Genomic DNA, 68,715 nt, shown 5'->3' with positions numbered 1-68,715 from the left:
TAGTCATAATACCCCTTAAGTTCAATCTACCTTTTTTCACTACCAAGAATTTGTACTTTTTTTCAAATTAGAACCGTTGAGAGGCGTAGTTTTGGGGAAATTTTAAAGATAAGGATTTGAATCAATAAATGATAATATATTTGGTAATAAAATACAAATAACATACGTGTAGAAAGGTTAAATTTTTGAAGTTATACTTCTTATGGGAGGGTGGGTATGAAAATTTACTTTTTGACAAGAATGTCAAAGGGATTATGACGCGATCACCCTGGGTAGCAGGGCTGTCGTTTCACCTTTAGAGTTCGCAGTACTTTAGTATTTAAAAATGCAGTACGCCACAGTACGGCAAACATAAAACACACAACACGTAGCAAGTTACATGTTTCATGTGGCAAGTTGCATGTGGCAAGTTGTATGTGGCAAGTTGCATGTGGCAAGTTGCATGTGGCAAGTTGTATGTGGCAAGTTGCGTGTGGCAAGTTGCATGTGGCAAATTACATGTGGCAAGTTGCCAGGGTTGCAAAAAGCTAACATTTCAGCTCAGCTCACAGCTCAGCTCAAATTTGAGCTAGGTACCATAGCTTAGCTCATTTGAGCTGAGCTGAAAGTGAGCTGAGCTGAAAGTGAGCGCCCCAACTTCCAACGCCTATATCTCGGAATTTTGAAAAAAATGAAAAAAATTTTTTTGATGCCAAAAGGTAGCGAGGACTCTAACCTACATTTGGGTACAACTCCCATCCCTGTAGGTGCACGCGTTTTCAAACCGGGTGAACTTAAAGGTAAAAAAAAAGTTAAGCCCGATTCTGAAAAAATAGGTATGATGTGGCGGTTTAACATGGAAGATGATTTTTTAAAAATCTGAGAATGTGCAAAGCGTAGGCCCATGACACAAGCTATCATTGGGCATCACTCCCAAAAATTGCTCTCAAGCGGTTTAGCTTCCAGGAGCGTTCAAAGATTCGGGGATTTTTCGAAAAAAAATTTTACCCCAACTTTCAAAGGCGATTTTCTCGGAATTTTGAAAAAAATCGAAAAACCGGATTATACCACTATCGGCTAGCTGAGAATATAAGCTTTCATATGGCACCACTCCCCTGTCTCTAGATCAAAGCGTTCCAACGCCTATATCGCGGAATTTTGAAGAAAATGAAAATAAAATTTTTGATGCCAAAAGATAGCGGGGACTCTAACCTACATTTGGGTACAACTCCCATTCCTGTAGGTCCACGCGTTCTCAAACCGGGAGAACTTAAAAGTAAAAAAAAAAATAGGCACGATTCTGAAAAAATAGGCATGATGTGGCGGTTTAACATGGAAGGCGATTTTTTAAAAATCTGACAATGTGCAAAGCGTAGGCCCATGACACAAGCTATCATTTGGCATCACTCCCAAAAATAGCTCTCAAGCGGTTTAGCTTCCAGGAGCGTTCAAAGATTCGGGGATTTTTCGAAAAAAAATTTTACCCCAACTTTCCAACGCGATTTTCTCGGAATTTTGAAAAAAATCGAAAAACCGGATTATACCACTATCGGCTAGCTGAGAATATAAGCTTTCATATGGCACCACTCCCCTGTCTCTAGATCAAAGCGTTCCAACGCCTATATCGCGGAATTTTGAAGAAAATGAAAATAAAATTTTTGATGCCAAAAGATAGCGGGGACTCTAACATACATTTGGGTACAACTCCCATTCCTGTAGGTCCACGCGTTCTCAAACCGGGAGAACTTAAAAGTAAAAAAAAAAATAGGCACGATTCTGAAAAAATAGGCATGATGTGGCGGTTTAACATGGAAGGCGATTTTTTAAAAATCTGACAATGTGCAAAGCGTAGGCCCATGACACAAGCTATCATTTGGCATCACTCCCAAAAATAGCTCTCAAGCGGTTTAGCTTCCAGGAGCGTTCAAAGATTCGGGGATTTTTCGAAAAAAAATTTTACCCCAACTTTCCAACGCGATTTTCTCGGAATTTTGAAAAAAATCGAAAAACCGGATTATACCACTATCGGCTAGCTGAGAATATAAGCTTTCATATGGCACCACTCCCCTGTCTCTAGATCAAAGCGTTCCAACGCCTATATCGCGGAATTTTGAAGAAAATGAAAATAAAATTTTTGATGCCAAAAGATAGCGGGGACTCTAACATACATTTGGGTACAACTCCCATTCCTGTAGGTCCACGCGTTCTCAAACCGGGAGAACTTAAAAGTAAAAAAAAAAATAGGCACGATTCTGAAAAAATAGGCATGATGTGGCGGTTTAACATGGAAGGCGATTTTTTAAAAATCTGACAATGTGCAAAGCGTAGGCCCATGACACAAGCTATCATTTGGCATCACTCCCAAAAATTGCTCTAAAGCGGTTTAGCTTCCAGGAGCGTTTAAAGATTCGGGAATTTTTCGAAAAAAAAAATTTACCCCAACTTTCAAAACCGATTTTCTCGGAATTTTGAAAAAAGTCGAAAAACCGGATTCTACCGGAATTTTTTTTTTTATGATAAAAAAAGAAATATTTTACTAAAAAAATAGAAATATATTTACTATCAAAAACACCAAGAGAAAAGATCACGAAAAATTATCTGTCTTATTTATAAAAATATCTATGTGTTAAAATAATTCCATTAATAACTAGAACCAAACATCTTAAGCTATGGTGTTTTATAAAAGTTTAAAATATCTTCATATTTCATTATACTTTCCAAATAAAAATCAATGTATCCTCTCACCCATCACAGCTCAGCTCAGCTCACTTTACCTTAGCTCACCCAACAGCTCAGCTCAAATGAGTTAACCATATATAGTACGTTCTGAACCGCACAACATGAGTAAAGTTCACAGATTAAATTGAAAACTACATGGACGCAAGGAGGATGAAAGAATTAATTTATTGTTCACTTGATAAAAATGTAAAAAACGAAGTGTGGATTAATTAATTTAATAATAGAAATTAAAAATATCAAATGAAATTCATTTATATATGTATACTGAATGAGAAGTATAACTTCAGTCGAGTGTACATGTGTACACACACTCTTTTTTTCTAGGTGATTATCACACAAAATTTCAGCTTATCACTTCAGTTCGATTTAAAGATAAATGTACGGATTTGAGTCATAGTAAACAAATACATAATATATGAAAGCTATACCTATTTTTTTTATGATATTTTTTTAACTTATCTGATAAAGTCTTTTTATCAGTTCTGTACTCTTATGAAAAAAAAAAACGATTTAAATACAACAGTTAGTTCTTATTTGCGTTCAGTGAAGGAAATATTACCGAAAGTGATTAAAGTCGCAAAATTATAAACATAAAATGGGAGGAGTATGCTGCAGACCACCACACCATCATCATCATGGTCCACCACATCATCACCATGGACCACCACATCATCACCATGGACCCCCACATCATCACCATGGACCTCCACACCATCATCATGGACCTCCACACCATCATCATGGCGGGCCACCCCACCATGGACATCATCATCACTGATAATGACATTTAAAAAGGATATTGCTGGCTAAATTATGTATTATTGACTAAAATAAGCATAAATCAATAAGATTAAATTTAAGAAGTGTGAATGTTTACAGAAGCTCAACAGTGAAGTGTTATATTATTTTTAATAAATTGTATTTATTTTAATCGTAGTTAGTTAGTTTTTTTTCATTTGTGATGTAAGTAATCCATATATAAGTACTTAAAAGGTGGTTTCAATTGTTTCCTGCAAGTGCTCTTATGTTACAACTGAAATAATTTGTACTACTAAAAAAAGGAGTTCTTTATTGCAGTCTACAAATTACAGAACGTATTTGGTAGTAAAAACTGGAGTAAAAAGGAAATCTATTTTTGTAAATAATCTTGCATACGTACAATAAAACTCATAATTTTTACCGGCTTCCAAAAATTAGGAGGTATTCAATTCGTCTGTTTTTTTTTATGTTTGTTACCTCATACTTTTGGACTGAGTGAACCAATTTTGATCATTCTTTTTGAATTGGAAAGCTGGTGCCTGCAGTGTGGTCATATTTCAATTTGATTCAGTTGATGTTGTGGGAAAAAATCCGAGCCAAATTTTAAGGTTAAGCCCTTGCCTAAAAAAACAATTTTTAAAAGTTCCTCCAAATCCATCGATTGAAACATCAAAAGAAAATTCTCTTTAAGCTCTATTTATAACTGCAAACCAAAAGTTTCTTTGAGGCCTGGTTGCTGAAATATTCGCGATCGAAATATTTATTTATTAATTTTTTTTCTTCTAAAGCTGATATTTTCGGATCATAATCTCGACACAAATTTGGTTTACAGATACGAATTCACAATGAACAGGCCTATCTTTTAAGGTTAAAAAATTACAAATTTATTTTTTTCGGATTTTCGCGAAAAAAAATCAAGGTTAACCCCTTGCCTGAAGAAAATACTTTTTCAAAAATTTCCTCCAAATCGAGTGAGACATCAAAAGAAAGGTCTTTTTAAATCCTATAAATAACTGTAAACCAAAATGTTTCTCGAGGTCTGCTTGCTGAAATATTTGTGATCGAAATATTTTTACTTGCTCTATAGGGCAAGTATATTGGTTTCATGTAGAAAAAAAAATTCGAGGTTTTAATCAAAACCAACATTACGATAATGGAGAAGATCAAAAAAGTGGTTTTCGTCATGCCGTCCGTCGGTCTGTGCGTCTGTGCGTATGTGCGTCTGTGCGTCTGTGCGTCCATCTGTACATCGAGCTAGGGCCTAAACGGATGGATGGATTTGCTTGAAACTTGGTACAGATGATTTTTATGTAATTTCCTAGGTCCGTTTTTTTTTTATTTTTTTTTTAATCTCCTTTTTAACGCATATCTCCCATATAACGTTTTCGAGGTATTGCAATTTTCTCGAAAACGACTCTAACGATTATGATTAAATTTGGTGTGCGTAATAGTCTTATTGATTCTAACAAATTTGCGTTTTTAGTTTTTCTCAAAAAATGAGGAGAACGAAAATATGGCTTTGCCGTTTTTCAAAAATTGACATATTTTTTAAGGTTTAAGGTATTTTATCAAAGCATAAGCCAATTTTATTTAAAATTTACAGATATCATTTTGAAGTGTAAAATGTAAAAAAAGTTGTGGGAAAAAAAAATTAATTGATTTTTTATCTTTCGATGTTTTTTTTTTTTTTTCTCGACACTTAAAAAACCTAAGATTTCCAAAAGATATTTAAGATAAAGATACTTTGAACCACAAGAGCAAGTACGTGCGACCCAGTCGTGCATTTTATTTTTTTGTCTTAAGCTGATATTTTCAGATCAAGGTCTTGAAACAAGTTTTGGTTCATCATCACGAGTTCATAATAAACAGGCCTATCTTTTTAAGTGAAAAAATTACAAATTTATTTTTTTTCGGATTAAAAAAATACCTCTTCAAAAATTTCCTCGAAATCCGTCAAGTGAGACATCAAAAGAAAGGTGTCTTTAAGCTCTATTCATAGCTGCAAAGCAAAAGTTTCTTTGAGGTCTGGTTGCTAAAATATTTGCGATCGAAATATTTTTTTATTAATTTTTTTTTTCTTCTAAAGCTGATATTTTCGGATCAAAGTCTCTAAACAACTTTTGGTTTACAGACACAATGAAAAGGCCTGTCATTTTATGTAAAAAATTACAAATATATTTTTTCGGATTTTCGCAAAAAATCAAGGCCTTAGAATAATTTTTATCCGTCTCTGAAAGAAGCAGATAGTTTTATTCTTAGGAATAAGCTATATCTGACTGTTGAAAAATTGATTTTTTCTCTATCCTTAGGAATAAGTACTAACTGATTGTTTAACTGACTATTGAAAAATTGGCCCTTAAGCTAATATTTTCGCATCAAATAAAAATTTATTTATTTTTGTCGGATTTCGCTATAAAATTAAGGTTAAAAAACATTCATCATAGTTGTTTGAATTCAGTATAAACAGCTAATCCAAGAAGAAAGCACAATTTCTAGTTATCAGCAATGAGATGAGACCGCTTTATTCTTGTGCGTAAACCAAAGATTTTCATCGTCCAGTCTAGCGTAGAAACTAGAAAGTTAAAAAAATTATTTTCTTGAGCTGGTTGATTTGTGTTAAGTTCCCAATCCACATACTATTAAGAAGCTCAGCGAGCTTTTTAACATACAATTTACCTAGAATTTCCGGGACCACATCATCACACACACATCACGTCAAAATCAATTTTTGCCATACCACTTGACATTTCAATGCAAGAAACCAAAACCCAGCCATGATACATTAACTCTAATAACTTTGACTTTATAATATTTTGTTCACAAAATTTTTGGTTTTCTAGATTTTAGACGCAATCAGGCGGCAAAAACCCAATTAACCATAGAAAACTCTTATACTTACATACCTTAACTAAGACCATTATCAATTTTCCACAAAGTTTAAAATTAAAACGACTGTAAGTGATTTAATTCAAGCCCTATATGTGTATTTGTGTATCTACATACCTTCAACTAGATGCCGGTAATGCATGGTGCTATGTGTATAAGATTGTGTAACAAAACTGTAAATTTAATTAAGCACATAATCCATTAGAGTTTCTCTTACGTACGTAGAATAGATTCCCTTTTTTTGCGGAAACACGACAGAAATGCAGAGAGAGATGAGCAGCTTTTACGTGCGGTAGACAGATAGATTTCTGTGTTGCCTCATTAATTGCGAACAGCACAATACCTCTTCCCTTGATGGAGCAAAGTGGAAGAAGAAGCGAGGTATCACACATATACATTCATATAAGAAGAAGATAGTCGTGGAATATATATGGGAAACAGGATGTGTTCCTGATTCTTCCATATATCTCTCTAAGTAGTCCTTCATCTCATTCCCCGCCCCATTTCATTTACTCAAAGTCACTCAATTCGACAAGAAATGCGTCAAAGTAATTTCATTAACTAATTTGCATATATTTGATTGATGTGGCAATTCCTTGATGGGAACATCGCTTCCCAAAGCTTCTAGTCCCAACCCAGCACCTGGTGCTGGGAGTAGGCCACACATACAAAAAAATAAAACAAAAGCCTCCTAGACAGAGACCTAGGTGTGACTTAAATTAAATTTGTTGGCATCTTTTCATGTGGCACTATGGCAGTGGTATTGTAGATGAGTTGCGGCAAGAAACACACAAATTTGAAAGTGGAAGCCCAAGTCATATCGCATACAAAAGATTTAGGTGGCACATTGCATGTCACTTAGTAGTTAGTCCAAGGAGAGTCCTTTTGTGTTGAAGAAGAAAATTCCACAAATAAAATTTGTGACACTCTGCACACACGATATATATGAATGAAGAGAGGAAAGAGAAGCAGCAGCAGCAAATTCAAACCGGAAGCCATGATTTGCAGTGAGGAGATGTGAGGAGTGGCGGGAGGCCTCCTATGCGGTGGTGTTAAACTCAGAGTTTCATTTTGGACTCTAATAAATCTTTCCCACAGAGATAGCCAACTATACTACTACTGGCTGATAGTGGCGGCGACAGGCAGCAGCAGCAAGCAAGGCAAGAATGCCTGATGCTTCAACTTTTGCTTCTGTTTCTCTGTATACTAGGTATATGCGAAGCGGATTAACTGCCATACTAAGCTCTGTGGTCGGTCTCTCAACTATAGGCACATGGAACACATCCTTGTACCACATAGAGGAGAGGCTTACAACTTGCCGAGATGTGTTTTGTATCCAACATAGGCGAAATGGAAGACGGATGGAAGAAATCTCCATCTCTGATGACCTATGACTTCTGCTGTTACTATTTTTCCGGAGAAATCAAGGGTCAGCTCGTGGTCTCTGGTAACGAACCAGGAAACTATATAGAAATGTGCATTGTCTGTGTCTCTCTTCTATATACAATTTTTTATAAAAGAAAAAAGAGTATAGGTAACTTGTGTGTGCCCATAGATAAGATGTAGGCATTTCTTTTTGGTGGTAATTTGATTCTGGGGATGCCTAGTTTGTGGAAAATCTGTAGAGTGATGACTCTTCCACGACCGACGGAAGACGACCAAGAGTGCTGTTTTGCGATTTCTTTCGTTTTGTCGATTGAATTTGTTGGAAGATGAAAAGGAATTGGTACACAGTAGTACAAAATGATATTTTTTATCTCGAAAATCAACGGACTTAATAAAAATTTGTTAGTTACCTATGGGCCTCATGTATTTGCTTCTAAACTTCCACCTGCTTGATGTTGCTTAAGAATGCTTTTCGTCCATTTGTTAATTTTTATTACAATTTTGCTGGTCTGGGTACATTTATTAAATTTTGTTTGCATTATTAGAATATTTGGTGATAGGTTCTGAAATTGAAAGTTTTTTACCGGTGCCAGCTAAGCCATATGATATATAGAAAACCTAATTTTTTTCGAAAAAGACTCTAACGGCTCTCACTTTTGAAATACTTAATAATTAACTAGCTAAAAAACTACTCGAGCAAAAACCTATAACGTTTGTCCCACTGATTACGAAAAGGTATGTACAAATTTCAATATACCCCCGAAATTTGGATGTAACAGAAAAATATTATATTTTTTTTCTTTTTCAACTTTCAGCCATTGCGAAAATTCTAGCGTTGGCACTTTTCAACTGATTTTAAACCATTAACTATTTCTTGTTCTCAGTCGATTCTCAACCGATTTTTATAAGAAGTACCTACCTCGTAAATAACGAAATCGATTTCTACAAAAATTTTAAATGGAAGCGTTTAAGTAAAAAGTGATCGTTTGAGAATAATGAAAAGTAAGATTTTTAACTTAAATTTAATCTCGAAATGTGTTTTTCAACCTGAATCTTAAAAAAATAAACTACATTTTAAAGAATAAAAATACACAGTAATTTTTATATATTCCACCGTTAAAAAATATCCTTAAATCATGCACAGCTGAGTTCCATTTCTCCAAAATAAAATTAAAGATAGAAAATCTAACTTTTTATTTGTGCAAAAAAAACACTATTTTTCAAGTAAACAGTTTCACGGCAAAAAAGGAATAAATATTGCTTATATTGCTCTCCTTTATTTGAAGAAGTTTGGGACCTTCTCTAAATGCATGAATCTAATTTTTTTAGCCTGATCAATCGTTTTCTCAAGTTAATAAAAAAAAAAACACGATCAAAAATAGTGCGTATACGCCAGAGTGCACGGGAACACGTGCTAATAATGTGAAATACAACTTTGGCCTGTATGGGTATGCTAATACAACCTAATTGAAGTTAAATAAACACTTGTACAAAATGTTCATCTTCTTGTCGCCAATGTTAATAAATAAACAGGAAAAAAATCATTTCAAGAAGAATACTGCCTATTTCAAAAATGTTACAAATGTTAATCCTCAAATGCCTTGTTTTTGTATTCGGATGAATAAATCATAATATTCCCACAAGAATAGCATTTAATAGGTAGCATTCTTACTTGCTATTGGTTTCGTGTCAAAAAAAAAAAAACCTGAAGGGTTCAATCAAAACTAACACTACGATTATGAAAAAGTCCAAACAATTGGCTTACATTATTTGGTATTCTTAAAGGTCTAATCTATTCAAAAAAGGTTTTTTCAAAAAATAGTAGTATAGAATAATTTTTTTTTTTTTTTTTGAAAACTAACATTTTTGTTATTTGCGTATATCGCGTTAAGGACTGGATCAATTTCTTTCAAAATTTACAGTCCGATATTTCTTTTCAATTTTAAGGACTATGAGTATTAAAATGTTGGATTGGTTACAAAATCCCGAAAACCAAAATCCCGAAAACCCAAAATCCCGAAAAACCGAAATCCCGAAAGCCCAAAATCCCGAAAACCCAGAATCCCGAAAACCCAAAATCCCGAAAACCCAAAATCCCGAAATACCAGAATCATGAAAACCCAGAATTGCGAAAACCCAAAATCCCGAATTCGATCCCGAAAAATTATATAAAATGAAAAATTTGCGCAAATTGTACTTTGGGTTTACGGGATTTTGGTTTTTCGGGATTTTGGGTTTTCGGGATTTCGGTTTTCGGGATTTTGTCCCCAATCCAACATTTTAATACTCATAGTCCTTAAAATTGAAAAGAAATATCGGACTGTAAATTTTGAATGAAATTGATCCAGTCCTTAACGCGATATACGCAAATATATTTTGCAAAATTTTGTTAAATAAAAACAATTTTTTTATTGACTTTTTTGGAAAAAATAAAAACTGCAATTTTATTGCAATCGCTTAAAATATAACGTTTGCAAGGTTTAATCAAAATTTTAAGAGCCGTTTTTGAGATATTTGGTATAAATTGAAAAATTTGTATGGGAAATACACTTTCTAAGCGAGATATAAAAAAACAAAAAAAAAAAAAACAACTTTCAGAATTCCATAAAAAATCATCTGTACCAAATTTGACGAAAACCCGTCCACCCGTTTAGGCTGTGGAAATGTGTACAATTGGAGGCAAAGACGTACAGAAGTACGGACAGAATTGCAAGACCCACTTTTTCGGAGCTCTCCATCATCGTAATGTTAGTTTGGATTAAAACCTAAGTTTTTTTCGACCCTAAGGCAAGTATAAAATTGTATATCTTCAAGAAACCTCTCGCAACAAGTCTTTACGAGGACTTTTGTTACTTGAACATACAAGTCCTCCTTATAACCGTTCAAATAGGTCTTAAAAATCCTTCTTTAACTGAAGTTTTCTATACCTATTTTTAAAATGTTTAACTTGTTTAAGCAAAACAGTGCTAACTCTAGCTTGCCGACTTGTTACTTGGGGGATACACTCTTTTTCAACTACGGTTTCTTCTTGTTTCGACCCAACAAAATCTCTAGCTTTTTGTTGCATCTTATGCAAATCACCCTGTATACTTATTTGGAAATTACTCAACTCATTTTTACCACAGCTTAAATTTATCTAACAATAAATTGAATTTCTTTAGAATGAACGTTAGATTCCCCTGCAATTTCAAAACTAAAAAAAATATAAAAATAAAAATGATTTATCTTAGTGCTTTTATTTTGCTCAGTATCTCTTCATTTGCCACCACAGTAATTTTGAGTACCACTTAAGTTAGCTTAAAGCAAGGTTGTGTCGCCTGCCTAGTCTTTGGCTTTCTTACAATTCAAAAGCAATACATTTTACTAACCATTCATCAATACCAGGATGGATCTCATGCTTCTGTAACTGCAGCATTCCGGTTTGATAAATGGCGCGATAGATGCTCTTACAGTAACTAGGAATGTACAAATAGGCACAAACCAAACCGAGAAGAGGCATCAAGGCACAAGGTGGGCGCTATTTTGTAGCGTGTGGGAACAGCCTCTGTTATCACATTCGATGTCACATTTCTTCTGCATGTGAATTAATTACAACAACACACTGAGACGACGACAACGACTAACAGCAGCAGCGAGAAGATGTCGTGTTGTTGGCTTGTTAGCCACAGCTTGCAGCCTTTATTGCTGCAATCACTCGTGTTTCGTCGCGAATATCTGAATTTCGAATCCCGCAATCTAAATCCGGATCCTTTTTCCTTAATGCCTTTTTCTCTGATGATGGCTTGTAAGTCTGCTTGTATATACTATAAATGTCATAGTCAGAAGTAGAATCAGTCATCAGTTGTGTAAGTGTGTGGAGAATATATGAGGAATAATGTAATTCCAAGGTTGGAACAGGGATTTTCTATGTTTTGGCAACAACGACGACATCGGTCGACGACGGATGTCGGTAAAGGAGGAAGCCGTGAATCTGCATAATTGTCAATTTGTCGGAGATTCTTGGACTATCATAACGATGCGGTGTTGGCGACTTCTGTAAGAGTCCCCATCTGAAAGTAGGTATAATGGAAAGTTGGGAACTATAAGGCCTTTGCCTTTTGATGTTTATGAGAGTATCAACCATACCATCTATCAGCACAGAGACAACAGTACGCGGGCTCTTTTGGAAAACTAAGATGAAGTATTAGTCAGAAAAGCGCATCGAATTGTATCGCGTTTCCTTTGAAAGAAACACGCACACGCATCAGCCACTGACGATGCTCGTTATGAATGGGCCGTAAATCTTTGTGATGCATGTGTGAAAACGTTCCCTTATCTCAGACTCTTTCAGTCTCTCTGTGAACAATGCATCTCTGACCGACCTTTATTGTGTGCGTTGTGTCCAGAAATTTGTTGAATCTTTTGTCCTGAAACACGAAGCGCGTTCTAATCCGATTATCAGAATTCAGAAAGGCCGGAAACTCGTTTATACAACCATGATGCTCACACAATTTGACAAAAGGACAAAGGGAAACGATTACGTGAATATGCTGTAAATTATAATTTGTCTCATTTTGATCTAACTGTGCATAGAGCAACATTTGGTATCGGTATACGCAATTTCTGACAAAACCATGTGATTTAAAATTCAAGAGTGAACTACTTTACTGGCTTGGCCTGGCCAGGCCAATCTATATGGAAGCATCGCACGTCACACTAATTCGTGACATTTGTGGAAACAGTCTTGATAGCTTTGGGATCAATTTCAACCAGTATTCTGTTTATTTGTTGTACTCACGCCATGCCACTATAACACTATGACTATCATTGCGAACAGGGGTTGTTTCGTATAAGCTTTGCTTTAGCAATCGTGGCATGAAGTAGGACGACGCATTTGTTCCTGTTGCAGGATTAAATTACAAATAAATCCTTTACCTTCAATCTCTAGGACGAGGAATGAAACCCAAACCCCATCTATATACCTATAGTTCAACTATGCAGGAAAGGAAGAAAAGGTCCTTCATCGTCATCATCGTTGTAGTCGTCCTTGTAGTCGTATCGTTGCAAAGTCTTAATGTAAATAAATGGTTTTTCATATTTTCTCGTCTATATCTAGGATACTTTCGTACAACACGCACTCTTTTCCGTTTTATAGAGAACCACTTCATCTATACACTAAAACCGAAAGGCGAAAGGATTTAGCAAAATAAAATAGAAAAAAAAAAAAAAACCGAAAGGCAACCAGAGAGGAAAATTGTTATCGAAGTGAAGGTAAATATGAGCAAATCCCTTGATTCGGTTGCGATTTCCAAACTACTTTTAAGGATTTCCTTTACAGTTTGACTGTTCCTTTTGTATGTGTATGTATGAGTGTGTGGTTGTGTGTATGGTGGTTCAATATATGAAGTTGCTCGTGTTAAATTGCTGTGTGAATGAAGATGACGATGATATCCTTTTGAAATTGCAAAAATCTTTGTATGGCATACGAATTTTTTTTTTGTTGTTGATGATGAGGATGAATTGGAAGGGAAAGTACTTTATTTTTTTCTTTTAAATTGACTATCATATTGATAGGGGTATCAAGAGAGCTTTAAATGCTCATGTTCAACTCTATAGGTTAAAAAATTCATTTTGGGTTGAGGAGCTACTAGGACAATTTCAACTATATGTCAAGTCTTTATGTACGAAAAGTGAATTCGGGCCACTGACCTTTTAGGCATTTGTCGATGCGGGTTTGAGTACCAGTTTTAACAGAGGAGTAAACTTAAGCACCGAATATAGATAAACTAAGTGCCACTTGCTTTGTGAATATTCATTGTCAGCCTTAAACCTTTCCAATTGGTCTGCGCATAGAAAAGCGTTTTTTTTTATGTATTTAGAACATTTTTATGAATGGGCAAAATGGCATCAAGGCGACATACATGGCGACAAGGCGACATGGCGACATAGTGACATAACGACATAGTGACATGGCGAAAAAATATTAACTTTTTTTGTAACCTCATTTTAGGGAAATTTTCGAAAGAGGGCTTTAATTGAAAACTCTTAGAAACAAGCACAAACATACGAATCGTTTATTTCAGAAACAGCATGAGTCCCCTTTTTCCAAAAATTTTTTTTTTGGAAATTTCTCATTTATGTATAGTTAGTTATTTATCTTCTGAAAAAAAATTAAGTATGTCAGACCCCCCAAAATACGAAAACTGAAAGAAAAGGGTTCAAAATATATGGAAAATTTTCACCCGGTGACAACATTTTTGACTGTTAAATACATGACTTTTTACCAGTTTTAAATTATTTTGGCAGCAATCTTGACACGCACCCCCTTTTGTTATATATCTATAAAAAAAAGAATTACTTCATCTATATCTATTAAATTCATTAAGATTGTACTCAGGATTCAAAAGTTATAGCCAGATTTCTGGTGGTGGCAGCATTTTTAACTCTTGAATAATATGACATTTTACCAGTTTTAAATTTTTTTTCGCAAACATCATGACACGCAAGCCTTTAAGTTATACAACTATAAAAAGGTAAAGATTTGCTCTATCTACTGCTATTTAATTTATTAAAATCGAAAGTAGGGTTCAAAAACTATAGCTAAATAAAAACAAAAGTTTTACCACAAAAATTTCGTTTATTTCGGAAACGACATAAGTCCACCGACTTAAAAACCCGCAAAAGACCTAAAAAAAAGTTTATATTTTAAAGGTTTCTAAATGCATCTTAGGCAAGATTATAACTCGGCATACTCTAAATTTGAAGTGTTGTGGAATTTTAAGTAAAAAACAGTTTTTTGTTGCTCCTGAAAAGTTTATGCTCATGGATTTATGTCGTTTCTGAAATAAACGATTCATACAGTATCTGATGGCTTGTATTTCTGTTTGCCTTACAATCATAGAACGTTATATTACCTACTTTAACTGCATCTATTTATTTTCTTCAGCTTTCAAAGTCTTATCTGTTAGAAAACAATATGTTGGCTGATTTTGAGGTTTGGTTTTTTTGTAGCAGCAACTCATCGTTAGTAGTTAATATTATTTTAAACTAATTGATCAAATTTATCATCAGTTAATGTTTTGCAAAAATGAATGACTCATAAAAAAACTAGGATTTGGGTTATTTTTATTTTTGAAACTTAGCCCCGGAAGTAAAGTGACACCTAACGCACTCATAAATTTATGATCCAAACAAAAACACAAAAAAGTGTAGTGACTCAGGTAAGGTTGTAATAGATTAACTTAGAACCCAACAGCAGATATCATTTGTCATAAAAAAATCAATATATAAATCCCCCCTTTCGAGTAAGTTTATCAATATCAGTTAATATACTTATTGACACTTACCTATATAAATATTTATGGGTGTTATTCTAGACAGCTGGCGATAAGATATAGGTAAGTAAAACTGATAAATTCTGGTGCACAATAATTCCATGGATTTTCCTTGCAACGATGCAAATTAGTTTTACCCTATCATCAGACCTGTAAGCAAGTTAAATATCAAAAAACACCACAAAATTCGGACTAATATCAAAGATGCCTCCTCACGGTCCTCCATGTGGCCCACCATGCGGTGGTCCCCCACCACCACATCACCACCACCATCATCATAATCGCCCAAGGATTCAAATTTCAATTGTGCCAAATTTTCGTCGTCGTCCACCGCCTCCAGCACCGCCAGCACAAGTTGTGGTCGTGACTAATCCAGGTCCACCACCACCTCCACCATATTCCAATGGATATCCACCTCAATATCCCCAATATGGCCATCATCATCCACCACCACCACCTAGATGGTGATCCAGTTATTTTTTCTTTGTTTCAAAAAAAAAACGATTGTGAAAAATATGAAAAAAGAACAAAATTTGTGTTAAAAATTATTTATCCATTCAAAATAAATTTTGATTGGTTTTTGAATAAACTTTAAATTTGAGAGATTTCAATTTTTTAATTATTATTTTTTTAAACTTATTTATTCAACAAATAAAATTAAAGAATAAATGTCAAGAATTTTTTTTCGTTTTTCGATCCTTTGGTTTATCAAACATTGTGAAATGATAGAACAATACAAATAAATTAAATATTTTTTGGTGCAATTTCTATGGATTCAATATGTGAAAAAAATAGGTAGGTACATAAAAATAAAAAAAATGGGAATCCAAAAGTTTAAAATGCAGTTCTGTGTACTTTACTGTTCATTTATAGAGTTGACTTCTTTAGTTGTTCGAGGATAAAATTGGTTTCAAATGAAAGTTGGTTGGAATTAAAATAAAAAAAAAAAAACACATTGCCCCTTTTTAAATGGAAACTTCTATACAGATTTATTTTAAAGTCAAAATTGTCACAAAAAATTCTTGAAATTGAAAAAAATTAATAAAAAATATTTTTGTATGTACTACCAACAAATACACTTTACTTCTAAAAATAAATATCGGCTCCTATCTCCAAAATACGAACTGGTATTCGTCAACCCTATTCTAGCAAAACAAAAAATGAAGTGAATAAAATAGGAACTTTAACAAAATTTTCAAAAAATGACGGGGAACTCTTAAGGCTAACAGAGGTCAATATAACTGGTGTTATTGAATACTCAAAAAATACAACAATTAGCATTCAGGTAAATGTCTATAAAAAAAAGTTCGCATACACCACAGTGACCATATACAATTTTGACATCATAGATCCATTAATTCCAATATTAATAACGTTAGCAGCACACCCTTTGCTAATTTTTCCTCGTATTTTGTAAATAGGTAACACTGGTCGGCAACGAAAATACAGCTTTAACCAAACTCTACTTTTCTATAGGATTTTTGTGTGCTGAATCCAAATCCAAAGTCAAAATTTCACTGGCACGTCTCGTTTTTGAAATACTTGTATATTAACAGGTCGAAAACGTGTTTTTTGAGTACATCTGATGTAGAATTACATCACGTTAATTTTTTTGTTTTCAAAACTACTTACGCAATCTCAAAACGCCATATTAAAACCTTCTTAAGGTATTTAATTTAAAAATAATTTTTTTTTCTCAAAGATATGGAAAAAAAGAAATTTGTGATTTCAAAGAAATAAATGGTTTTTTGAACCAAATTCCAGTTTTCGTCTTCTGATTTAGAGTTAAAAAATGCAACATTTCTGAAAAATATATAGGCACATATGTATTTTTGACTAAAGTTTAGTTTTTGAGATTTTATAGCGAACATAGTGATGAATATATAGCTAAAAAAACAGTTTTGAATTCAGCACACTAAAGTCAATCAAAATCACCGAACAAAATTGTTGCTCACGACTTTTTTTTTGTTTTGCGCCAACCAGTGTAATTATTAAAATACTTTGTATAGATTAAAAAATAATCAAAACAAATGGCTTATTCCAGGAAAGTGCTTAGTTTTTCCATTGATATACAAGAAAATTCATTGACTCGTTGACCAACACACCAAAAAACAGAACTTTAGCAAAAAAAAACTCTAGTTCAGTGCTTCTAACCTTTAAAAGGGCTGCATGAAAAAACTACCAGGCTTTAATGATGAAGACCTCTGAATGTTTGGTGTGTGTTAAAGCACAATCGCAGTAGAAAACCCCATGAATATACCCGAGTTGAAGTAGAATAAAATGCCATTATTTGTATTCTTGTATAAAAAGGTATTAAAAAAAATTAGAAATCGTTAGAGCTGTTTTTTTTTTTTAAATAAGTTTCTGTATTAGTACAGTCAAATAATGTGAAAAAGGGGTACAAGGGGAATGAATGCTGACAGAATTTTTTTTCCTCAATATCTTCGTTTTGGCATTCTATAATTTACCTCAAAAGTCTAGAAAAATCTAGACTTTTCTTTTTTGGACTACATATGATACCAGGAAAATTAGGATTTGCGGACATGAGAGTTTTTAGATTTTTGAAAAAATAAAGATAGAAACCAAAAAACTAGCTTATAAGCACCAATTCCGAGATTTTACGAGGATGTTTTTTAGTGCGAATTCTAAATTTTCCCCCTTTCTCAAAAAGTACCATTTTTTTAGAATTATACATATAAAAAAAACATACCTAATTACCTATTTTTTTTAATATACCTTGAAATCATGTAGTATGTGTGTCTTGTCTGTGTATAATATATATATTAGACTGGGCCAAAAAAAAATAAAATAAAACCACGACAGATTCTTATAGGAAATTTAATTCTCTACAAAAAAGGTCTCTTAGTAATTTTCCCTAAATTGAGTTCCGAAGAAGTTATTCACGATTTAAAAATTGATTTTTTAATTTTTTTCTCGATTTAAATCGTGAATAACTTCTTCAGAACTCAATTTAGGGAAAATTACTATGAGACCTTTTTTGTAGAGAATTAAATTTCCTATAAGAATCTGTCGTGGTTTTATTTTTCTATTCACTTATTTGCTCATCACAAAATTCCAAAGTGAAACAGTCAAATTGAAAAAACACTTCGATTTAAAAAGCTTAATTACTCGAATACGGCTCGTCTGACGAAAATTTTCATTCACATCTTTTTTGTAGGAAATTTAATTTTATATAAGAAAAAATGAACAGAAAATTTTTTTTACTTTGATCGTCTAGCAGTTCTGTTGTAACACATCATATCATGTATAAAAATAAAAAACACCGATGATAGACCTCTTAAAATTATTTTTAACAGCTCAAATTTTCACCAAATTTTTTTTTCATCATCCTGAACAAGATTTTCGAAGTAACTTTCAAAAAAAAAATATTTTATTTTTTTGGCCCAGTCTAATATATATTGTATAATATCTACCATTTTCAAAAAAATAAATTTCGCTATTTTTAAGAACATTTTATTCAACACATTAAAACGAAATTTGAATAAAATTCGTCAACCCGTTTTCAAACAATTGATTTTTCAAAAAAAAAAAATAAAATATTTTTTAAAAATCTAAAAATGTGTTTTTCGAAAATTTTGTATGATTTTTATATAATCGATTATTTTAATGTTTCTGCGAATATGTGGAAAGTGATCATCTAATGGTACCTTCCAAAAGATTATGAGCAGCTACTATTCACTTATCTCAAAAAAAACATCCGAATATCATAATTTAATCGCTTACAATTAAAAAATTACTGACAACTCTCTATTGCACTGGCTTTTCTTCCATCAAAAAAACTTTGAAACTGTGATTATTTTTCATACCTATATGATATTCACTTTGGTCTTACATTGAGTTGATTTCCACACACTGAACAGCAAAGACCAAAATTTCTACGAAAACCATTTTGCTAATGAAACCCACATCTTAATAAAAAGGACCTTGGTAACTTTACCAAAAACTTTTTGTTGCTTCCCGTACTTTCTGTATGCAAAGTTAAGATCCAGGTTTTCCAAACTTTATTTTCAATTTGTATCAACTATATACAATTCTGGAACTAAAAAAATTCTCCAAAGCCAAAGCCAAAGCCAACAATTTCCGGCGATAAATTAAATTAAAGTCAGCTCAACTGAACAAAGTGCGGAACTCCCATTTTTTTCGCTCTTTCCGTTGCACACATATGATATTACTATCGGCTTCACCGAACTTCATCGCTGTTGGTCGTCATCGCATCTAGGTAGGTTATATAGAAGGTTTATATATTATAGAATGCATAGCATAGTTACCGCAGTCGTCGTCGTCATAGTCATCATCCAGCGTCAACGTCGGTTGTCGTCGTTGTCTACAAAACGTTTTCCCTCAAACATTGTGTTCCAAAATTAAGCTGCACCATATGTCAGCTGCGTCAATGTCAATTCTCACCCTCACTCACTCTTAACGTCAATCTACGCCCGTAAGTGTCATTCTGCATTTATATATATTTCGAGAGCAAGAGCAAATAATATATGTATACCCGAATGAGACCAGAGCTAAGTACAAAACATACGAAATACGACCAAGTATCAGCTTGACAGAAGGCAAAGTAGATATGTGTTGTGGTGTCTCTTTCTCGGTATAACTTTACTATGTGTCGTTCGTGGCAATACCACACACAACTTAGTATTTTATTTCAACAACAATTTCGGAGAAGGGAATATGTCGTAAAAGGCCAAAAAGAGTTGACAATTTAAGTGAAGACTGAAGGGTGCCGAACGGAACGAACGGGAAAGGCCATGGCCACCGCCACCAAAATGCAATAAACACCCCATTCTGCATTCATTTAACATTTAACAAACAATCATCATCAACATCTTCTCTTATAGTCGTTGTTGCCAGGGATACCCAGGAACCCTCCTCACCTTTTTTCGTAACTTTTTTTTTTATTGTTTTCTATTAAGGACGCTTCGTCGTATGTTATGACCGACCGCCCGCTAAAGGCTAATGAATATTCAACTGCTTTTTGTGGATGAAAATCCATTTCCATTTTGAACTATGTTGCTTCCGGTTTAGCGACGAAGAAGATGAAACGTTTTGTAGAAGAAATATAAAATCCCTCATTAAAATGACAGATTTGAATAAATATGCCTATATTCCCTTGATGTGTTTGACTGTATTTGTGTGTGTGTTTAATTTTAAATAATAATCCATATCATACGCAATCAAATATTGTTCCTCATATTTTTCAAAATACAAAAACGATTTTTATTTCATGGCGCAATCGCAATTAATTATGTGAAAGTAATCACTTAATAAGATTTAAAAACGAAGCACAAGCTTATAGGCTGAGATTCCCCCTTCGGAGATTTTTTAAAAGTATCCTTTAGGTCTGTTTCAGAGGAAGTGAAAGAACGTCTTCTGCACTGCCAACGAAGGGTACAAATGTAATCATTTCCACTCATTAGACTGATTTGCTGATGAATGTTTATTCATCCACAGACCGTCAAAGGGCCCTCATTTATAGCAGAGTATCACGCGTTTAATGTGTCAGACAACAAAATTTAAAGAGCACGCATTTATTTTTTGTTAAAGGTTTTTAATTTGAACCGAAACCGAATGAAACGAGTGATCTAGACAGAGTTGAGACTTTACTACCCTTTCCATGCATCAATTTTTCAATTATACTTTCATGTAGCGAAGTGAAATTTGTCTTAGATAAGATCTTATCGTTAAACAAATAAATCATATTTACTGTTAAGTGCTAGAATTTAAAACCCACAGTGACTATGTACAGTACATCCTACTCACATTTTTATGCTTAGGTGTAAAGAATTGTGAGTAAATTTTGATATATGATTAAATATAAAAGTCTTGCCATCTAAATCTATTTTTCCTTGTTGTCTGTATTGAGGGTATTTGATTGTTCCCAAAACGTAGAAATAAGAAAAAAAAATGTGAACCAGTGCACCTTATAGTTCAGTCATTTGGGAGTTTTCTCGTAGTTTTCAGCTTTGCCACATCTTATCTTTTTTTTTTGGCACAGCCCTAAAGTAATTTTTCCCCAATACCTGTGTTTTTTGGCATTGCTATCAGAAGTTTACACGTATTACAAAAACAACATGCACCTGTCGATAAAAATTGAAGCTAAATCGAGCTGATGCGGATAGAATTTGACAAAGTAGGAATAACTGGTTTTAGTTTAATCCAGAGCAGAGGGAAGAAGAATAACCGCCAATAACTTCAAAACATAACCATTTCTTAGTTTGATGTTGTCTTTCGCCAAAATCAGACCAAACAAGTTTTAAGTAATTTTTTTGTTTTCTTTTTCTTATTTCGTAAGGATGTTCAATGTTCATGTTTAATGTCAATTTTTGTTTCGTTGTACCTATTCATAACACGTGTTAGTTTTATGTTAATTCGATTTGATTTAAGTGCTGAAAAAAAGTCAGTGAGTGCTGAAAAACCGAACGGGGTAAGTTGACTTTCTTTTGAAGCAAATTGATTAATTTTTTATTTTTTGGGTAATTTCCACAGAAATAATAGACCAGTAAGCCTTCAAAAACATTAAAAAGTAAAAAAAAATCACAGTAGGATGAAACCCATTGGAAAAGGAGGTGAATATTAGGCTGGGTCACAAAAGTATGGAGAAATTTTTTTTTGCTGATTTTTTTACGGGCAGAATAATAAAAAGGTGCCAAACTGTAAATAGAACAATAATATAAAGTTTGGTTATAATCAGACTTTATCTTCTGCCTCCGGTTGCCCAGCCAAGTTCTCTATGAACTTTGGTCCTACACCCTAAGGAAACAACTCAGGCCGTTTTCGAACCATTCTAACTTTTGTTTCAATAATGTCAAACATTTCAAACTCGTTTTATTTGTTAACATAGTCCAAATCAAGCTCCTCAAAAACTTTCAGCTACGTAGGATTAGAAGTTTCTGAGAAAAAGGCTTTTAAAAATCGCAAAAAGAGTAGCTGATTTACTCACTAACATACTAACTAACAAATGATAAAAATTATGGCAAACTTCTAGTTTTCATAGAAACTTGTTATGGTCATTTATCTTGAAGTACATACAAAGAAAAAAATCGAAAAATTGAGATTTTACATTCAGGGGGCGTGGTAACCGCCCATTTTGGTAGAATTAATATCAATTATTAAAAGTATACTTCTGAATACCCTAAAATCTTGAAACTTGGTAGAATTGTAGTTAATGCAAAGGTAACATATTCAAACTTCAGATTTTCTGACTTGGAGGCGTGGAGGGGATATCACGCCTTCAAGTCAGAAAATAAGAATAATAAAAGAAGTATATAATGTTTCATAAATTAATTAACAAGTCTTACAAAAATATAGTTTTGGTTTTTTTTTATTTCTCAAAAACGACAAAACATTTTTGCATCCGGTTTTCTGTTTTTGCTTGAAAACAAATAAGAGCATTGAATTTTGAAAACTTAAATAGTACTTAATCACATAAAATTTTGAAAAAAAATTAGTTAGCAAATTAAAAAAAAAAATTTTTTCAAAAATTGTTTTATAAAACAGCTTTATTTGAAAGCAAAATAAAAAAGAGATTTTGGGCTCAACAAAAAGGTATAACATGTTGTTGTAGGTATAACGGTTGATTTTTCATAATATTTTTTCCTAATTAAATCATTTTTTTTAGAAAATTGCCCCTCTTGGCTAAAAGGGGGCGAATATTAACCCCCTCCAAAACGATTTTTTTCTTGTCCCGACCCAACCTACACGCTTAAGCTTTTTGGCACATCCTCTTAAATTAGCTTGTATAAGAAATGAGATAATAATAAATTAAGCAAAGCGTATGTGGTTTTTAGGCAAAAATCAGCTTTTTTCAAAAATGAAACCACAATCCGAAGGCACTTAGGCTTAAAATAATGAAATGAAATTTTACTTATAAGCTAACCGAACCATTTAGCACCTTTTAATCGCAAAAATTGTATTTTGACCCACCCTAGTGAATATGATAAAAATGAAAGGAAAAATAAATTATGGGCGAGCCGAGTTTGGGAAGTGTGTGCGTTGAGTTTTTTTATTGTAAAAAATGGTCCATCTCGATTTCCGCCAAAACTACAAGTCGAATGGAAAAAAGTTTAATGGCAAAGTTGCAGGCAGTAAAAAGATCTGTAGCTTTTCTATTAACAATTTTTTGACATAACCTCAAAATATGTGAAAAATTCAAATAACCGAGTTTTTTTTTTTTATTTTTATCTTTTTCAAAAAATTGTTTATTTATACGAAATTTGATGAAAACTTACCTTAGTATGTCCCAAATACACTGTAGTTTATATAATTTAAAATATTTTTTTTTCACCTTATTTAGACTTAATATAAAAAAAAAAACACCCTAATTTTCAATCGAAAAATCACATGTCAAAATCAGCTTTTTTCAAAAAGTCGGTAATGATGTAAAAAAAAATGTACACTAGTATACCTACTATTATAGTACATGTTCTCGGAAAATACAATTAACCCCAGGGGTCGAATTACGGCATACGTTCGTTAACGAATGGTTGCTATGTGTCTCTATCGTTTTCTAATAATTAAATAGAGACAGAAATATTCAAAACGTTAACGTATGATCGTAATCGTGTGCCGTAATTCGACCCCTGGAATTCAAAGTTGTTTTTAATCATTATGTACAATTTTGGCCTATTTATTAAAATTTACAATCTAATTAGGTACTCAAAAACCGTAAGATTAATGTTTTTAGACAAATTCAATGAGGTTCGATGTTGTTGACCTATCTTTAAGAAAACCGTGCTGAACGGGTGAGAATAAAGACTTACAATGGAAATAAACTGATATCTATACTTTCTAAGAGTTTTGGAATGCACGATAGTAGATATAGCTTTCGGTCTATAGTTTACGAGTGCATTTTTGGTACCTTTGAAAAGCCCTTCTCAGTTTATGTTTAAGATTTGCTTATGCAAGTAAACCATTTTTGAAAAAATCTCCTTAAGACTTGTGTTGTAGACTTTTAGAGGAAGACTTGTAACTTTCAGTCAAAAGCCTTGTTCACACCTGTTTGAATCGTTCTTACAAAGCCATGTATTTTCAATCAACAGAAATCCTCGTTAAGACCTCTTCGAAGATGTTTCTTTTAAGTATGCAATTTTTTGTCTAATGCATTAGAAACATTGCATACCTACAAGAAACGTCTTGGAATAGGTCTTAATAAGCCCTTCTTTAACTTGAAAATACAAGGCTGTTGCATTGCATTAGAAAAAAAACATTGCAAATATAGAAGGTACATAGGCTACCTTAAAAACTCTTCCTCAACGCAAGTGATCCGATATGTGCATTCATTAAAACCTCTAAAGGAAGACCTCCGTAAGGCAATTTTATGCTGTTCATCGCCAACTATTAGCTTCTGGATTACCTGTGAAGGAAAATCCTGAGCGATTTCGTTAATGATTTGTATAAGACTTCTTATAGAAGCAAAAAATTGTTACTTGGTAGCATTCATTCCGAGGTTTACCTACTCTTTTTTTCGCCTTATTGACTAATACCTACCCATTTTACTTGATCTTCATTCCGTATACTCTTAACTGTCGTAGATTTAAATTTTGTACGTTAAGTTGAAAGCAAACGTGTTATGTTTTGATTGGGGCTTTGTCCCAAAAATTTTAACTCGCCAAAATTTTGGAGAAAATTTTGTATAGGAGCTATACAACGACTTTAAGTTCATACAAAATACCCGTTTCAATTATCTGTTCAAATTTATTAATATAATTTTCCGAATAATTAAAATGTAGTAATTCCAACACATTTAAGTCAGTTAAAAAACTGTCTCTCTAAACCCAGACTGTCTCATAAATTCTATTGCCTTTTTTTTTGTCATTCCATAAAATAGTTTTGCAACTTTTTATTATGACCAAAAGTCAAAACATTGAATGCGATCATAATCGTTGACCCAAACATTGCTTCCACTTTATATTATAACACCATCAAACACTCTTGTTAATTAGTCGTTTTGTAAACAAAAGTTTGCAATAATAATATTTTTATTCTTGTTCGACTCGATGTAGAACTAAAAACCCTCTTCTCAAGTCCGAACTCTCATATTTCATTTCAATAAGTGAACATTTAACAGGCATCTGGTCCTCTTAAATGTAGTATAACTTGGGGATGATGATAGAAATAGCCACCATAATCCTGATAGAAATCGCACCATATTCAGCGCGTCTCACATAGGAGTATTTGCAGTAAAAACCTGGTCATAAGTCGATTTTCTGAAAATCAAAATTGACACCAAAAAGTTTGGCAAAGTGGTTGCAAAATAAACATGTGTCAATATGCTGCACTCATTTTTTTGTTTTTCGATCGTGTCTTGTAAAAAAATGAGTTCCAAGTTAACTGTTACATCTACCTCAATTTTATTTGAATTCGAAGTATTTTGGTAAGTGTTATTCTATATGCGATATCGAAGTGTTGTGACAGAAATCTAAAAAAATTTAAATGGAGAATTCTTCTTCAGTTATTTATTAACGGTATTAATAAAGTTTTGAAAATGTTAGATGGTTTTTTCTATTTTAATTCGGGCTTAGAACTAGTATCTAAAAACTTGATATTTTTGGTAAGTTATTATTTGAACTTAAATGATTTTGTTTTAGTATACCCCGTTATTCTGCGATGAATTGAAATTTATGAGTTAGTTTATATATTCTTTAACAGAATGCAACAAAAATTGGGTGCTCTTAGGTGCTCTTTAGAGAATCGAGGGTCAATTAGTTTTTCACTTTCTGATAGAAAATACTCCTTACTTTATGCAACGTTTTTTATTTTTAAATTAAATTTACTGATGTTATTAGTGTATTTTATTTTGGGTGATCTTAATTAGGGTTGGGGAAGAGAGAAAAGAAACTGAGAATTGCGTATTAGGGATGAGGAAAAAATTTTGAGAAAAATAATGTCGACAGGCGGAGTACAGGCCATTAATCAATTTTTTTAGTTTTTGGTAAAAAAATAAAAATAACAAAAACTATGTTTATATTGTATTTTCTTGTAGGAATACTCATTTTAAACAGAAATAATAACAAAAACCACGAAAAATAATTATGGCCAGGTTTTTGATGACAATACTCCTATGTGCGTCTGTTTGTCTGTGAGTTTTTTATTCGTTTTTTGGCGGGTCTCTATTATTTTTTCTTTTTTTCTTTTTGCAACAAACTCCGCCACTCTCCATTGAAATCGAATCAAATAGAACTAAATTCTGCTACTCAAGAGGCACCAAATCAACAATTTAACCCCGATGATTTCAAATGAACACAGCGCCGAGTCTGATTCCGGGGACGTGATGTCCCGTCTGCCTGTCCGCGTCCCTCTTCCATCAAGCCCAGTCGGCCATCAGCAATTCATACATAAAATAAATATTTGAAAGGTCAATGCTTGTTCATGTTTTGTTGTTGTTGTTGCTCGCAGAAGAGTATCTATACATCTGGCCTGGGAATAGCTTCCAATTAGAATTTATTGTGGTTCTCTGGTGGAGTTCTTTCCTAAGCCAACTAACCAACCAACCAGTCATAGATTCCATCCATCCACCCAGTCAGTCTGTTCTGGACTCTGTGATGCGTGTATTTATATATGCGGACAAAAATTCAACTCATTTTTGATTCAATTAATTCAATCGTGCTCGGCGCGTATTTTATTTCTAATCAAAGCCTTTGTATAGGATAGATATATCGAATTTCTCGGGGCGGACGGCCTATTTTGAACACAGTCTTTCAAAGCTCTCTCGCATAATAACGCCATATCGTGCGTTCGTTGGATATGATTCTAGCCCAGGTTTCAGCTCGAGCAAACGAAGCTTAGCCAATATCAGAGTTTAATTTGTACTTAAATTGGTTTTTATGGACTGTTGCACTGGATTTGATTTGAATATTATTTGTTTGGTGACCCGTTGTGGCTCTTAAAAAGGCCTTATATTTTCAAAGACCGAAGATAAATAGGGAGTTAAGGCAAGAAACGTAACGGGGACGGGATGGACGAAAACAACAATGACGACTACGACGGTGCCAATAATAATAATAACAATGGGGTCTGCCGAGCGTTCATTTAATTTTTATTACACATCAATAATTGGATAAAATTTATATTCAAAAAATGTATAAATAAAGTGGGAATTGGTAAATTAATTTGTCGGCTTGGTGAATGGTGACGCTGTTGTTTGGCTGCTGATCGGGATCGCCACCACGACGACGTCAATGATGCTGATGATGCTTGTTTGGTGGAATGCTCTGCTCGTGCATTGATTTTATTCGATTTTTGGTTAAAATTTTTTTTTTTTTGGGGTAATAAATATGATTATTTTTTTTTTTCTTGGAAACAAATTATATTTCTATACGATAAAAATAGAAGAAAAAGAAGAAGAAGTGTTGTTGATGACCTACTTTCTCGAGTTCTGTGTTCAGTGTTGCATTAATGATATATGACCCAGCACAAATGGCCTTTCGAGGGGGGGCCCATTGTTTCGAATTTGATTTTTTATATTTTGTATTGAAAAAGAATTAATTAGTTGGAAGAAACCTTTTTAGGAATTGGAGATATTTATTTTTTTTTTTTTTATTTTCAATATAAAATCAAGTAAATTAATGAAAATTAAGAATTATAATGGTTTCATAAATCATTGAAAATTATTAGGTGAACATTATGAAAAAAAAGAGAATTCTGATTAAAATAGTCGAATTAGGGAGTATTCTTTAAGGGTGGAATGTGGTGGTGGTTATTACGATTGTTTAGGGTCATGAATCAAAAAGTTTTTTTTTAGTGTTATTTGTCGAATGCATTTATGAAATTGTATACTTAAGGGTCACCCAGGAAATTTTAATACCCCACAATATTTCTCAATCATAGATAAATTGGTCGAAAATCAAAACCCCAAAAAACATTCACCTAATGGCCGTCATCTTGGATTTTAGGTTTGTTAAAATATCTAGGTTTCTATGGACTTTTTAAAAGACTTTATACAAGAGATAAGTTTAGTGGATCAATTTCCTATACATATTTTGTCGTACAAAAATATTTAATGTAAAAACAGCCATATTTTCCGAAAAAAAAATGACTTACCATTGCCGCCGAAAAATTGGTTTTCCAGCAAATTTTTTTTCTTTTTTCAATAAGCTTCCATTTATTTATCTTTGGCGAGCCTTAAACTTTTTTGGCATCCCCTAAAAGGTAATGTTGTAAATTTTGTTTTTTTTGAAGAACAGATTAAAGACGATATTAACTATTAACTAAAATGACCATCCTTTTAAATAGCTCTGATTCATCAAAAAAAAAATTTCATTAATCATACAAAAAATAATCATAATAAATCAGGTAAGAAGGTATTTTTTCAGAAGTGAAAGCATTTGGGACTAATATTGAAACAAACTGTGAAGTCAAACACCTGTGAAATTTCACTTAATTTCTTAAATTTTTGGACTAAAATGTAAACTCTTAGAAAATAAACTTTGAAGTTTTTATTTTTAAAATAACAAAAAATATGAAAATGTTGTAAAAAATCTTTAACTTTTCAAGAGTTTTGTGCGAAAAACCTATATTTTCACCGCTTAAACTTTTCTTTCATTTTACATACCCATAAAGACCTCAATCTTAAAAATGCGATTAAAGGAAATTAATAGTGTCCGACCGAAGGTCGATTTTCAGCCGAAGCCGAAGCCTAAGCCGAATTATTATGCTGAAAGAAAATCTTCGGCCGAAGCTGAAGCATAAGGTTGAAAAAAGTCAAGAATTCTCCTTACCAAATGGAAAAAAAATTTATTTTTATTTATTTATTTATGATGACACACATGTGTTTTGAAATTTTTGAATACCTACCGAAGAAAAGACTGCAATTTTTTCTTCGATATTCAAAAATTTAAAAAATTGAAATTTTTTCCGGCACCTAGTACGATGCTCCATATAATAAACAGATTCTTCGGCTTCGGCCGAAGTGGAAGGTTTGGCCGAATGTTGTTTTTTTGGCCGAATCCTGGCGAAGCCGATGGCCGTAGCCGAAGCCTCGGTCGGACACTAGAAATCAAGATACAAGTACTTAAAGCAGTTCTATCAGATCCTTTTCTATTTAATTCATTGTTGGTATATTTAAATTGAAATATCTGCAAAAGTCTCTACTGGCGAACTATTTTTATGTTCCTTGCTTCTTATACACATTAAAATGTGTATAAAATGTGTTCCCATGCATATATGTATGTATTTTAGTTTAGAGTGGTCCACGCTTTTATGAAAAAAAATAAAATTTTCATATAAACGTTGGGCCACCCCCTAGTTTGGTTCCACATACTATTGGTATCATAATGTTGAATTTTCAGCGTCCTATCTTAGGGATCTGTTATAGCTATCAGTAAAAATTTTGTTAAGCTATTTTGAATACTTTAAAATTTTATTTTGAGCAAAATATTGATGAAATAAGTCGAAAGCTTATTTTAACTAATTTTTTTCAAAAAGAAGCAATGCATTTGGTGTTAAATTTTATTCACAAATCCATTTTATAAATTTTACTGTCCAGTAAAATGAAATTTCATCAGCAAAATTTATAGAATTTATTGCTTCTTTCTCAAAAAGTTAGTGAAAATGTGTTTTTAATTTATTTCATCATTATCTTGCATAAATTAGAATTCAAAATAGCAAAACTGATGGATTTTACTGATAGCTATACCTAATCGATCCCTTATATAGAAAGGGGTGCTGATCGAAATTGAAAAATTTTATTTTTTTTGGAAAAAAGTTAAATTTTTTTTTTTTAGTTAAAAATTGATTGAAAGTTGTGGTTGTTGTACTTATTCTGAAAAAATATCGAAATAAATATTTCTGGGGGCTCTTCCAAGTAAATTTCGTCAACAGGTAGAACACAGACTTTTTTTTGACATTTTGCTTATTTTTTATTATTTTTAATTATTTCTCACTTTTTTTCGAAAAAAAAAATATTTTATATAATTTATAAAGACAAGTAAAACATAAATAAAATATTTTTTTTTTTCAAACAAAAAAAAATGACCGAAAATAGAAAAAAAATATTTTTTGGACCTGGGATTTTCTGAATCAAGATTAAAAAAAAATATACAAAAAGTGACAGAAAAAAAACTAAACAAATATTTTCATAAATTCAAATTAAAAAAAAAAAAAACAAAACTTGTTTTTCAATCAGTGATTTGTTCAATGAAAAGCTTTAACATTAGAGTAACTTTTACCATAAGAGAAAGAACGTAACGAACGGGGCGTGCAATTTATTTTAAATGCAACCAGAATGTATGAAAAGCAAACAACATCACAAGAATTTGCTGTAGGTTGGCAGCCATATTGGAGAAAAGACGGGGATTTTTTGACAAATGACCTTAGTTTTTTAAACTGTTAGATGATAAGATTCACATGGTTGAACTAATTTTTTACTTTAAGGACTTTGAGTTTGCCGGTGAAAAATAGCATCATGGGCAAGACTTTTGAATAAGAAATATGGTGACTTACAAGATATTTTAAAGCATTTTTATCTCTAACCGCATTCACTCTTTTCTTACCTTATTTGAATGAAACATCTTAAGGTTCTTGTGATCCTACTGCTATTACTATATAGAATTGGCGTCATATCCGTCTCGATTCATTTATCTTCTGTGCCGGAAATATTTTCCAAAATAATTTTTACGTTTATCAATTTGCTGTCTGAAGTTTTATTGATACTTGTTTTTTTCCAAAGCATGCTATTCGACTTTCCTAAAACATGATCTCCTGCCAATAGGTAGCTACATACATTAAATTATTTGCTTACTGACCAGTTCTATCTTATCAACATCTGGAATTCTTATGGCATTTGTCAGTCAACAAAAATGTTTCTCATATTATTTGTTTAGAAGAGCGACCCTTCTTAAAAATTCAATGTTCGCAACATGATAGCTGGCTATGCTATATGTTGAAGAAAATTAAGTAATATTTGCTTGCCACCAGACAGATGATGTTTTTCGTTCTAACCAGGCGCCACTGTTGGCAAATATTTACCACACATTCAGGCTTCCTCATGAAATCTCTTATTCTTCTTCATATTCTTCTTAGCTATATGATGGCCTGCGAGCATAATAAAACCAATGATCAGCTTGATCGAAACAAACATGCTTTTATGGCGGGTGTCATAGATTGTCCCATCATCGCTCACAGAAAGTTGTCTTTGTGGTGTCGGTCGGTTAGGTTTGGATAGTTCAAACAGCTGAATGAACTCGCGCACACGTTAAACGATAATTCAGATGGCTATCTATAGTCAGGCGCATAGCTAATCCAAAGGATGTTTGTATTTCTGAGCAGCCTTAAATGGTATGCAAATAAAAAAACTATACTTCTCAAGGAGTATATACGATACCTTTGCCTGTTCGGTTGTAGTTGGTATTGAGTATTTGCCTTTGTTAAGTGGAGAAAACTACAAGGCAGAGGTCTATGTCTATACCACCTTTACCAGAAACTGATATTTAAGTCATAAGTATAGAAGAGTCATATCTTGTTGGAGTTTCTATTAATAAGTTAATGGCACGTTCTGGCTTCTGCAAATGTAATGAGATTTGTTCAACTTGTCTTACTTATATTTTGTGTTAAAAAATCAGGTCAGGAACTTTTGATCTTAAGATCAAAGTCAATAACATTTGAAAATGTAAATCCGAAATATTGTTGATGGTAATAGGTTTCGATGACTTGTTAGTTGAAAAGCTATTAGGTTCTTAAGAACATTTGAAAAAGTTGTAATTTCCATTCCTTGGAAAAGAATTGAATATAAATGAATATTACACCAATTGGGTTATATTTGACTTACTGAAGAGGCTAACGATCATTTCTACATTTCTGGAAGCTATAGAAGAACCATCAATGGTCGACACGTCTAGTACCTACATTATCACTTCTATTTATGCAGCAACGAAGGGTTATCCCTTAAATGAAGCTATCAGTCCGACTGCAAGCCGCATGTTCTATTAAGGAAAGCAACCAATTGTTCTAAAACGCTGATGGCTATTCCAACTTCATGAAAATCCGGAAGAAATTTTAAATTCATCAACATAATCCTAACATGATGAACCAGCATGACCCGGAAAAACAGATGTCCTAGAGTTGTTGCTAGCAGGCCTTAAAGTTGTAAGGTGTCAATTTGCACAGATCTGAACAAAATGCAACGTCCGTCAGCTTAGTCCGACGACTTCCAAGTGTTCAAAGCTTAGCAGATTCATCACGCAGGCTGTTGTAAGTTTAGAAAAAATAAAATAAATTTTTTTGTCAGTCTTTTTTTTTTGTAAACGACTTGGTAAAACCAAGCACCTTCTTGACAAGCAAGTTCTTTAACCAACCCCTTGAAGATAGTTTCTTGGGTTCGAAATTATTCAAAACTGTACAAAAGATATGAAGAAAAGACAAAAGGTGTGCTGTAGAAGGCTTTTTGGGACTTATTGCTGAATTTACTCTCTTTAATCTTGCTTCCTATCGCAAATACTACATTATTACAAAATTTCATCAATATTTCTCCACTCGAAAAAAAAAACACTTTTTAACCACAACACTTAAGATTTTTGCTTCCAATTCTATGTGTAAAATTATTGCTGAATTTCAATAGTATACCTACCATTATTATTATTTAGTTTTTGTTATAAATCAACATTATTTCTACACTTAAAAAAACAAACTTGAACATGAAAAAAACTTCTAGATCTTTCTTTTTTTTTCAAAAAAAAAATACCCTCTCTCTTAAAATATTTGTATAGGCTGTTTAGATTCTTGGCACCACCTGTCGTATATGAAACATTTTTAGCAGTTCTCACTGGGTTATATTTTTTTTGTACTATTTCTCATTTGCATCTTTAAAAAAAACACCCTTTCAGTCCAGATAATTTTGGAGTTTCTTAAAATTTGTATTTCTAATGACAAACGAAACTTTTCCACCAAGTTCTAAAAGTAAATAACATTTATGTCACCTATTATGGATTCTTTCTCACACATAATCCAATCCCTAAAAAAACACCCTTTGAAAAAAAATTATATTTTTTCTAGTTTTATCAGTCTATCATGTGTTTCAGATGTGTTCCAGATAATATTTTACCTGTTATAGCCAAAAAACAAGCACCCTTACAAAAGAAATTCATTTTTGCTGAATTTTGGAAGAATTTTGAAAGATATGACCAATTAATTTTCGGAACGATTTGACCAGCACTAGGGATATCCAAACCTACCACTATTCTTCCTTAAATTTTGCACAAATTTTTGGACACAACAATAAAAAACAATACAATATCAACAAAAAAGATGTTCGTTTCTTTTCTGAGGTAATCTCGAAAACCTGACGTGATAGGGCAAAATAGACTTCGAATCTGGTTTCAGTGACCTGAAAAACGTATATAATTAACATATAGGTAGATAAAAAAAATGGCAAAATGGACTTTAGATTCGGTTTCAGCGAGCCTGTGGATTCCACTAAAAAATAGCGCAAAACACAATATAGAGAGTTACTATCCCTTATAGAAGGTTTGAGATCTTAAGGATACTGTAAATTTTTCGACTTTCTGTCCATATCGACTTTTAATCCGGAGCTTCAAGAGAACAACATACTAAAATTTCAGACAATTTCACCGAAGGCCACTTCCCATACAAAATGTGCGTGGTCCTTTTAGCAGAGATAGAATTCCCATACAAGTTATCGATAATAACACTGTGCTTGAAAATGCTCATAGATGGCGCTCCTGTCTACTAGAGATAATTCGAGTATGCTGAACACGATGGCATTTTCCATTGTTGGCTCAGTAAAAAAAAGATTTTGGCCTCTGAAGTTTTCTGTTTTAAGCCAGAAATCATGGAAAAGACCCACCATATATTTGGTATTTTTTGGTTTATATCGACATTTATTGATAAAATAAATGTTAGTGAAATAACAATTTGTAAAAGATATTCCATCAATAAAATTATTATTTTAAAACGTTTAAACATAGTTTTTTGACAAAAAACTTTTTTTTTTTGTAAATATCTTCATATTTTGCTGCGATTTTCTTTAAATTATTATTATTTCAGTTTAATATCTAATGTCTCAATAAAAAGATAATACATAATCTAAAGTTATATCCTACAAAAAATCATAAAAATTTTATATACACTCCTGCTCAAATTTAACGCACATCATATTTATTTTACAAAAAAGTCCTACTATTACTTTATCTCACAGTATCGTGGTTATTTTCTCAAATAAGACAGGATTTAGCTTAAATTGAAGGTATGTAATAAAATGTTTGTGGGGAAGATTTGGAGAGGTATGCTGAAGTCTATCTGTCAACCCGCGAACCTTTTAGAGATGAGTCATAAATTTTCATGGAGTAAACTCTGCCTCACAACACCTACGGAGTTAGTGAGATCTCCTAGACCTAATTTAAGTACCCAAAGATACTTGGCTGATATTCTCGAACAGCATGCGGTTCCAATCACCCCTAGATTTGGTCCACAAATCAGTCTGATGCACTATAATGCATGCTAGAGTGGTTTGAGAATATCTTCATGATTAAAATGTGCCACCTTTGAATTGACCACACAGATATCCGGATGTAAATTCAATAGAACATGTCTAGGAAATGTTGAAAAAAATGCATTTGCGGCCGAAATCCACCTCCAAGCATTCTTGATTAACAGAAAACTGCAGTGAAAGAAAAGTTACAACAAAACCTTCAAAACTTAATTCGTGGAAAGAATAGACGACTCCAAATTACCATATGCGCTAGAGGAGAAAATGCCAATTATTGAAAAAAATTATTGGAAAGAACTGTCACGCGTTTCCATTTTTTTAAATTTTTTTTCTTAAAAAACAAAAATTATTTTAATATCAGTTTTCAGACCTTGAATTGCTAAATTTGGTTTATCTTTTTTTTGGTTAATAATACTGTTGCAATTTAGAATTTTTCTGACTTGCTAAACAATAAGCAAACACAAAAAAATACAACAAATAATTTTAAAGCCATTTCAAACAAGATGCAGGGGTATAACTAAAGAAAACAAAAGTGTGCGTTAATTTTGAGCAGGAGTTTAATATATATCAATTTTCAATCCAAAAATTTGTTTAATTTATTGGGGTTAGGCCACTCAAGGTGCTGAAAAAAATTTCTTAAAAAACAAAATTAAAATTACAAAATAACGTCTCTTAAGTGAATCTCGCTTTGCAAAAAAAAACTCTCAAAAGCACACAGCACAGCGTTACTAAAAAAAAACCAAAGTACAAATATTTAAAACTTTACTTCGCATAGAAATATGTACGTACCGTACGGGATTTCTAGAGTATTCAAATTTAGGAATTTGATAGGCGTTTGAATTCAGTAATTTTTTTTTAACTCAAAAACAGCAACCTTCAATTGCTTATAAAGTTTGTTCCTGTGTAAATCAATTCCATATGAAAATTCAAATACAAAGTTTTTTCTATTTCATTAATCAAGAAATTCGTACATTTTTCTGTGTGGGATAATGTTTTAAAGATTTGTCATAAATTTTATTCTGAGTGCCTTTTTGAACAATGCACGCGTACAGAGATTCTCTGTAGAGTTTTAAATTTTTGGTATTTGTTTATAATAGTTTTTGTAGTTACTCTCTGCTTGACTGCATTAGGGAATTTTTTTTCAGCACATTGAGTGGCCTAGCCCCTTAACATAAATTAAAAAAGAATTGCATAGAAAACCGCTTGCATCTACCCTCCCGGATGGAATACAAGGTGACCCAATATCTCAAAATATCTTATCTTATCTTATATTGAGTACTACCAACGATATAAATTTCATGCTTTTATCACAAAGTGCACGATTTTCTTACTAAACCGCCCATTATACTAGGCTTTAGTCGAAAAATGCAACATTTTATGTTTATGCAAGTGCAAAGGTATTCTTGAAATTTTCTCCCTATTTTGTTAAAATTGTATGCTTATAATAAGTTCACAGATTTGCTTCGTTATCCATGCGATATAGTCTTGAATCACTAGAAGAAAACGATATGATTGAGATACCAAGAATTTTATTTTTAAAAAATTCAATAACAAATCGGAACTAGGTTCCTTTCTAGATACCTTCTACCCACACATTTTATGTTAATACCCTGAGGCATAACATAGCTATAGATCCGTGTGGAATATTTTTTTAATTTATTTTCCTTTCTAACAAATAGAGTTCATTGAAAATACTCATCTCATCTCCTAAAAAAACACAAAAAATACATCTGTGCCGGGATAGGGCTGACATAATAACGACTAATTGTTAACTTTATAGGTATCTTCCTGCAACACACAAGACTTGATATCAATAAAAACAGACTGGAACGTTTTTCTAACAATAAAACCCAGTGCATATATTAAGGTAGCTACCTACAAAATGTTATCAAACAATTCAAGTAAAAAAAACTGCTTCTGAATTCGAATATTAAATCCCTTTCTAATAAAAATTTGTTTTGATGCGTTTTTCACCCTTCGCATCTTCGTGAATAATAATCCACCACCATTTCATAAAGACATAAGTGAAATGTCAGAAAAAATCATATGTTTTCAATCTTTAAAGCACTCACTTGAATTACCATAACTAGATAGGTACGTGAGCTATGTTGCAATGGCCATAAAAAAATTCTGATGTGAAATTATTTATTTTTCTTTTTTGGTTTTATAATTTCCAAAGTAGCCGAGTGCTTTTTCAATGCAACTCGTTTTTGTTTGGGCCTGTCTATCGAATCGAGTTGTTCAATTTCAATTTTTAATGGTGGAAAAACATAAACATCAACAACCAACGTGAAGTTAACGCATTGTTTTGAAAATAACAAGAACACAAACAAATAACAAACACCTTCTTTTGACCGTATTATTTATCGTATGGTAAATGTTATATCGTAGAATAATTCACTCGCTCTCAGTTTCTCTCTTGGTTCATTCATTCTCTTTTGAGTATATAATTTGAGTGGGTAAATTGTTTTGAAATTAAATCAAAAGAGCAAGAGAAATGACACATGAGTGGAAAAAATTCTTCAATGAATTGAGTGAAAAAAATAAGATCCAAATAAGAAACATCGGCAATTAGGCTATTGATTATGTCGAAAAAAACAGGGCAATAAGGAACTAAGACGTTCACGGGTTTTTATTGCAGGAATCGTTCAATGGGTTATAAAAGAACATAAAACCGCGGAGTGCTATTAAATGAGAGGGTGGAAACTGAAGATAGGGGTGTAAAAGCCCCCTTTTTGGTTTTTTCAATATATCTCGTAAACCGAGCAAAATTTTAGTATATTGCTCTCAAAACTTTTTGTAGAGAATTGAATTTCCTATTAGAATAATGTTTTTTAAAAATTGAAAAAAAAAATTTCCATACCAAAATAGTCGAAACAATTATAAAAAAAATATCAAAAAAATCGATTTTTTGAGTTTTTTTGCTTTTTTAGTTGTACATTTTTTTTGGGTTGAGATAGACATAAACATTGCTCTAAAGAAAAAAAGAAGATTGAATTTCCTTCAAAACCCTGTACTCACTAAATTTTTTCATTGAAAATTAACCGAAGTATGGCCATTTTAATCTATCTTTTTTTCGCATTTTTAGTTTTACTCAAGTAAAACAGAAACATTTGAGGGGAAAGTACGATAACTTAAGCACCAAGAACTGATAATGAGATTTTGTAGAGGGGTTAAATACAATCATTGTTTACTATGGGAGGGGGGTCTATGTCGCCCCCGTTTTGGAGGGAGGGGCAATTTTAAAAAAAAAATACTTAAAATAAAAAAAAATTATTAAAAAACAACGGCAACACTCACAGTTTTGACTGATACTTTTTTCAAAAGCTAGAATTATAAACTTAATATTAATTTTAAAATGAAGTTATTTTAATCAATTGTTTTTGAAATAAACGAGTGATTCCAATAATGAAAGTATTTTGTCTATTTTTCAATTTTCTCAAAAAGTAGAAGGCATAGTAACATTATGATTTTCATGATTTGATAAGAAATCAATTAAGGCAGTTTACTTTGTCGATCAATTTCGTATTGAAGTCCACAGTCTTTGTGAAAATTGTACTCAATGTGCTTTTTAAACTTTTTTTTCACAAGTTTTGACTTTGAAATCAGGTATTTCAAAAACAATTGATTAAAATAACTTCATTTTAAAATTAATATTAAGTTTATAATTCTAGCTTTTGAAAAAAGTATCAACTAAAATTTAAGTGTTGCCGTTGTTTTTTAATAATTTTTTTTTATTTTAAGTATTGTTTTTAGAAAATTGCCCCTCCCGCCAAAACGGGGGGACATAGACCCCCCCTCTCATAGTAAACAATGATTGTATTTAACCCCTCTACAAAATCTCATTATCAGTTCTTGGTGCTTAAGTTATCGTACTTTCCCCTCAAATGTTTCTGTTTTACTTGAGTAAAACTACAAATGCGAAAAAAAGATAGATTAAAATGGCCATACTTTGGTTAATTTTCAATGAAAAAATTTAGTGAGTACAGGGTTTTGAAGGAAATTCAATCTTCTTTTTTTCTTTGGAGCAATGTTTATGTCTATCTCAACCCAAAAAAAATGTACAACTAAAAAAGCAAAAAAACTCAAAAAATCGATTTTTTTTGATATTTTTTTATGATTGTTTCGACTATTTTGGTATGGAAATTTTTTTTTTCAATTTTTAAAAAACATTATTCTAATAGGAAATTCAATTCTCTACAAAAAGTTTTGAGAGCAATATACTAAAATTTTGCTCGGTTTACGAGATATATTGAAAAAACCAAAAAGGGGGCTTTTACACCCCTATCTTCAGTTTCCACCCTCTCATTTAATAGCACTCCGCGGTTTTATGTTCTTTTATAACTTATTGAACGATTCCTGCAATAAAAACCCGTGAACGTCTTAGTTCCTTTCTAAATGACATAATCAATAGCCTAAATGTGAATAGGCGTTCAATCTCAAATTTTAAACATTGATAGTTATAGATTAATTAACCTAAGACAAAAATTCAATATTAAGGCAACTTAAACTTTGAACACAAATTCGAAGATCGAAACCGCAACAAATGGGAGATTTTTATATTTTTTAACATAAAAATTAAGGATTGGCCATTGTATTCAATCATTAAACAAACATCAATCTAAAACAAAAATTTTTCCATTTCATTGTTAAAAATCATATTTGCGTGACCAATGGGGAGTTAAAATTAACGGTCATTTTACTTTGATTTTAAAATGTTCATCGTTGACACAAATCATTCCGTAAAATATTAAAATCAAAGTAGCTTTCGTTGATTTTTAGTTGTTTTACCCCAATGTACATATAAGTATTATTTTACTAACATGTGAACAATGCGAAAAAGCCTTAGTGACAAGGTGAAAGGGCAGGGCGACTCGCAGAGTGGTGCTTTTTTGAAAGAGACTTATAAGCAAGAGTTAATGTTAAAAAACTGAATTTTATGTTTACGTAAATTATTTTTAAGTTAAAAAACAAAACAAAAATCATGTGTGCAATTCACACGTGGTTGAAGTGAAACCTTAAAAATCATTTAAAAAAAATCGAAAAAATATAACTTTTTTTTATTACATCACTTTTTTTTATATGACAACCTACTTATTTACTTACTTATTTTTTTTATTTTTTTAACCCAATTAGTTTTCATAAAAAAAAAGCAAAACAATCAATCTCTTTTCTCTTCTAACGCCATTAAATCCATTTTTTAAAAGACAACTTATAATAATAAATAAATAAAAAAATTTATATCATTATTATTTCACCTTTTACATGACGCTTCAATCATATTTCTACCATGCCTACAAAAAAAAATAAGAATTTTTTAAAGCCAACCATGTCGAAATTTCAAACTGAGATTACACGGTACTTCCTCTTCTGCTGCCTGGTCATCGGCAACAAATCTTCACAGGTGTTTTGAGATATTTTTCAAGTTTTTCAATTAAAGATTATATAACTTGTAGAGCACGTACCGTTATGTGTGATATATTAAATGAAAGGTTAAATTGTCAGCATGCGTATTAAAGTTAAATAAATTTGTTATGTGCTCTAGATCAAAAGATATAACGTGTTAAGAAAAAGAACATCTTTTCACCGTTATCTCAGAATTTTGAATATGAAATTAATTGAAATTTTGCACAGTCATAATTTATTAAATTACCTATCTACTGTATACATTTCATTCATCTATCTATTAAAACAAAAAAGTTATGATCAATTGATTTTTCGTGTCGCTTTTTTATTTCATCTTGTTTCAAATCACTACGATACTAAAGAAGTTTTCACTTCAAAAACTATTCTTGTGTTGGTTGATTTTTTGCAAATCTGAGAGGCATTTGTAAATTCGGTCTTTTTTACTTAAAATTAGGAAGACAGTTAAAAATTTCAACAAAAAAAAATACAGCAATATTTTGAAAAAAAGGTTAGTATTAGGTATGCATTTTTTACTTGCTTTATAGGGCAAGTATTTGTTTCGTGTCAAAAAAAAAAATTGAGGTTTTAATCAAAACCAACATTACGATGATGGAGAATTCCGAAAAAGTGGGTCCCTGCGTCTGTGCGTCTGTGCGTCCATCTGTACACATTTCAGCCTAAACGGGTGGATGGATTTTCTTCAAATTTGGTACAGATGATTTTTATGGAATTCTGAAAGTTGGTTTTTTTTTTGTTTTTTTATATCTCGTTTAAAACGTATACCTCCCATACGAAAAAATACGATATGACGAATTTCTCGAAAACGGCTCTAACGATTTTGATTAAACTTTGTATACGTAATATTTAAAGCAGTGGCAATAAAACTGCATTTTTATTTTTTCTCAAAAAAGTCAAATAACAAAAAAAAATTTTTTTTCATTTAACAAAATTTTGCCCTAAATGTCGCCTCTTCCCCAATATCAATTTTTTAAAAATTTAGATCCAGCTTTTAAAATCTACAAGTAGACTAACATAAAAGTGCTTTGAACTGCAAAAGCAAGTACGTGCGACCCCAGTCGTGCATTTTATTTTTATAACAATTTTGTTTAAACTGATGCCAAAAGCTTTTAATATTATATACAACATTATAAATTCAATTATTTGGACCCCGAAAATCAACTATATTCTTTAAAGATCAATCAATTTCGAATCATCGTAAATTTACACAGATCGTACACTATGGCGTATACGTACTTTTTATTTTATTTTTTGTTTTCTCAATATAATGAAGTAGAATGTGATTTTTAGATAATTTTCTACAACAAATTTATCGTGTATTTCAATAAAATACAGCAAACAAAAACGTTGTTTTGTTGGCATACCAAAAATGTTAAGGAATTTATAATATTTTAAAAGGTTTATGACGAACAGAATTTGATTGAATGACATCACATGAAATATATACAAAGGAATTATTTTAAGTGAATGAAATTTGTTTAAATGTTTTTAGTTAACATTTTTATATCGATGAGAAATACATAATGTAAAAATAAGGCTGGCATAAAAGAGATTTAAAATCGTTCAAATTGATTGATTGCTGTTTCATTTCCATAATGCACAATTCCTAAGGTTCAAACAGAAAACAATTAAAACCTGTGGTGTACCGATGTCGAAAGAATAAACCTTGTTGAGGGTTAGGGGGTTATAAATCGAGGGACAAGGAAGAAATTTCACCTTCAAAACTCTATTCTTAGGCACATTTTGAAATTAAATTTTTTCCATATTTTTTTTTACCGTGTACCAAAGTGTTATTTACTCAAAAAAAAATTACCACCACTCAACCTTCTTCTTCACTCACATAGTCTCATTTGAGCTAATTTAACTCCACTCAACCCTTAAAGTGCATTTTTGTTAAAAGATACAAATTTTCACTGCACATTTTTCTTGAGTGAGATACTCTATCTACCACTCAAATAAAATATAGATATCTCTTTCTAACCCTCTTTGCTAAACAGAAAGTCATCCACTCACTCAAATAAAATTATACTTTAAAGAGAAAAAACATACAAAATTTATTCAATACGATTCTCGTTCGTATCAAAAACAGGAAAGAAAATTCAATCCAAAAGATTCATTTTACAAAAGGAATCAGTTTGTTTTGAGACGTCGTGCGTGTAAGTTTAGAACGAATTTTTTAACGCGAAAATATTCAAAATAATATAATAAAAATACTTAAGTTAAAACCGAATTAATTTAAAAAATTACAAAAAAACGACAAAAAGTGATTTTCAAGTGAAAATTTTCGAAATCAAAGAAAAATATCTGTGAGATAAAAAATTTATATAAAATATAGTGAGACAAGAATTTGGAAAGTGTAACAAAATTTCGCTCTCAAAAAATTTACCGGGCATTTTTATTCTGTTCAAGGATTAAAACAACAACAACACAACAATTGGATTAAATTAATAAAAATTTCAAAAGGATCTAAATCATAATAACAGGATTTATATAACTCAAAGGATATCATTTAACTCAGAGTTGCATTTTATAATAGCTCTCTGTCTATCAACCCTGTGTTTTTTTAAAAAAAAAGGTGAGGGTTGTTGTTGTTGTCAATAATGGAAATTCACTTTTTCTGAATTTTTCAAATTATAATCTTGGGTTTATTATTATTTATTTATTTTCTATAATAAACGTTAACGCACTCTGCCGCAACGGTAGCAAGGATTTATTGGTTGTAGAATGGATACGGATTGTTAAGGGAATTATATGTATCGTATCCTTCCCCCTATGTTATAATATGGGTCTCTCTCTCTTTCTATGAAATTTGAACCCTCATTTGTGTGGCAAAAAAAAATCATTTATGATTTTGGTTGCAGTTTTAGAATAATTTTTTATCCCTAACTGTGTTTGGGGTTTGGTCTGAAAAAAAAAAAAAAATAAAGGGCTGTCGCCATGAATTTGTTTTGTTGACGTTGATGTCTATATTGTTTGAGGTGAATACAATAAAGTACCAATGTGGTTGGATGGTTAAAGGAGGTATGCTTGAGTGAGCATATAGAGAAGTTCGGTTGATGCATATTTTCTTATACCAAACAACGACATAAGCCGATTAGATATTTTGTACAAAAGAAGTAGAAGAAGAAGAATTTTGTTGTTGTTGTTCGTTAGAAACTGGGGCCTTTTTTTCCAAACACCGCGACCGACCGACCGGCCTGAAGCTCTTATAGGCTTTCATCACAAGTCTATGATCTAGTTCGGTGTTTCAATGGGAATTTTTTGTGTATGAATATTTTGTTTGCTTTTTTTTTTGTTTATGTCAAAGCCAATTCAAAGAGTGTAAGAGTCGGTTTGACGGTGTTTTTATATTTATGGAGGTACGTCAACGTCAAGATAGCTTAACGAGAGAAAGAGTTCAAGGGAATAACAGCAACAACAAGTAACTAACTACACAATCAAAATAAACAAACCTTATCGCACACCCAATCAACAAGAAAAAAGAGACACTGACAGAGCCTAACCCCAAACACACAAGGTACAACAGCAACTTAAACATAACGAACGTGACGGCAGCGACTACATCGGCGGCGGCGGCGGCAGCTAAGATATACGCGAGAATCTATCTGTTGAATGTCCAATGGCGACTGTTCAATTAAATAACAGCTTCAGGCTATAATTATCTTTCGATCGTCATCATTTTCGAAGTTGGTATTTTTTATATCTATATATTGACAACGGTGTTTACACGATGCATTGCTAACAAGAAATTCACCATTATAACGCACCTATATGCATAAATACAGTAGCGAGCAAAAAAAATGCAAACGAAAGAATTTTAAAGAGTTTTTAACAATAACTTAGTTACCAAATTTGGCATATTGAAACTGTTTTATTTTCATTAACCAGAGTCAATTAGTGGAACATTTTACTCCAAAACCATTATTTGGTCAAAAGTCTACCTAAATAATGCGTTTTTAAACGAGCAAAAAAATGCAAATGTTTTTATTGTTTGCATTTTTTTTGCTCGCTACTGTACTATACACAAATGTGGATAAGTACAGGGTGGCGCCCAACGTGAGTCGACAGAGTCTTTAGTTGAATTGGAAAATTTAAAAGAAGTTTAAAGAAAAACTTTTGTTAAAGTTTTGTGTAAGAAAGGTAGAAAGAAAGTTTTTTGTTTGTTGCAAGGACGATGTAGGTAGATATACAAAAACAGTGTTTGGAGATAGATAAGTTTTTTGTCCTATAAAAGTAAAGTAAAAGTAGGAAGATGTACTTAAAGAATTTCTTAGGAAACAATTTAAATAAATATCTACCCAATTTTTTGTTTTTAAATCCTGTGAACCCTCTTAGCGGTTCACCCACGCCACGATACAACATAAGTAGCTACGATTACCTATTTCCATTTCTATAAATACCTAGATACCTGCAATTACCTATCCTGTAGCAATTTTAGGATGAAGTTAGGAGGTACAAATTATAAAGTTGTTATTTTATCCCGGCAGGGTTTCGTTTTGATGAGATAGATACTTTCGCTGATATTATGTTTTAACTCAAACGAAAATACTCATCTAGGTACTTATAAATGTCAACTGTGTAATAAGTAAGTATTGGTAATTGTTTTTTGTTTGTGTTTTAAATACTAAAGATAAAATAGATGAAAAAAGCTGTCGCAATTGAACGTCGTATGTAATTTTAAATGAACTTGTAAAAATGTTTTCCAAAATTATTATAATAAAGTTTTTAGAACATAAAAGTTGCATGTTCTTTGAGTTTAAATCCTTTTTCTATAAGAATTTGATTTTATATCTAAAAAGTCATAATTTGTTAATTTTTGACTGTTTTTGAGGTTATGCTGCAATGTAATTTTTGTCAACATAATTTGTAACGGTTTCTATAAAAACTGTTTGTCTTCTTTAAAACAAATCTGTTTAAATCTCTCCGATATCTTTTTCATTGCCCGAGATATCTTCAGTTATTTGACTTTTAATTTCATAAAGGAGATAATAGCTGTGTTTTATTTTCCTCGTGATCCAGATCAGATCATGAATTTATTTGCGAAACAATAACAAAACAAAATCCTACTTTTGTTGTAAAGCTAATAAAAACAATAATCTGATCTGGATCACGAGGAAAATAAAACACAGCTAATATAACGAAAGATACAACAATTTGATATTTAAAAAACTACTCATTTTTTATTTCATGCAAAAATACAATTTTTAGGTTCTTATGAGTGGCCCAAAGTTCTAAGTTCTAAGTTTTTTTTTTTTTAATTTTCTTCGTAACATAATTTTTGTCAATGGGTAAATTATTCCATATTGTACAGCAGTAAACCCACAAGTGCTGCGAAAGATTCCATAGCATATTACAAAAAGCTTGTTATAAGTATTTCAAATGTGATTTAATAGCTGCGTTCCTTTGGAAATATTTATCTACTTTTTAGTACTTAAAATTACTTTGAACTACTTTGCTATACTGAAAAAGTAGTTCAAAGCAGCTTTAAGTACTAAAAAGTAGATAAATATTTCAAAAGGAACGCAGCTAATGTTGTTTTATTTATAAAATATAAATTTTTAATGAAATTTTCAAAAATCTTATTAAAATCTTACAAGAAAAATGTAAGGCAAATAGTGCATACATAAGATTTTATAAAATTTCTGCTACGTTAAAATTTGGAATCAAAATAGCCTTCAAACGATGTTATTTTATTGTTACTCGCCCAATGCTAATAGCGTTTTATTAGTAGCTTTGATTTTCGGTACCAAAAATAACTTTAAGACTTGTTTCCGCAAATAAACTTCGTTAGTTGGAGAATCGCTCTTTTACCCTCAAAAATTTCCAAAAAGTGACCTGGAATTAAATATACCTAGCCAGAATTCATTTTCAAAAGCCAGAAATATGAACTGAATATTTCACAGGTTTATTTGCCAAAAATTTGGTCTTGGTCGCACGACATTAAAAAATATTTAATTCTTTTCTATGCTACAAAAAAAATTTGATTTTTTGTTTATCTTTGGAAAATTAATTTAACGTCATTTGTTTGTCTACCAAACCTCAAAATGTTTAAAAGGCATAGGTACAATCAGTTTTTAAAATGAGTAAAACAAGTAAAATGAGTATTAACTATACATTAAATTTATGCGTTTAGATTTTTGAATAATTTTAAAAAGAATATGTAACACATTTTGGAGGCTTTAATTTTCAAATTTGTAAGCAGGGAATAACAAAGACTTTTTTTGGCAAAATTAATAAATTAGTTAATTTTAATTTAATCATTAAAAGAAAATTTTAAAAAGAACATAAACTTGCTTTTTATATACAGGGTGTCCCAAAAGTAATGGATCAAACGAAATATGCTGTTAGGCCAACTTAAGGGCTCTCAGAATTTGGTAACTTGTTTATCCCAAATCCTTACGGTTTTTGATTTAATGCAGTTTTTGTGAAATTTCGAAAAATACCGACTTTGCAACAGTATTTTCCTTCCTCCGCTCATAACTGATTTTTGTTTTTTACAATTATTTCACTAAAACATTGCCAAATAATAATAAATAATTATTTAATCAAAATATTTATTATTTCATACGCCATTTTGCTGCAAATTAATTAACAGTTCAATGTTTTATAAAAACTCAATTTCTTAGTTTTTTTTTCAGAGCACCCCCTAAAAAAAAATTAGTATGGTGTGACACAGGTTAATTATTTTAAAAACTTGCCGTGTTATTGCAGTTTTCAAAAATGTATAAAAGTTTTCAGACTTGAAGCTAGAACAAAAGATATTACAATTTAAATGCAACAAAATAGGCCTTTTCAGAGAAAAATAACAAAGAAAAATAAACACATTTCCTCGACTGTTGTTTGTTTATTTCTTTTTGTTTGTTATTTTGCTCTGAAAACCCCTGTTTTTTTTGCATTAAAATTATAATATCTTTTGTTCTAGCTTCAAGTTTGGAAACTTTTATACATTTTTGAAAACTGCAATAAATCGAAAACCGTAAGGATTTGGGATGAACAAGTTATCAAAGTCTGAGAGCCCTAAAGTTGGCCTATCAGCATATTTCGTGTGATCCATTACTTTTGGGACACCCTGTATATTAAATCTCCAAAAGAAGGATGACAAAAAAAAATTAAAATCTGCGCTTTTTTGAATAACTTTATGTATACATTTTACAAAAAAAATATTTATGCCTTCAAAAGAAATAGTTATAATAATTTTTATTTTATGAGCCCGTTTCATAATTTCCAAATAGAAAAAATGTTTTTTTTTTTTTCAAAAATTGTACTTATTTTTAATTTTAAGGTTATGATGAAATAAGCTGAATCATTTAAGAATAAGTCAGAAATGAGGACATCGGTTCGGTTAACGGCGACGGTACTAAGCTTTTTTTTTCATTTGGGTTATATAGCAGGTACCGTTGCTATTGATTCTGAAAAAAACTTTCAATTTCACCTTTAGCGCATCCTACAAAAATCATAACTAGTTTAAGCTGTAGTTCCAGATAGATACAGACTGACAGAATTGCAAGACTCACTTTTTCGCATTCTCTATCATTGTAATATCATGTGTGATTTTTATCACGAGTTCGACTTTTTTACGAATCTTAAACTTGCCCTTTAGTACCTTTTTCGCAAGTAAAAAAGTATATGAATGTCATTCTCTTGGGAAGACATATATTCTCATCATCATACCTGTTTTCAAAACATGATTTTTCAAAAATTATAATCAAGGAGATAACTTTCTGAAATGCACATTTTTAGGATTTAAGTAAACTCAGCTAATTTTCAAGAGATCTATAAAAATTTTGGAATTTAATTGAAAACTATTTTGTTGTGTACATTTTTCTATAAAAAAAAAACCAAAAAAACGAAAATTATTCATTTGAAAATCATCATAACTTGAATTATCAATTTTGGCATTAAAAACGTGTTACAAGTAGGTACATAAACCCCTATTTCCAATCTTAAAACAGCTATGGATCAAAACTCAAAAATTTTCTTATTTTTATCAACAACAATTAATCAATATTGACTGAGTAAAAAAATGAAAGTTCAAATGAACATTTTCTATACAAAAACAAGTAGATACTTATCACGACACAAAGTAAGAAAAAAGCCTTGACAAGTAATTAGACTTGCATCTATATCTACATATATTTATGTTAATTCATGATATTTTGACAGTTTTAATTTTGTGTTGCTGTCAAAAAGTCAGACCACCCTGTTTATACCATTCAAAACACAAACAGGTGTTCTAGTTAGTAAAAGCATGGTATATATCGGTTCTATGGTAACTATCTATAGACAGTAGACACACTCATGGATGACTTGATCACCTTGTATTTACATTCCATTCCCATAAGTAAACTGGCATCAGCTTCTAAACAGGCATCACCTCTTTGGTGGTAAGTTCAAATATAAGCGAGAGGCAGCAAATGCACTTGTCCAAACTGGACCAATTTTCCATGCACCAAAATAAAGTTCGTTACCTCTTTTCTCTTCTTGTATATAGGCCGGGTGGGTACCCTACAAACTGCAGGTATACACACTCAGATGGAAAATTATCTCAACTCAATTCAAAATTTAAACTCCATAGAGCGTATGTTTGGGGTAATTAAGTAATAAAAAGCAAACAAAAACCCCTCTGCTATACTCTACTCTGATGGGAACTGTGGAAACATGGGAACATTAAATTGATAGCTCTCTGCAGCAAGTTGTTCTCTACTTCACTTCTTCTTCGATGACCTGGTTTTTTTTCCTTCAAATTAGTTGCAGTCATCGTCAGTTTTGTACATTCTCATACAAATTCTTTATATATATTTCTCTGTTGGATTATTATCGATTTAAGTCAAATTTCAAGAATTAAAGTCTTTGTTTGAAGAAAAAAAAAAATTAAATAAACAAATGATAATCTCTCCAATTAAATAAATCATCGACAAAATTTATTCCCAGCATGAAGTCTCTGGTTGTGGGTTTTCTGAGAGAATTCATAATATTTTTAAAAATTCCCCCCAAATTTGGTCTCCATACCTGCTGTGATTAGTTGAAAAAACAAAAACAAAAATATGTTTACATAATTTTTTGTCAGCAACATTTCGAACAGTGAAATATTTATTGAAACAAGATTTTTTGGATTGGATAAACGATATTGATGAAGGAATAAATTCTCTTCTTGAAACCCTTTCCTTTTTGAATTCCAAAACAATCGAACACTGTCGAATTGTTTTGAGTTTGAGTTGAAAAAAAAAAAAATTGAAAATGAAATAAAATTCCATTGTCTACTTCTTGGTCCTTGTATATGTATGTATTTTTTGGGGGGCTATAAAAGAGTTGTTATTCGTTCGTTCTATAGCACTCCTTTAACAACCTTCATCATCATCAGAGAGAGAAATTGGAAACAACCAAAAATGCCTGCAATTAAACTTCCTTTGTGGGGCAAAAGTGAAATATTTGTGGTGTAATTCCAATAATTTCATCAAAGAGATATTATCGCTTTATGGGAACCCTATACTATCCTGATGATGGTTCTTTGCGATGGTTGGTTGGTTCGTTTGGTGATGATGATGATGACGACGACGACGTTGTGATGATGATGATGATGGTAATCGTTCAACGTTCAACATAACTCGATGCACAGACAGAACTCTAGGTATGAGTTGAGTACCTACATATTGTATACACGAATTCCCATCCTCCCTCCCTACCTCCCCCAAACCCCCTTTTCATTCTCATTTCAAGAGACTCTTTGAAGGGGGAAGGTTTAAATATTTTCATCCAAAACCAAAAGCAATTTGTGTCCCTGTGATGTTATTGGAAGGAGGAAGAAACATGGCATCACAGAGGTGTGCCATATAGATAGTGTCTATGTTTGTGTCTTTGCTAGTATCTGGGATGTTTGTGTTTGTTATGCTTGCATATGATGTTACCCACATAATATTATAATGCCATAAGAATTTCGTTTGCTATTCTTTGAAGTAATCCTTCAGTTTCGAAAAATGTTCCTATAACATAGATTTATTTTCATATATAGCCTAAAGTCGGGACACAAATACTTTTGTACCAGTATAGAAAACAATAGAAAATAGCTTAGGTACCTATAGAGAATGTCAAAAATCTTTGTTTTACGTTAAAATTTAATCAGAAATGGGATATAGCTTAACTAATATTTATTTAGATATTGGAATTCCTTTTTTTATAAAAAAAAAAAAATAAATAATTTTACGGATGATAAGAAAAGAGACATGGAAAAATTATGTTAAAGATAATGATTTTTTTTTCAAGAGCTGAAATTGGGAGAAACGAGATTTTAATTATTGTTTGATCTTTGTGTTGTAGGTACTTTGTAGCAACTGTAGCACTGTAGGATGAGAATATATGGAAGTCAAGTGAAATGGCACTTGAATGAATAAAACCCTTGAATTTGCTTCCATTTTAATGACGACGTAGGCTGACATTGGATGATTGAATTTTTAACCGAATTTAAAAATGGAGGAGGTTTTCAATTTGATACTATTTTTTTTACTTGCGATATAGGTCCTATGTATCAAGTTATGCATTCGTACAAAAAAAAAAGTTGAGATAACATTTTTCCATGACATTACGATGGTAGAGAATGCCAAAAAAATGGGTCCCGGAAGTCCGTCTGTCAGTAAATGAAGCTACAGCCTAAACGGATAGACCGATTGATGTCAAACTTGGTATGTAGGGTAATTTGGCGACTCTCCAGAGGGGTTTTTGGAACTAATTTTTTTGGACTAAAAATACCGATTTTAGTAAAATTCAAATATCTCGAAAACGGCTCCAACGATTTTGTTTGAAAAATTCAAATGCTAGTTTTAAGCCAAGATCTATCTTCTAATGAAAATTTTTTTTTTTTGAAAATCATTATTAACGGTACCTACCATAGAACCGTTTTTTCAAATCCGATTATCTCCGAAACTGCTTATTCGATTTCAACGAAACTTTTTGTGAAGAATTATTTATATAATTTAAATATAAACCAAAAATAATAATAATTTTCAAAAAAATAATTTTTTGATTTTTCTTTTTGAAAAATCAAATTTTCAAAAACGTTACATTGAATTTTTTTGAAATTTTGTTTTTAGATGCTGATGAGTGATTTCTACAAAATGGCGTACCAATTTTATTTTAAAACTTTTTTTTCCAAAAAATTATTTATAAAAAATTAGTTTTTTAAAAAATGGCTCCAACATCTTAATATATCAAACAAAACTGCATACTTGTTTTGGAGGGCAATTTGATTTCACATTTTATTTTATTTTTTTAAAAAGCGAATGTTATTTTTTTATTTTTATATAAAAAGTCTTAAAAATTTAAGCAACTTTAACCCTAAGAGCAAGTTTGTGCGACCCAGTCGTGCATTTTAGTTTTATTATTATTATTATTTTGTTTGTTTAGTACCTCAGAACTTTCGACTGGGTTGGGTAATCTGCTGTTTTTGATGTTTTTTTTTTTTTTTGTTTGAAACCTTTTCTTGAAAGAAATTAATTTGAAGTAAAAAAAAAATTTTATTGCAAATAAAAAAAAATTGCATTAAACAAAAATTTTAATTCAACTAAAATAAATTTGCATTAAAAAAAATTATTTCAATTAAAATACTTTGGCATTAAAAAAAAATGTATTGCAACTGAAAAATATTTGCATTGAAAATAAAATTTTTATTGCAAATATAAATATTTTGTATTAAAAAAAAATTGTATTCCAAATAAAAAATTTTTCTGCATTGAAAAAAAAATTCAAAATGTGTGCATTAAATATTTTTTTTTCATATTCGTCGAAATACATACAATGTTGGCTATTTGACCATACATAAGCTATTTTAACAATAATATTGAACTAAATGTTGACCATACAATAGCAAAAATTGTAAGATATTCGACGAATATGAAAAAAAGTATTTAATGGACACATTTTGCATTAATTTTCTTTTTCAATGCAGAAAATTTAGTATTTGCAATACAATTTTTTTTTTGATGAAAAATATTTTTATTTGCAATACAAATTTTATTTTTACTGCAAATATTTTTCAGTTGCAACAACATTTATTTTTATTTAAAATTTTTTTATTTGCAAGAAATATTTTTTTATGCAAATGTTTTTTATTTGCAATAATAATTTTTTTTTAATTTGTATGGAAAATAAAAGCATTTTTACAACCCTGATATGATGGAAACATTGAAAATTACATCGATGGGAAAAAATACGAGTATAATGAAAGATGCTCAAAACTTTGGGAATATTTTTTTGATATAGGTACTTTTTAGAAAATTGCAAAGTCACCTAAATGTAATATTTTTGTAATTTTTGCAATTTTCTAAATTCTTAAATTTCAATAGATAATGTACCAAATCGTTTGTTCTGTAGAATACGCTACATTCCGCGTTCACGCCTATCGCCACCGGGAAATCATGATTCTTCTATAGCAAGTAGTTAAGAAGCTATGAGGCAGAAGGTGAATATTTACACATATGTAGGATACATAGACACATGGTCAAAATCATAACTGTTTTTTTGTCTCGTTTTGTTGTTCGGATGAAAACCACTCATTTGTCTTTCATTAATTTAAGTAACTCAACAATTTTACTTAAAAATTTAAACACGAAAAACGACTTGTTGATAGTTTATATCACTAATTTCTTTATAGAGTGTCAAAAAAAAATATATAAAAATTATCTGAATAAAATCCTAATAAATAATTTTAATAAAACATTCGACGTAAAGTTTAAAACACCTTAAAAAATTTGTAAACTCAATTGGAATTTGTTATTCAAACTGATCCCGTAGTAGTAATCCAAAATGGACGAAAATAAAGTTGTAGCTGATCGTTTTATTGAAATCGCAATAACCGCTCTCATCGAGAGAAATTTTGAAAAAGCTGTAGAATTTTTACATAAAGCCGAAAAACTATTTCCCTCCCTCCTCTTTACAATTACTCAGATCCTAACCAATTCCAATAAAAATTCTACAACTGATAATGACTCTCAACCAACACAATATTCAAATGAACAATTAGAAGCAGTGAATAAAATCCAAAAATGTCAAAACTATTATCAAGTCTTAGATGTACCTAAAGAATCAAATGAGTTGGAAATCAGAAAAGCTTACAAAAAACTTGCACTACAACTACATCCAGATAAAAATAATGCACCCGGAGCTACTGAAGCGTTTAAGGTTTTAGGAAATGCAACAGATGTTTTGACAGATTTTGAAAAACGCAAAACTTACGATTTGCATGGTATCAATAAACCTTTGAATCAAAAAATTTATAAAAATGATTTTCAATGTTTAACAAATGAAGAATGGCTTATGTGTATTATATGCTTATTATTATTATCTCATATTTAAAAATTTATATATCTTTAACAGAATAAAATCTTCTTCTTCCTTTTTTCTCGGCGCTGTTATGATCTCGATGTCGAGGGGATCATAACCTTCCCACGTTACTGCTTCACACTAGTGATCCGCCTGTGGGGTTCGCCGGGTTGACCTCAGAAATCGGCGGCAAGCCTCCCGGTTTTGTATTGTTCCGTTTCTGAGGCCAACTGAATGCTGGTGTTTTTGCATTTGCTTGTACCAGGAGTTTTTAGGCCTACCTTTCTTTTTATTTCGTGTTGGAACGTTATATGATATTGCTTTTTTGACGGGGTTCTCAGGATCTCTCCTTTGAACATGGCAATACCAACTGAGTCGGTCGTGTTCAATTTTTTGGGAGATGGTATTTTTAACAGAATAAAATATTTAGTGAAATAAAGAAACAGACGGTGATTAACCTTCTAGGTACCTATATCCATTTTGTTTTTAATAAGGTCTATTTTAAGTTTATCTTGTAAATAAATTTTAGTTTAGTTAACTCAAGAAGCTTTTTTGTAAGTTTCACTTGAACAAAATTTCACGCGAAAAATATAAATTTCATGTTTTCCGGAGAAAAGTTGTTCATGTTTGCAAAATTTTGCACATCTTGTACTTCAGCTCTTTTTCAAGTTTAGCTACAAGTTAACTTCAGTCGATTTTTAGTGAACAAAAAATTCATGGCAAAATTACCTCTTTTTTTCAATCTGAGGCTCACATTTCAATTTTTTGAAAGGTTTCCATAATTTTTACTAAAATTTCCCACTGTTCCTTGGCACTAGAAATTTTGACTTAAAATGAATTTTCCAATTTATGGAATACAATCAAAATATAAGTCACTGTGGCTCATCTCATCCATCGTTATCATCGACATCATGGTTTTTCTCTTCTCCTCATCAACAACTGCACGCTTGACGGGATCAACCATTGTGCGTTAGCAGCAGCATGCAACGGAACGATGTTTTTGTATGAATATAAGTACGGTGGGAACGACTTTTCCGATTTTTGTTATTCTTATCGAATTGTGATACATCGTCATCATGAAGCGAACCACACCACACAGCAGGGGTAACCTAAATTTATGGTATATTTGGTTGTGATGAGAATGTCATTTATTATTTTTCTCATTTTTGACAAAAATTTCCAAGTATATAGAGTGACAGCGATAGAGCTTCCTATGATTATGAGAATCTCGTCCATTAGGGAAAGGTAAATATTTTTATAGGACCCCACATTGTATAGAAAGTAGGTAGGTTACTTGAATATTGTTTTGGGGGGAGAAAATTATTCAGCGAATCGCCTCTGTATAATTATGTACTTTTCAGATAAAGGGAAGGAGAATTAAGAGGAAACCTTATCTGGAGGGACACAAAAAAAAAGCCATTATAAACACCACTAGATTGGTACTATGGAGATAAGTTAAACAATCACACAGAGCAGAGAGTCGGGAACGACCAACGACGACGACGGACAAACAAAAGACTCACGTTCACGTCCACTTAGTCACTATAACTACATGCATATACTTACTCTACCTATATAAAAATGGGAGTAAGGAAGAGAGGGGACAAGTTTTAATTTAAGCACGAAGCAAACCGCATCCCAATATAACAAACCGAAACCACACGGGCGGACAGGCGAACGATTTTTATGGTTCGGCGCGCTCAATTTACAACTCAAGCCCTTACTTTTGCTTTTGCCCGCTTATACTCCTCGTATATCTATATTTTGAGGATGTGTTTTGTAGATAGATATAGGTACCCGACCCGCAGCCCAGAAGAGATTGAACAAATGAGGAGCTCTCGCTGCGCGATTCAATCTCAAAATGGGAACATCATCACAACATTTGGTGCACAGGTTCCATGTTCTTCCTCGGCATCCTGATGACTGTGCTCTGTGCTATCCTCTCATTCCATCATCCAATTTGCCTGCGTGCCTCTTATTGTACCTTTGGTGGTTTTGCGAACCCTCTCTCCAGTTTTTATTTGAGAGCTTCGAGGACAATTAAAATTGTCTGGCAACTCAAATCGTCGTCGTTATATACCTATGCATTATATTCATGCGAGTATATCGATTTCAGAATTTTGTTGTTGTTTTTTCTATACATAATATTATGGCAGAATATGTGGCGGTGCTGTGGTTAAATTGGATATTGTATCGAATTTCATTTGGTGCGGTTTAACACTAGGTGACAAGTCGTATGCTATAGTATTTTTTTTTATTTGTTTTTTTTTTTTTTTTTTTTTTGTACGCATGGACTGTCAATGATACCTTGATCACTCAGGTAGGATTTAAAAGTTATTCTCATGCAGAAAACCAGCTGTCAAAATGTGATTTTGAAATATTATAATTTTTTTTTTTTTTTTTTTTGTGATATTGGATAGAATGTCAAAGTAGATAAGAAAAGGAAACTCTGATGTACTCATTTTATCACACATCAAATACTGTTAATAATATGAGATTAAAGTAAAGCTTGTCGAGTATTTATTTAAAATTTGTTGTGTGCTAGAAAATGAATTTATCATTCATTAATATGAGTTTTGTTTTTTAAAATGCACTCGCAGTCTTTTGGTGATAATTAAAAGAAATTCCTGAACGAATATTGCCTAAATTGGTTAAAATTATGGTTAATAAATTTTAGAGTTTTTATTAACGCTGTTATTTGACTTTTTTTTACAATTTTTATATTTTTTCCGGACTTTTTTAAATTTCTCGTCATCCGTAATAATATATAAATTCCAAAACTTAGGATTAATAGTTTATGCTTAAAAGCCTAAAAATTGAAGTTCCAATTTTGCTATCATAAAAATTCGTCTTAAATAAATTTCTGGTTATCGAAGTTTTGTCTTTCTGATTTCAGATAGCTTTTAATCAAACATTTTTTCGAACGATTAAAAAGATCACTTGTTAAACTTGAAGTAGTTGCATCGAAATATTTCACTCATATTTTTATAACCAATTGATATTTTAGTATTTTTGATAACTCAATTTTAACATCCATAATATTTAAATTATAGATAATATTGAATTATGGTAGCTGTTTATTATTTTTTTTTTTGTTCGTCTAGGTGTTTACTGTCTTCTGAGAGATCGTCAAAAATTATATTTAAGAAAATTTATAAATTGTTCACCATGGTGTATACGTACTTTTTTTAAATTAATTTTATCGAACGATTTCTAATAATGTAAAATAATTTTGTAGCTCAGACTAAAGTTCAAGATAAATGCAGACGGACAGACAGAATAGCGGGAACCACTTTTTCAAATTGTAACGTGTAACTTTTAAATCGATGATAATAGGATAACATTATGATGTTTTTTACAAATTTGTTTATTATATATTTTTGTAACACGCTCGTTTAGAAAATACTTCATTTTAAATGTATGTCGATATCGGAAATATTCTTTTTTGTTAATTGTTCAAAAACGGTGAGTGTATTCGAAAATTGTTTTATTACAAATTTGTATTGTAGATTGTGTCCCTCTATTAAAATAAATATTTAGTTATTTTTTGTATGTATGTGAACTGACTTATTTTCTCGCTAGTTGATTTGAAAGAAAAGAACAATTACATAAACACAATGATATCTCCAAATAATATTTAATTTATAAATTAAATTTTTTCAATGTTTTCTTCTATAACATCGATAATTTGTTTGCAAAGTTATCGATAGCAAAAAAAAAACATCGATTCAGTTTAGAAAAGATGTATATTAAAGTGTCCCTTGTTTTCAAAATTTTAATGTGAATTTAATTTAAAATGTTTCCATACAAAGTATCTATAAATTACAGGTAGTTTTGAAATATTTTACTCACGCGAATTCGGTAGAACAGTTAATGTTAATAGATACAATTTAAAACTATTTTTAAATATCTTCATGACCTGTTAAATATCTTCATTTTTAACGCAGATTAAAAAAATAACAGCCAATTACGTTTTTTTTAATGATATTAACGGTTATTTTTAGCTGGCTTATGATTCTTAAAATAAAAAAAATTAAAATGATTTTTTGGAAATATTTGCAATTTTTTCAAATTTATATTTCAATTTTTTAAGTTTTAGCGAATTTTGAGTAAAATACTAAAAATAAATGCATATATACGAATTATAAAATGAATTTAAAATACTTCAAAGAAAACATGTAATTTATCGATACTTTGTGTAAAAACATTTGAAATTAAGTCAAGAAGGGTAAAAGTAATGACAGAGACACAAAACTTTGGAAATATTTTTTTCCATTGTATGGTTTTGCACATTTTTCCAAAATAAATAAATAGCTTTCGAATATTTTTCTTTAATAATTAGGTCTCTTGCAAACGACCTTTTTCCAGCAAGTTGACCTTAAAGTTTTTAAGTTAAATTTTAGCAATATCAAACTTTTTTTAAAGCCTGCTGTCATCTGTCCAGACTGAAGTAATTTTTATTCGGAAAACCATGCATCAGATTTGACTGTCTGTTAATAAGCTTCTTAGCAAACTCTCCGCATTATCAATTATCAATTCCGAACTGTATGCTTTCATTATAGAAAATTATGTCAAACAATTCGTGTGGAACAAAATATAGGTATGTAATTAGTTAAATGCAAAGTTGCAAACTTCATATTCAGGAAATACAGATACCTACCAGATAACTTCATTAATGTAGATATATAATACCTTTAATATTCCAAGCATTAAATCATTAATTGTATGCTAAGTAGGTAAACCACAACACAATAGCTATAAAGTGTGATAAAATGTATTCGAAATTAATCAAGGCACGTTGTGGGCGTGTTACTTGTCGCATTCAATTTATTGAATTGATATTTGATGTTTCTCTTAACAACTTATATAGGGTGTCATAAAAAAAATATTAACTTATTGTCAACTTGTTTGTACATAAATTAATTTATAATCACACAAGAGTTATACTTAATTTTTCACACATCATTTGCATAAGACCAATCAATGTGGAGAGGAATTTTTGTTTTTTTCGTTAGGCGGTTTTATTCCCTTATTTTTTTTTTTTACAAAAATGTTGAATGTTGTATTATTTATTGCTCCTACCAAAAAAAGAAATAAAGGTAAAAACGTTTAATTTTAAAGGTCATTCTTATTTACGAATAAAATATATAAAGTTTAACTTAGTACCTTTTTCCCTATAGGCTTCTATAGGTTATATCAAGTTGAATAAGAGATAATTATTTTCTATGTAGGTACCTCTACACAAAATGAATCAATATTGAAATTTTACGAAAATACCTAATAAAAATAAAATAAATCCTAAGTATTTCCCATTTCCGGTGTAATATCGATAAGGGTAGGCAAACTACGTAAGCATATAAGGACAACAAAAAAAAAGGTGCGTTGACCCTTAATGTACACAATTTGTATACCTTGTTTTCCAATCTATGTTGTAGCCATTAGGGAATAAAAGATAAGAAACAACCTTGTAGTTAGGTTTATAGGTCTCGACATTTTGAAAAATTGATCGATGCGGGCAAATAGAATGTGCACTAGATAATGTGACTTCCTGAACCCTAATGTAGACCAAACAAAGGATTTGAAATTTTAAATGTTTTTTTTTGTTATAATTTTAAACAATCTTTTTGTAAATCTCTTCTTGTGCCTTCATATTTTAGATCGTTAACGACAATAAGATACTAATTTTTTGTTACTACTTCATGTTAAATGAAGCAGATACAAAAATTTGACAAAAATAAATTCAAATTCTAAGGGGTATTTTGACTTTTTAAATATGTATGTACATTTTTGAAATTGAATATAAATTTGTCTATTAGTTACGGTACTTGATCATACAATTTTAATAGATAACTATTAAATGCCTGCTTCACTGAGCATATTATATATGATAACCACCGTCATTTCTTTAATGATTTTAAATTTGTGTTATAACTTTTGAGGGTCATAATGTTACATTGAATTGTATTTACATTTTAGGTTCTGTGATGTCATTTTCCTTGACTCTAAAGATCTTCAAAATCCGTCAAATAGAACTCAAGATATGTATTTGTATAATCTTTTCAAACAAAGAATTTAGATATTTTAACCCTTTCGAACCCAGCGTTTACTCTCATGTAACATAATATTTAAAAATATATTCCATTAAATATTTTTTTAGGTTTCGATGGCTTAGTTGAAAGATAATAATGTCTAGTTACTGGATTAGTACAAAAAGTTAGTCAAATATCATATTTTTAATTTTTTTTTAATTTTTCTCGGTAAGAATTGCAGGGTCAAAAGTTGATGTGAGTTAAGTAAGTTTTGTAACAATAATGACTCCTTCATTTCGATACAAAATAACAACAGGTTGGTCATTTTTCAATACATGACTTTCAGAACGAGTCTAGTAGCTATGTATTATCAAAGTTACATAATACTCTTACAATTTATTCTTATCTCTCAAAAATTATTTAGCTCGTTTGGAAAAAAAAGTTCATCTCCAAGAGAAAAAAAATGATTTAAATAACTCTATATCAAATGCATATACTTAGTAATCATATCCAGAAAAAAAGTAAGTTCAATATCGTTAGTGGCAAATAAAAGGGGTCCTAAATGACTACCTTTCGGGACATCTGCTTCGACAAATAATATCTGAAAAAATACGGTACTGAAGTTCAACAAAGTAGGACTTAATCCATAAAATAAAAGATTGAGGAACCCCGAGTTAAAATTTTTAAATTGAATAATATTACCAATGTAAAATTTTGGCAAATTGCTTGCTACCATAGGAGATCATACAAAACTTTTTGTTTAAAATGTCTTTTGAAAGTTTTGTTATAGTTAAGACCATTACGTAATAAGGACGTTTTGGAAATTGAGGGATCCATTATAAATTTTGGTTTGCAAACCTCTGAGATTTTGATTATAAATTCATATGATAAATGTATAAGTATATAGCACGAAAACTTTCTTTTTGAGCAATAATTCAGGGATACAGAAAAAAACTAGGAGTAGTCTTGATTTTTGAAAACATAGAAATTAAGGTAACAAAAATAAGCTGGAAGGTCATTGGCACAATAGAAATAGTTCCGACGAAAAAGTACCTACATAAACAAGTTTAAGGAATGTGAACTTGCTCTAACAAGGCTTCAAAAATATTGCTTAGCTATAAATCACGAGATTTTGAAATGAGGGAACTAAACTATTACTGGTAGGTAAATGAATACTTCCCAGAGCTAAAGGTTCAATTTTTTAGGTACAAATTAAAAAGAAACTCCTTGAGCAAGTTGGCAATTAGACTACTGTGTGAAAGAATAACTGATAAAAAAAATTATAAAATCAATCGAAAGCCAAAAGTAAAGATTTTTGGACAAGACTGTATGAGCGTATCAAGAGCAGCAATTTAGTTAAAAGTAGAGTAATATCGAGTAGACTCATAGCACAGTCAAGAAAGGAAACGTCTTGGAAAATAAACTTGATGTTGATAGGAGCTCTTTTAGCAATAGGTTCTCCAGTGAACATTAGAAGTCGTGGACAACGTTTTAGAAAACCTAAAAAACTTACCGATTTTGCCTTCCAAAGCTATGAATTTTGGCTGAGTTATCAAGTTACTGTATTTCCCTTAAAAATAGTCGCACTGAAAATTTTTTCATTATAATTTCTCAAAACTAGAAAAAAAAATATTTTTTGATCACTTAATTTTTTCCGCTAGTTTAGAAATGTTTTTTTGAAGCGACAAGCTCATGAAGAACCAAGGGCTAGTTACTTACAAGACACAACTCTCAACTACTCACGTATGCAATCAAATTTTTTGCATACATGGAGGGGACCTAAAGTTTTCTGGGAGGTCCGAATGGGTAAGGCGATTTTTTCTTCGAGACTTTGTTAATTCCTTGTAAGGGGCTGGATTTTAACACAAAACCTATGACGTGACAGTTCCTCACACTAACCATTACGGCACGAACGGAGTAGGTAATAACTGGCATTTCTTGTTAATTCTTTTGAACTAGACCTAAAATTTGAACTCAAAAGCATTTTCGTCAATCAACCAAACTTTTTCCAAAAATCTTGTAGTTATTTTCAACTTTTTTCGACGGAAAAATGCTTGAGTTAGATTTTCAAATTCGCAATGGCTTTCGAAATTATAAACAAAAAAAAATCATCTTGTTTACAATAGTTAAGGAATTTTTCAATATAATTTCCATACAAAAATCGATTTTTTTAGGAAAAATGCAAATTTTTTTTTTAATCGACTAAGAGCCAATTTTTCAATCTTCTAATAAACAGTCAGTTAACTGTTCGACGAATAAAGTTATTAGGCTCATAAACAATCAGATAAAAACATTGAATTTTTCAATCAAGAATAATTTATTCTACAGAATAACAAAAAAAAATTGTCAAATTCAAAAATATTTAAAATTAAACGTCATTTTTATTCATGATTGTTTTTGTTTTCTTGTGTTCCACTGTATTTTTTTCAAAATTCTTTCAAAACAGCTTTGACAACTGACACAATATTTTTGTTCATATTATTCCTTAGAATAATTTTTATTCGTCTCTGAAAGAAGCAGATAGTTCTATTCTTACAAATAAGCTATATCTGCCTGTTGAAAAATTGATTTTTTCTCTATCCTTAGGAATAAGTACTAACTGACTGTTTAACTGACTATTGAAAAATCGGCCCTAAGTCCTGATTTTTCAATCGTCAGTTAGACTATCAAAAGAATTAATGCCTATATACAAAAAACTTCTATTCCTAGGAATAAGCTCTATCTGAGATTTATCTGACTATTGAAAAATTTACCCTAAATAGTCGATTAAAAAATTTTGTCTTTTTCCTAAAAAACTATTGAAAAAACTTATATTAAGTTAGCCAGTATAAAATGGGCCGTACTGCTTGTGGATAGATGTTTTTTAATCGGGGGAAGGGTTAAGGTATCGAGGGTTTTACTTTTAATAAAAGCGAATGCATTTTTACATCTTAACCAAAATTTAAACTTTATGACAGTTTTTCATTCCAAACAGCCCACTGTAAGATGTAAGGGCAGAAGTTCGTCAAGCACAGAATCAAATTAATACAGAACTTCAGAGACCAGACCAGTACTGATTTCTGGATCGAAAAGAACAACCGACCGATGGGCTGATGGGTTCTCTGTCTGGTCTGATACTAGGAAGTCTACAAAAACATAATCTCCTTGCCTCTCTAGACTACCGTAGCCATCATATACAAGCCAAAGTCGTTGTCGTGATGCAGCAATAAACCTACGAATTTATTTTCTTAAAATATTTTCATTTCTCAATTGTTTGGCCTAGATTTTTCCATAAAACGTTTGTTACACGTTGACTTCGACGTACTCGTCTATAAACCACGTATTCATTACACATTTCTCCTCTCGTAGTAGCATAGTCAATTTGGAAAAATTGAAGGAAAATTTATAATTTATGTTTTCTTAACGGTGAATGGTTTCCATTAGTCTATAGAGAGAGGGCATTTTACTCTTAGTCCCGAAAGACCCTATCAACCTCATTAAAGGCTAGACACCAGAGAGGTGGGAGATTAATTAATCGCCTTTCGATATGGATGAAAATGCATTTGCATATATATTCAGATTTCGAATCAGATCCGATCTATTAAAAAAAAAAAATATTATGAGAGCGTATGTTCGTGTCTATAAAAGAGGAAAATTCTAAAAACAAAAGAGATTTAAAAAAAAAAAAAAAAACAGCTCCTCCTTAATAATTCCGATTTTATCGAGCGGAAATCATTTCCTTCATCTTCTGCCATCTCTCTCCACGTGGAAAATTAACATATAAACTGGAAAAATACTATCTGCATCTGATCGACATGAAAATCAATTAAAAGCAAAGAAACAAAAAAAAAAAAAACAAAAAAGAAAAACCTGTGTCCGTTGGATAAAATCTGTTTTGTCGTTCGTTGCTGCGGTAAGTGTGCGGTGAGTATGATGGTTGGTTTTCTTGAAAGGATGCAGCATTTGGAGGCTGCGGCTTATCGAAGACGAAGTTAATCTCAGTATATACCTACGAGTATTTTTATATATAAAAGACAAGCCCATTGGTTTATGGAACTGCGAGTAAAGTATGAAACTGTCAGGCACGTCATAACTTTCCATCTATGGATTTTATGTGACATTGACGTTGACACACTGAATGGCTTTAGCCTGACGCACTATATTATAAAAATATGGCATCACAAGTGACAAGGAAGAAGCCGTGAAAGAAGTCGAACGACCAAACGACCGACGCGACGGAACGGTGACAAAAAGGGAACTTCTTATTATAGGCACATTGTTATTATTTTCATATGTTCCCATCACGGTTACGGTGATGGTGACGATGACGGTGATGGTGACTGTGACTGCGTGACGGGTGACAGTGATGGTGAAGTGTATGTGCGGCGTGTCAACCAGATGTATACCCAGATCATATTTCCCCCGCTTGTTAACACTTGCCATCAGCTTTTTTTCTTCTTCTTCTTCTTCCACTTGGTTGGTATTCATCGATGTTTTTTTATTTCCCGTGAGTTCTCGTTCCTCAATCCTCCCGTCGAACTTCTCTTACTTCGACTCCGACTGGCTTTTCATACTTATCGTCGTCGTCGAATACGTACGGGATTGTTGTCACTTATTAATAATCTCTTGTGCACAATCCAATGATGGCTGCCGATGCGATGATGATGATGATGGTGGTTGGGGGTGTGTAACGGTAAATTGGTGTAGCATGGTGGTGTTTTGTATCGTTAAGGGATTAATGGGGATTTTCGTTTGCCTTTTGTTATATATTGAATGACGATGGAGACAAGCAACATACAAACATCAGTTTTTTATTGTTGTTGTTGTAGTTAAGTTTTTGTGGAATGAGGGGGGGTGGGAGGCATTAATATATTAAAGCTGCCAAATAGCCATTGGTTTGATGGTCAGTCTCTCGGTAATGGTGCAAATGACAAGTAGGTATAGTATATATACAAGTTGTATAGTTGTCCATATCGAACGATAAACGACAACGACAAACAACGACGATGATGATGACGACGTTTGTCGAAATTCAATACCCTGCGGTAATTACCAGCAATTGCACTTGAGACTCTCTCACTCTCTCTGTTGGTATGGTTTTTCTATGGAATGGATTAATGGATATACCTTCACTTCATAGACCTATCTTCCTACCTACCTACTCTACACGTATAGAGAGGTTTTTGTCCATTGGAGTCGGTCTCCTCATTAGCGAACGTTTAAAGGAGGTGTCACACACAAGTGTCATCACATAACACTATTCGGATGATTGGAGCATGTGTTTTATATGTTTATAGCGTGGGTTGGTTTTGGTTGGTTGGTTGATTTCTATGATGGGAATTATTTGTTGAGAGGATATTAAATAAAAATTCAAAGCTCTTGACATTAATATCTTCTATTTGTTGTTTTTTTTTTCTAGTATTATGAGAGTTTAAAAATTTTTAAGTATCGTGAGAAAGTTTATAGCTCAATACTGGTTTATGTATGAGGAACTGTTCAAGACGGTGAAAAAATAGAAGACTCACGATGATGTCAGCAGTGATTTCTTCTATTTGGTGAGAATTTACGCTGATTAAGATTCAAGGGAACTTCTAATCAATGCTCTTATAATTTGAAGTTCATTTTAGAACTTTTCTGAAATGTTGACTGTGAAAACAAGCGAAAACTTCTTTCAAACAGTTCCAAAAGCTAATCATTTTGAACACCTGAGATGCTGTTTACAAATCTTTAAATGCTAGAAGAAAACCAAGCTATGAATTTTGAATGGCAATCACTTATTTAGACTTGAAAAGGATGTTGTATGGAATTGTTGAAATTCTAACAACAAACAAAAAATTAATCTACCTTTACGCAGTATTTAACCTCTTCAATATAAAATTGAACAAAGCCAAACTGCAAGGTTTCGCTGAACCGTTCACATCGCATTTGTTTAAACAGCTTTTAGGCCCAATTTATTCACTCTCCATTATTTTTAAAGGCTCCATTAAAAATTATAAAACTGTAAAATCGCATTACAAATTTTAAAATTTCCCTTTTTTAATGGCGACTTTAAATTTAATGGAGTGTGAATAAATTGGACCTTAGCTACTTTCATATTATCAAATTTTTGACAAATGGAATTAATATCGATCGGAAAGACATGATATTGATACCTATTGAATTGATGATGCATTTAACAACAATTAAGGACTTTTTGCAGATGCATTATTATTATTGGACCTCGTGTTTATTGAATTCTTCTGCAATCCATAAATTCTGCTTATTGACGTACATGATAATCAAATTTCTTCGGAAATTTTCTTGCATTTTCGTACATTTTTGGAAGGTATTGAATACTTTTCATTCCACGAAAGCTTGTGGTTCAAAAGGTACATAGTTGCTAGTTTAGCGTTAAAGAGGTCATCGATAACTCTATCAGTCTTGCAACTATGTACTTGAAAATTTGTTCCACTGCTAGGAGAAATCTATTAGATTAAGAACATTTCCTTCCTTGAGATATTTTAAAAACTGATAACTGATCAGCGCTTCATAACCTTAGAATGAAAGGACATGACTAATGTCGACGTTCTGTGAAATAACTGTTTTCCACCGACTCCGAAATAAAATCAGTAGAATTGGGCAGATTGAAAAACTAACACTGTATTTTTCTAAGTGAGAACCCTAAATCTTTGAGGACTTTACCTAAAACTGTAATAGTCCGAAAACTGCAGCAAACTGTCTCGGAAGTTAGCTTTCTCAATCAATCGTAAAAGATTAATTTATGACGAGCGTTATAATCGAGAAAGGAATAATGACTTTTAGTTTAAAAGTTTTTCGGCCTACCTTTATTTCTTTTTAGGGGTTTTTAGAGTCTCTCCCTTGAACATAACAGTTTCACGCTGGTAGTGAATATTGTTCCAAAACTCAGTTGGGCAAACGCAGGGTTTTGTCTGTGACGGGTTTGATACCTCTTCTGGATCAACTAGGTTTTGTGTGGATGTTGGTTTAAGTCTTACGCTTTTTTAGCACTTAAATCAATTTTATCACTAAAAAGATGTTTCTCTACTGTGCTCAAAAATGCATTTCTTCGATCAGCAGCCCTGCCACTATTGACCATTACCATAGCTCTATTTTCACTGAAATTGGAAAAATCAGGGCGGCTGAAGAAACAGCCTATTACCTTGCTACTGAACCGGGGGACTTACCACCAAATTCACAGCTTGGAAATGGCATTTAACACTGGTTAACAAAATTAAACTTTTTTGTTGTTGCCGAAACAAAAATATACTTTTCTGAAGGTTTTCGGTGTGCTGAACTCGAATCCGAAGTCAAAAAAAAAAAAATTAATCAGCTCCCGTTTTTGAAATATTACTGTTACAAAATGCGGTACTCCGTGCCTTATTCTTTTACATAAGGAAAATTGTTAGAGCATGTTTAGTAACGGTTTTTATAAGAACTGTTTTCCACCTTTTTAAATCTGTTTACCTAAATCTTTCCGATATCTTTTTTAGTTGTTTCTGACTTCGGATTCAAGTTCAGCACACCGAAAACCTTCAAAAAAGTATATTTTTGTTTGGCAACAAAACCCTTGTAAACCAGTGCAGTCAATGAATTAAAGTGACATTCCTACCATTACCACTAAAAGGCTTTAACGGAGATTATTAAAAGAAGAAGAATAATAAAGTTAAACAAAGTCTTCCTGTAATTTAGTTAAATTCCACAAAACTAGTTCCATTAACCATCAATACTATATAGCTCCTAGGCAGGAACTGGTAGATAAATTCTTAAATAGAAAAAAAAGTTTCCAAACAATTTTACCTTTGTGTTTATGTTTAATGCATTTAAAACTAAACTATATAACAAAACATCCTACTCTGCCTCTCACACAAAAACTAGCTCTAAACACAAAATTCCTATTTCCAAACTTATTCGTATACAAGATTTAACTTTACACAAATTTTACCTAATAGCCAGCAGTTTGGTCACCTACTTCTGGGGCAAAATTTAAAAAAAGAAACTTTAAAACATGTATGTTTTATTTTGTCTTTTTCTCGAAGCAAAAGGCTTTTCAAACTTAATGGTTATTGTTCAAAATAAAATACATACATTTTCAAAAAAAAAAAACTTGTTTTTTTACAAAAAGAAGAAAAACTTTTTAAAATAACCAAGAGGAAATAATATTCCTGAATATAGTTACACAATGTGTCGAAGTAGGTAGGTAGGTTTAGGTCATAAACTAGCATCTAAATTTTAAACTTAACTTTTCACAACACAATGATAATAATAATAATGATTGTTCTTCAACTCTCTGTATGGGGTACATCATGAAAAAGACCATCAGCACCATTTCTCCCCTCGTTTCAATGAAAAAAAAGGCACAAAGTCAAACCCATTTAAGCTCGTTTACCGCCTTTTTTTTTGGTTTCTTCATCATGGTCTTTATTCAAATTTGCATTTAAATGACGTTCTTCTTCTTTTTCTTGGATGAAGCAACACAAACTCTTTTTTTTTTTTATTTTTTGTTTTCTTCCTGACCAAAAAGAATTAATTAAACCCTATTTTGTACAACACTAAACTGCACTTTTAGACTTTTTTTTTATTTTTGAAGAACCCTCATCGAGACCGCTTATACCCGGAATATAACCTCAAATAGCTGGGTTATGTTTTGGTGTAATTTGAATAAATAGATTTGCGTGGGTGAATTGAGGATGTATCTTTTACGTTATTTTATTCGAAATCAATGAATAAACCGTAATTACACCACTTAACTTGTCGATATGGGATCTCTCTTGGTATAAGAGGAAAATAAAAAAAAAACAAAACTTATTCATGAAGCTATTTAACAGATAATCGAAGACTGTGAAATTCTATTTTTATATGAATACCTGAATTTATGCGAAAGAAGACACAGGGCCGTAGTTAAAATAAAATAAAATAAAATAAAATAAAATAAAATAAAATAAAATAAAATAAAATAAAATAAAATAAAATAAAATAAAATAAAATAAAATAAAATAAAATAAAATAAAATAAAATAAAATAAAATAAAATAAAATAAAATAAAATAAAATAAAATAAAATGAAATGAAATAAAATGAAATGAAATGAAATGAAATGAAATAAAATGAAATGAAATGAAATGAAATGAAATGAAATAAAATAAAATAAAATAAAATAAAATAAAATAAACTAAACTAAACTAAACTAAACTAAACTAAACTAAACTAAACTAAACTAAACTAAACTAAACTAAACTAAACTAAACTAAACTAAACTAAACTAAACTAAAATAAAATAAAATAAAATAAAATAAAATAAAATAAAATAAAATAAAATAAAATAAAATAAATTAAAATAAAATAAAATAAAATAAAATAAAATAAAATAAAATAAAATAAAATAAAATAAAATAAAATAAAATAAAATAAAATAAAATAAAATAAAATAAAATAAAATAAAATAAAAT

General features: G+C 31.3%; 1 protein-coding gene across 1 annotated transcript; it reads left to right on the top strand.

Moving 5' to 3' along the window:
- Positions 1–52,569: 52,569 nt before the first annotated feature.
- On the top strand, positions 52,570–53,313 carry LOC129919418 (dnaJ homolog subfamily B member 14-like). The gene has a single exon (XM_056000285.1). The coding sequence runs from the start codon at positions 52,747–52,749 to the stop codon at positions 53,293–53,295; it is 549 nt and encodes a 182-aa protein (XP_055856260.1). The 5' UTR covers positions 52,570–52,746; the 3' UTR covers positions 53,296–53,313.
- Positions 53,314–68,715: the final 15,402 nt, after the last annotated feature.

Source organism: Episyrphus balteatus, chromosome 4 (assembly GCF_945859705.1).
Source record: "Episyrphus balteatus chromosome 4, idEpiBalt1.1, whole genome shotgun sequence".
NCBI classification, from domain to species: Eukaryota; Metazoa; Arthropoda; class Insecta; order Diptera; family Syrphidae; genus Episyrphus; species Episyrphus balteatus.
Note: the sequence above shows the minus strand (reverse complement) of the source record. Positions and strands in the feature narration are given on the sequence as shown.

What these genes read in the sequence shown, in the direction of transcription:
- LOC129919418 (XM_056000285.1), top strand. Translation starts at nt 52,747, where the DNA reads ATGGACGAAAATAAAGTTGTAGCTGATCGTTTTATTGAAATCGCAATA.